Here is a 60,948-nt window from a genome sequence, read left to right as displayed (position 1 = left end):
ATCGATTCAGCAAATCCTCTGAAACGATTCACCTCCTGGCCAGTAGGGGTCGCTGTGCGTGTGATTTGCGTTGTATGGACGGAGGCCGCACTCGACCAAACAACAACCAACCATAACCATGTTATGTGAGGTATATCACAATTTCCAAGAGGACAGAAATATTATTTAAGTTTACATGCAATTTACTTTTTCAGTGTTTATACACAACTGTCATGTTTTTACTTTTGTACTCCATATGCACAAATAAGTTATTATTGTGCAAATTTTTATTTTCAGATGTTTTATTGTTCAGAAATGTGAGGTGACTTACCAAATATGTTCACATGGGCATGAAAACAATTATTAAAAAAATGTCAACAGGTTAATTGTGTATTTCTACTTCTTACTGAATCGACATTGAAACATTTAAATCAATATCGAATCGAATCGATATCAAATCAAATCGCAACCTAATGAATTGTAAGGTTCTTAACAATACCCAGCCCTAGCCTGAACTGTGATGTGCAATGTCAAATAGCTCTTTGTGCTTAATTGTTTTAAAGGAAATATCACCAAGCAAACATGAAAACTGTTTATTTTCTTCTTTTCTTGGAAATTTGACTTTTTACGAAAAAAAAAACCATTTTCATTTCAGCTGTATTGATTTCAAATGTTTCAATAAATAACCATGTATTGTTAATCTGTGTTCCTTTCAATTATTTGTTTGAAAATTATACAAATATTCTGAACAAACAGAGTCAGAGGTTGGGGGAGGAATAATTGTTCATTGATTATAATTGAGGTAAAAAGTTCAATTAATCATGATTTTGATTTTTGCCATAAGCCCTATACTCAGGTCACTGGGCTACATTGACGTACTGAAAAGCCAGCTCTAAAAGCCCTGGCTGTGGCCCTTATACTTCATTTGGCCAAGTGAGTTAATAGTCTCCGACAAAAAAATGAACTCCTTGTCAAGTTAGCTCTACAAGTATGAAGGATGAAAGAAACACACAAACAAACAAAACAATCTAAAGTGTCAACAAAAAAGTAACCAATAGGTGAGTAGAAACACATTTGCTAAATTATAAGAGATGATTCTGCAAGAACTGTTAAAACATCTTCAAATGTGTCCTGAGGTTTGCTGCACAACTAAAAGTTTTGAAAAGCCATGATTGCTAGTATGTTGAATTTTTGCACAAATGTTATTGCAGGTTGTATTTTTGCACTAGTTTTGTGAGATGATTATCTGTCAATCAAGCTGGACAGGAGGGGTAATTTGTCATCTTAATGTCCTGTCTTTTCTTCTTCTTACCTCTTCAACTCTGACTTTTGGGGGCTCTCCTGGGATAACATTTCTGTGCTCTTCACTAACTGACTTAGGTATTATCAGTTTTCAAGTGATTCATCATGCACAGGTCCAATAACCCAGTTTTTGATTGAAAACCTTTTACAAATGCTGAGATGGAGCAAAAAGCTCAAAACAACCTGCACTCACCACTTAAGGATTATTCTTAAAAAGATGTATTAACTGTGAAAAAGTGGTTGTTTTCTGCAGGTTTCAAACCAAGATACAAGGATGAGGGACCTTGCCAGTAACCAAGAAGCTGAGTTGTTCAGGAGAGGTGAAGTTGCCAAGGGAAACAGGAGAACATTTATAGTTTTAAAAAAACTGAGGTTACATTTAAGAGGCAAAGTCTGAGCTTATATCAGCGTCTGTGTTTCTGCAGCCGATAAGACCTGCATGTGACTGTGCTCGGCTTCACGTCGCTTAATTTGTTATCCTCATAACTCATTCCACTGTTACGTAACAGCACTGTGAGTCTTTTTAACTTGTAAAGACTGCATCCTCCATTATTTATATGCTTTCATAGCACAGATCTATCTGGGATATAGGGCTGTATGGGGTTTGAGTATTAAAATGGGGCAAACTTCCTGCATTCAGGAGGAAGTGCAGCACACATGTGCACCAAACTGTCGTCAAAAGAGCCACTTTTAGAGGGATAAAGCCTATTTCCGAGTCAAAACATCCATTCCTACATAGCTTGGCAGCATTAATGGAGCAGCAGGGCTGAGAGTAGTGCCTCAAAGTCGTTACCTATTCTACCATCCATTAGCTGAAAATTGTGTTGACTTTGAAAGTACTTTCTATAAATCAAGTGAGAAGGGTTTTCAGATTTTGTTAGAGTTCAAGTTTCGTCACAGCTAACAAGGGGATAAGTTTGGTTCACATTTTTGCACAAAGAAGAATAGGAGGGAAAGGAGCTGGAACTTGCAGGGTATGGTTTTTTGCATTTTCTTGAAATAAATGATGTACTGTAACAATATGAGATACACACAGGGTCAAGTCCAGAGGAAGGAATTATTGACTTGATTGACTTGTCCTTATGTTTTTAAAGCTCAAGACAGTGATTCTCAGAGGCTGATTACACCTTACTTTAACATCCAGCCTGAGTGATCTGCTAACAGATGAACAGCATTTGGTATGGGTGATTACTTAGTCAGGTTAGGTACTGGAGCATATGCTAATTCAGCACTCCGCCACATCAGCCTTGGCACTGCTCTTGCCTCCTCATGGCCATCCTCCAGCCCTGTGCCAGGCCCATGCCCAATCTCTCTAGGTATCTTCCCAGTTGACCCCAGCACGGCATGTGTGGATGACTCATTTTCCACCTTAATACAGTGGTTTCAAAGTCAGAGCTTTTCCACAGAGCATTGCTTGAAACAATAGCTGAGAGCATATTCCTAATAAAAAAATCTGTACCATACCTAAGCATGTTTGACCCCCAATTTGTTTTACTAGTGTGAGTGCTCTGTACTGCGTTCAAGTACAGCACACTTCTTGGTACTGGCACAGATGGGAGAGGTGAGCTCTGGTCCGCACTACTGACATGTCATACAATAACTATGACCAGCTGTCATTAGAAACAATGGTGTAGTGTTAGAGGGCTGTATCCGACCCAAAGGAATCAAGATGGGTCACACATAGGCCTTTCAGGCTGGCAGGGCTCCATGCCGGTTCCGGTTCCTGAACCCAAATTTGAATCGGCCGGCGCATTCAAACCGGGAAAAAATTGGCTCTGAACCTGAAAAGGTGGTTCTCAGCTGGAACCAAAAATAGTTGGTTCTTTCTTGGGAACCGTGACATCATCAGTGGGCGTATCACATTCTAGGTTGTGAAGATGAGCAAAAAAAAAAAAAAATGGTCTGCTGGGGAGACAAAATGTTTAATTGTGATCTGGGCATTGACAGAATTCCAGGTGAAGCTGGAGAGTAGTACAAGGAAGAGCACGTTATATGCCAAACTTGTAGAAGAGATGGCAAAGGCTGGGTTCACCTGAACACCAGACCAAATAATTGATTTACTTAAGAAAGTGAAGAAGGAATACCGGGACTGCATGAAAGACTTTGGAAAAAGTGGAGCTAGACGTGGTAATACATGTCCATCATGTCCTCCCACTTTGGTCCTGCTTAAACTGGTGGGAACATGGGTTGGTTCGCCAGAAAGTACCAAGGTTCTGAGTCTCCAGAACAGAACCTGTGCCAGCACCAGAACCGTGTCTGTCTGAAAACACCCAGAGTGAGTTAAATTGCAGTCACATGTTGCAGTCTGTGTTGTCTTCCATTGTGCTGATTCTGAGGCTGCATATCTTATAAACCAAGCAACATTTGTATCATAATATGACATAATGATGTCTGTAAAAGAGGCAAGCGTGGTCAGGCCCAGTTAGAGTGAGTGCAAGCTTAGGTAGGTGATGGGATTGGTTACCTCATGGCAAATGCTAAATGCCTATGGTCATTTCACAGTTTGCAAACAATGGGCTATAGACATGAGAGGAGTCATATTTGCACAATATCCCGTAGCATTACTACATCTTGTCTGATGACTTGGTTCTTTTGCTTTTCACATCCTCTCCAGAATTGCCCCGCTCGGTAAATTAGTTCATGCTGTCTGAGGCATAAGAGCACTGTTTTGCAAGAGTGCAATGTCACTAAAAGACGTTCAGTGGGCGCCAGAGCACAGTGAAATGAATCCACACATCATGCTGCTTTATGGTTATCTAGTTGTTATTAGATTGACCACAGACAGCTGCGATATGATCACAGAGTGAAACACAACAATAGACAAGAGAAAGTTTTTTTTCCTTTTAAACTCCTCCCTTCACAATGCATCTCAGTAAATCTGAAATGTAGGATTAAAGCCATACATTTCAGCAAACTTACTGCAATGCAATTACTCCAACATGAGCACAGTCTGTCATATTTCTGGTATGATCTCTGAAGAATATGGATTGTCTCATTTCACAAACACAACTCTTGTATTACACACAGAGTTAGAGCTAGTGTGATGAAGCTGCCACTAGACAGGTTCCTCTCATGGGACTTGTTACCATGGTCACTTTCCATCACACAGACAGAAAAAAAGATAAAAACTTGAACCTTACCTTGGGGGAAAGCTCACACTCCACATGCTGATGTCACTGTGCCTCTGGTTTCAGGTACAGACAAGAACAATAAAATATGAGCTCAGGGGGAGCTCCTGGTGTTTTTCTCCATCAGTTGTGAGCTGACAGGGGACACAGGGTGGTGGGGATCCTAGCGTCAAGAAGAAAATATTTAGTGATTAGTTGACTGTAGGTTGTTTGTAGTCACATGAAAGAGATGATGTTTGAATGTCAGATGGGAGCAGAAAATAAAGAACATTGGTAAGGAATAAATAGGAACAGTGCTGGGCTGGTAATAGAGTTTCAATCCCAATAACAATTTTGGTTTCCCATCATCATGATAGCAAGACAATAGAGATCAAATGATTTCTGTCCTGGGTACATTGTCATTTTTTACATACATTTGATCATATGTACATTTTACAGCATTTCTTGTTACATATGGGCCATATTACTTCAAAACATTGCCTTTTATTTGTTTAATCAATAGATATATTTTAAAATATATGTACATATTTTTAGTCTTGTTTACTTTAATGTATTGCATGTAAAAGTCTTAAAAATCTTAAAGACTGATAATGTGATGCAGATGTAAAATCATTAAGTACTTGTGTTTAACAATCATGATTAGTGTCAATCAAAATAACCGCCATAGTTGAGCAGCCCAAAATGGGAATTAAAGAAAGTTAGTACATTAAAGCTCTAAATGGAACTGCACACAGCAATTATCATTAGAGCATTTTAATCTACACTTATTCCCACGATGGTGCAATGGAAGATCCTCCACAGAGACATCTTTGGAACAGGTTTCTTCCCCTGCCATTCTGAACAGGACAGAAAAACAAGCCTAATTATCTTAAATACATATTTAACCACCTCTTTAGTTTATGACTGACTAATTTAAAACTTTAGGTTAGATCTTTTAAATCAAGGTGTATGACTCACCTATTCAAAGCTGCCAATTTGTAAAATATTTTGACATTTTTGGATCAAAATTTTAACTATAACACTAAACTATAAGGTAACACTTTATATTAAGGTCCTCAAAAAGGTGTAAACCAATGGTTAACTAGTCACCTTGTAAGAGGCTTGTTAAGAATTTCTAAAACTATCAAAGTTTTAATTAAAACCATAATAAAAACTTTGTGTAGTGCTTGTAAAACTCTTAAAGGTACTTACTTGTTAAATGAAATACCTTAGATGTTAACAGACACTAACTCATACCACATACCAACTCCGTTTTGTTCTCAGTCTCCCTCTCTACTATTTCTTTTCAGGCAAGATAAGCATTGCTCCTGTATGCTATTTTTTTTTTTTTTTTTTTTTTTTTTTTTTAAAATTGATCTTCTAATAAAAGCTGAATCCCCCTCCCAAAAAATCTATAGATAGACTGATTTGCAAAAACTTGGTCTGGGCCTAAAAACTCTGCAACTTGCTCAAAAAAAATCTCTTTAGATGTGAGAGGGTGTCAAATGTTAGTCTTTTAAAAGTTTTGAAGTGCTGTGTCATACACATTTTATCATTGTCTGTTATGTGCATCATATTTATTGTTTTAGGTTTTCTCTTATCCTCCTACCTGCATATTTTCGTGGTCTTTGTGTTTGTGGACGTGAAGATGAAGGTACATCCGTGTGTTCTGTCCAAAGCCGTTGCTAGCATAGTCAGTGGTAAGCCAATATTAAACCACTCACCATTGGTGAATGTTTATAAAAGTTATTAGTTACGTTGAATTTGTAGCCAAACTGATATAGTCAGTTCTTTATAATGTTTGACATATTCTGCGTCAGTTCCGGGAAGTTTTAAGTCCGTCTAATGAGCGTTATTAATCGTTTTTGTTCTAATATTAACTGTTGATGCTAGCTGATAAGGTCGCTGCTTAGCTGGGTGGGAAACCCCGTCGCTCCTCGTTGATACATTAGTCCTTTAATCAGAGGAGATACACCTGCGTGTGTTTTTAATACTTTATCTGGCTATGTTTCTACTGTCTTAACCTAAAGATAATTGACTTCCTGTTTGGGTGTAAACCTGCTTTGATAGGTAGAAGATTATGATATGAACTTAACCACAGAAAAAGGAGCTTATTATGGATAGAAAAGGAAATAAAGGGACAGTAAACCAAAAAGATAAATATCGAATAACACAAGCTGCAGATTACTTTTGACTTATCTGCTGGCGTGGCTTAACTAAAGTGCGTCGAAAGGGCCAATAAGTCATGCATTTATTATTGATCGCATTTTTTTAAAAAATAAGTGCACTAATTAATGGACCATAATAAGTTGTGATTAACATGATTAATCTTGACACCTCTAACTTTTACATTTGGTCTCAAGGGCCACCATACATTTTCCTTTCACAACAAGAAATATTTTTCTGTATATGTGAGAGTTGTCTTTGTTTTTCTAAATAATATAAAGACAGCACAGGTTTTGAAACCATATGTGGGAAAGGTAATGAAAGACTTAATATGGTATTTTTTTCTGAAGTATTTGATTAGTATGGGTTTTGTTTCATTTCTAAAATTATTATTTATACATAATTGTGACACTTTTCCAAATAAAAGTCTCATTTTTGAGACATATTTTAAAGCCTAAGCCATACTTCAAACAGAATTTTAGATGCCTGACTTTCAACCACGTATAAAAACTACAGAAATAAGGTATTTGGAAAATGCCTCTTATCTTTAAATGATCTGTCCTGTCCCTCTAAGTATTATTTCAGAGGTGCTGAAAGGTTTAAAATCACTGGTGGCTTAAACATGCTTTAAAAAGGCATAGTTAGTGACCCACATCGTGTTTCAGACCCACAACACATGGATGGATTTCAGAATTTCTGTCTGTTACTGCAGCAGCTGAAAGACAAGAACCATAACACATGAGCAATCTCCTGATTCACAGCACAGACAACACACGTAGATTCCAACTGCACCCCTGTATTTTTTGTTGGGCAGTCATAAAACTATACATATGCAGTTGATTATTCATAGTTTTGTAGCACATATCCTATAGGTATGTCATATTAAGTCAATTTAACCAGTCTTAAACCTTATGCAAGTCTTTTTGCAATATAAATTCACAGTTTATCATGGATGCATGCAAAATGCATGAAAAGTGTGACATACGTATATATCACAGTGCAGTCTATTCAGTTTGATTTGTGTTTTATTTTCATTCTGAAGTGGATCTGAATTATTCAGTTGCACTATAAAGTGTCATGGCCAGCTTTAGCCACAAGAGGGGACTGTTGTGATATAGAAGTTCATTCATGAAGCCAAATCACCTCAATGGGATTCATTCAACAAATCTCCTGTAAGATGTTCTCTTTTATTATAAAGCCCCAACTGTAAATAGATTACTTTAGCTTATTACCTCATTGAAATTATATTAAAGCAGTTTTTTTGTATAATGCTGTTGAGGCTTTTGTTGAATTTTGTCATAAGAAAAGTAGTTTAGACTAAAGATTTTTCCCTATTGAGGGCTTTTGTGTTAAAAAGGACTATTAAACTTTAGTTGGAGTCACAAGAGCACGTTTTCTGTGTGACTCGTTCTATAAACTCTGCTTGTGTTGATAGTTCCAGTTGTTCAGATGGGGACTCCAGGTAACCATAACCATGGCTGCAATATATGTAACAAAAGACAAGAGTGCAGTGGCCTACATGACCCTAGACCGCATTTCTTCAAGTATGTCATGTTTACTTTACATTAACTGTAACATTTTTCTTTCATTAGATATTGTCTTTTTTACATTCAGCAGGTCTGCGTGCATTTTAAAGTGGAGTAGCAGTGATAGTTTCAATAGGCAATTGAACTGACTGTTCAGTGTATATAAACAATGGTGAATCGATTTATAGATAGGAGCATATCTACTTCAGCTACAGTACATGACAATAAGACTAGTTCCTATCAAAAAACAGACAAGCTTCACAGCTCCTTACATGGCTAGAGCAATTGAAAATGGAGTCAGAGCCAGACTCATGAGGGTATACAGAAGTTTTAGGCATGTTTGAGCAAAACTATGAGGCTGAAATAAGGTGTGTAATGTCCAGCTTCCTTGGGGCACCATAAGGGAAAGGAGGATTGAAACAACCCTGGTTGTGCCCTGGATGTCCTTGCATATTTGCCCAGGCATGGGAGAATAATCTTTTGGAAATTTAAAAAGTCCACACCCAAAGGGGGCAAGTAAGCACAGCCAAGGGTACCACCGGGTGGGTAGTAGGGTTGCCAAGCCTCTGGTTGCGTTGTGGATGTCCTAAGGGCCTGAAAACCACCAGTTGTCCCTGGGCATATTACCAGGATTGATAAGTTGACACAAGAGTGATACTGTTGAGCTTGGCCTTGGCTACCAAATGACACACCAGTGTCAACATGTGCCCACCCCAGCCCAGCCCCTGTTGTTGCACATCGGGTCTGTGGTGAACCCTTTAAGGCCCTACATGCCTAAAACTTATGCACAGTACTGTACAATGATAAAGAAAAGGGAAAAAGTAGGTTGTCAAATAATGGAAGTCAATAAAAACAGAAAAGAATTCGTAGTGTGAATGATTGACGTCACCAAATGGAGGGGACTTAAAGGACCCGCATGTGATGGCAAAGTGTATTAGGGAGAATTTGATGAAGTTAAATCTGTGCTAAAAATGAGGAAAATGGTGATCATGTTTTTGAAAACCTTGAATGGACCAAGCATTGATGATAAAAAACAAATGACACTAGATACAGTTTTGTAAACTGATACTGAAGGAATTGGCAAGGCCAACAGATGGACATGATTTTGAGATGGAGAAAGGGAGAACTGCCTTAAAGTGTTTTTGGATTATGTTTGTTACACAGCAAGACCATTTAAGAGTGCTCCTCCCCAGCATTAATATTGTCAGGGGTATGCTGTTGGTGTCTGCAGAGGGACCAGACAATGTGGAAAGTGTAGAGAGAGTAACTGTTATCGTGAGTATAAAAAATGAAAAAGAATAAGCATCAAGGCCTCACTAAGGGCAACCATTTGTCAGGAGCTTCATGGTGTCGGTCCATAATTATGGAAGGAAAAATGAAGGACTGACACAAGCCCAGATGACTGTGTCAGGGTTGTAATGAGGGGAATAATTGGGAAAAGGGGGCACGTTGGGTGGGCACTGTAAATATTTGCACATAGATCAAATATAATCTAGAACCAACCATCATAAAACCTCAGAAAAGAAAACAAATCTGTGCATTTTGGACATAGTTTACAATTTGCTTTTGCTTTGCTTTTGGTGCAAATGAGATGGGCACTATACCTTTAGCTTGTGATATCCTACAGCAGATTACAACCACCATGATAGCAGAATGCTAACAACATCTGCCTGACTGCGATTTAAGGGCATACACAGAATTTAAGACTAAACAGAGTAAAGCATGCATGCGTTAATGTCACACCACCTTTCTTTTAAAACATCAAGCAGCCTGAGAAGCCTGTGTTATATTAGCTTAGCATAGCTAGCAAAAAAGCTACTTAGTTGTTTAAGACAAACAATAACAAAAAAAACTTAATCGTAACTGCATGGTAAAGTCAAATAAAGATTTTTTACTTAAAAACATTTATTCGTTTATAAATTTGGGCAGGGAGCCCATGACATAATCAGTCTTGATGGGGAATTAACCCCCCCCCCCAACATTACAACCATAAAAACTCACAGAGCAGTTCATCTCAGTACAGTCTGTCGTTAGCTGATGTTACTGCCTGCATTGAAAGTTAACAGCCAGTTACACGTTGTGTTTTTGTGCATTGTGAAGTAAATCTATCAGCCACATTAGACTGCAGGTCATTAAAACCATCACAACAGATATTTGTACCTGAAAACAGGGAATTTAATCCCCATCTCCTGTCTCTGCTCTGACACAGAGCCAGGCGGCTGCGCTCTGATCAGAAGCATTTTTTAAATTTGAGAGGATCGTATTTCTCCTGAGTGGATGTGGCTTCAACTCATTCAACTTATTTTTCATGTTTTTAAAACTTGATTTTATAAACTCACAGATGTTTTTCATGACTCACATTTGGCCTGATGGTTCTTAACACAGTGGCCCGTCATACAACAAACCTAAAATGCAGATTTATTATCACTTTACATGTGCTTTAATTGTTTTTTGGCTTTGGTACCTCCCCCCACTCCCATATATAAGAAGAGACTGGAGGCCTTGTGAGGTGTGTTGGCGATTGCTGTCCAAGCTATTAAATATCTAGAACCTTTCCAGTGCAAGTGTGTACTGATCATTGTATTGAGCTCAGTCTAATATTGTTTTCACAGTTTGGCAACGTATCTTTATTTTCTTTCTTCGGGCCTGCACTGTAAATAATGCTGCACATTTTCACAGTAAATAAATTCACTCAGACTTCTTTTTTTGACCTTTTGATTCATTTTTAGCCTAAGCCACTATGCCATCCTTACAAACACATTAACATGCGTTTTTAAGCTCCTTTTTAGTCTTTCTAACATAATACTGAGTGTTTTTCTAACTGTAACCATAACCATACTGTTGATCCCAACAGAAGTTTAATTCACGCATGGTTTTGTGCATTCTGAAAGCTAAATTTTACTCTCATTAATGCTTTCATTTAAGTAACTGCATATAACACACTGAAGTTTGATTGCATGTAAAAATGCACCTCTTCATTTACTTTCTATTGTAGGCCTGAACAGTTTAAAGTAGCACGAAGAAATTCAATTTATTTTTCCAGTTAATTTTTGGCTTTGAACTGTGTGAATCTGTGTCTTCACACAGCAGCTCATTTACACAATCTCTCCCTGCTAATTAGCTCCCCTTTCTCCCTCTCTCTCTCTCTCTCTCTCTGAAACTTGCTAAACAGGAGCATCATTTAAACCTTTCATTCATCTCTACGCTCTCCAGCTGCTGCCATAGCAACCGTATACGACTATCAGAAAACAAACTGCAGTGTTTGAAATCCCTTCGACCTGGACGCTTAGAAGCATTTCTACACTTATTCTGACCGATCATGGGAGGTGATATCGAGACACCAGAGGGGCCACAGTCTGTGAGGTGAGAGGCACTGGTTTAGCTTAAATATTGCTCCCTTTTAGGCTTATATGTGATAAAAGTTTACATCTAGATAATGCATATTTAATGTTCTTTTGATTTCTGGAAAAGCCTCAGTCTCACAGAATTGTCAACTGTGTGTCATATTTTGGTGTTGACAGGACTCTGAAAGCACATCTGGCATATCAGCCCCTCTTTCCCTGTGCAAGCAAATACCTGCAGTACAGATGGGACAATGCTTCATATGCCTTACACAGGAGAAAGGTTTGAACAGTGTAATCATATGCTGCTTTTTATCCATACACAAACCAGTTACTATATTTGACAACAATCACCATTTTAAAAGAATTTTGTCTTTTTCTCTCCAAAGTTGAAGTCAACAGAACCCGTTTTAAACATCACTCCAATGAAGATCTACTCTCATCTTGGCCAGGGTTGGAAGAGACAACAGGTTTGTGTTGTGTCAATCATGACATTAACTCAGCTCACGTTATGTCCATAGGGTGGCAGCAGACATTTAAACCATACAGGGAAGTCTTAACTTGCTTGATATTAGTACACTTTTTCAGTTTGTGACAGGAATAAAAATGTAATAGCTTCGATTAGGTTAGAATGATTTTTTTACCTCCGCCAATGAGGTTATGTGATCGACAGGGTTTGTTAGTTTGTTCGATTGTTTGTTAGCAACATAACTCAAAAAGTTATGGACAGATTTTGATGAAATTTTCAGGAAATGTCAGAAATGGCATAAGGAAGAACTGATTTGATTTTGGGAGTGATCCGGATCCAGGAATGTTTTAAAGGATTCTTTACTTTTGTGAGATAGGGCTAATGGCGGAGGTCTGCACTCTCTGAGTGCTTTTCTAGTTTTTCCATGTCTCTGCATACACTACTGAGTTTTAACAACTTTAGTTTCAGGATTATTCTCACCGGCATTTATTGTAAGCAAAGTTGATTCTTATTTTTCCTCTGTAATATAATTTTTAAATAGAGTTGTGTACTTTGCTTTCTTTTTTTAGGGAAATATGTCAAAGAAAACAATGAACAATGTAACAGAATCCTTTCCTGACAGAGACAGTAGCTGTAGACTTGTAATACTACCCTTGAAAAGACAAGCCAGATCAGTCGCTTGTCTCAAAATCTCTGCCCCTTCTTCATTTTGATTGGCTGGTGAGGGAGAAGTGACATTGATGAGTGGGTCACTTTTTTCAGAAGTTGAGCTGGCACTAACGACACTGGCTCTAGACCAGTGTTATTTCTGGCTACTAGAATCAGGGATGCATGATATTAATAGCAAGATATTGGCTTACGGAAATTACATTATAAAGGTTAAGTATGGTATCAGCAGATATGAAAATTTCTGTTGATATTTACAGCTGATAAATTGGTCGTGCATAAGTGTCTATAAAGTATTTATCGCTTGGATGCTTTACCCTTTTATTGATTTTATAAATCAGTTATGGTCAATATAGTCTGGCTTTGTTGCCAAAAAAAATACAAAAAGTCCTCTTTAATTTCAAAGTGAAGACAGATTTCTTCAAAATAATGTCAATTAAATAGAAATATTTAATATAAAATAAGTGACTGCATAAATTTTCAACCCCTTCAAAGCAACTGACCTAATTCAACAGAGATCAAGCCAAATGTTGTTAGTAGTCTCAGAGTCAGTGAAATGGGGATCACCTGAGTGCAGTGAATTTAGTGTAAAGGCACCTGTATCTGGAAGATTCAGCTACTGATTAATTAGTATTCCTGGCTACCATCACACCATGAAGACAAAAGAGCACTCCAAGCAACTGGCCATTCCCCTGCGTTCAGTTAAATCCATCATCAAAACTGGAAGGACTATGACACGTGTGTAAATCTGCCTCAATCAGATTGTCCTCACAAACTGAGTGACCATGCAAGAAGAAGACTAGTGAGAGAGGCCAACAGAACACTTATGACTACTCTGAAGGGGTTACAAGCTTCAGCAGCTGAGATGGGAGAGACTTTGCATACGACAATTGTTGCCTGGGTTCTTCACCAGTCAAAGCTTTATAGGAGAGTGGCAAAGAGAAAGCCACTGTTGAAGAAAACTCATTAAATCTCCACTAGAGTCCTCCAAAAGGCATGTGGGAGACTCCCTGGTTCAAGTTGAAGGAAGTTCTTTCGTCTGGTGAGATCAAAATGGTGCTTTTTGGTTGTCAGACAAGACGCTATATTTGGCCAGCACCAAACACTGCACATCACCATGAACACACCATCTCCACTGTGAAGCCGGTGGTGGAAACATCATGTTGTGGGGATGCTTCTCAGCAGCCTGGCCTGGAAGGCTTGTAAAGCTAGAGGGTAAAATGAATGCGGCAAAGTATATGAAAATCCTGGAGGACAATCTTAGTTAGTCTGCAAGGGAACTATGGCTTGGTAGATGAAGTATAGCATACAGCAAAAGCTAAACAAAAATGGTTTAAAGACAACAAGGTGAATTTTCTAGAGTGGCCGAGTCAAAACCAAAACCTCAATCCAACAGAAAATTTGTGGCTAGACTTGAAAAGGGCTGTTCACGCCTGATCCCTGTGCAACCTGACAGAGCTTGAGCAGTTTTGCAACAAAGAATGGAGTAAAATTACAGCTTCCAGCTGTGTAAGCCTGACTGAGGCCTGTCCACACAGATTCAGTGCTCTGATTGCAGCCAAAGGCGCATCTACTAATACTGACATGAAGGGGCTGAATATTTATGCAGTCACTAATTTTAACTTACATATTTTTGTTTAATTGACATGAAGGTGTATAATATACTATGATATACTAATAATATTGACCATAATTGATTTATACAATCAATAAAATTGGAAAACATCCAAGGGGATGAATACTTTTTACAGGCACTGTATCATAGATAAATCATTTATTGGCCTTAGATATTGATCATATTTACCATCAGGTATAGTTTGTTGCCTAGGTCACCACACACTTAAGGGGGCCCAACAAGCATCATAGTCCAGAGGGAGTTCTGTAGCAATGCTTATATTCATTACAACAGCATAACCTCTTTCATGACACTGCATTTGTATGACAGTTCAGGCAAATGGGAGTGCTGCTGCACAGAAGATAAGCATGTTAACTGCTGCAGTGCTTATATTACAGCAGCATAGCCGTGATGCATTTAAATTGTTTCCTAGTTTTATATGTGTATAATTTCTGAAAAAAATAATATTTCTGCAGGAATTGCTCCATATTGCCAAGGACAATCAAAGGATCTTGTTCTGTCTGATCAACTGCAAGCCTACTTATAATCTAAGGAGCTGGGAGGAGGACTGGCGCAGACATCTCAGGCTGACGGACAGCATTGCGCGCTATCCCAGAGGATGGTCAAATCAGCTAACGGTCACATTTTTATATTTTTTAAACTATATTTCCTTGCTTTTGTTATATTGGAATCAAAATTATATCTCAGCTTCCTAAACTGATCTTTAATATCCTGATTAAAATTGTATTTTTTGTGTCAAATCCAGGGACCAGAAAGACCTACAGAGAAACCCAATAGTTGTTGTAAAGACCAAAAGATCAGTCCAAAAGCTGGAAAAAAGGAAAAGGAGCAAGAAAATGGCAAGACAGAAGAACGAAGAGCATTGCAACAGAATAGAGCAAACCCTGCCCCAAAACTGGATGAACTTATGAAGTCCATCTCACCTGAATCACCCCAGCCCTTGACTCAATCCACAGACACCATTCAGGTTGCAACCAATGCTGGCCCCCCTGCTGATGTATCCGACATGTCCAACGCTCCCCATACACCTGAAACACCCAAGCAGGAGACTGCAAGTCTTACAGTGGAATAAAATCTCCTGTTTTTCTCTGCAAAGTTATGTTTTCTGCATTATAACAGCAATGTCATTGGCAATTTAAGCTATTCTGAAAAAGTAATTTGTTGTTCCTGGAAAACTGGAAACTTAAATGAGCTTAACTTATGTATCATCCTGTCTTGTGTTTTTAAAGATTATTTTGGGGGCTTCTGTGCCTTTATTCAGATAGTATAGCTGAAGAAAGACTGGAAACATGGGGACAGAGACTGGAGGGAAGACATGCACCAAATTAACCACCATTGGTTCTGTCATGATAATGCAATATTAAACTTCAACATGACGCCCGTCAATATAAAACTTACAGATATTTCAATACCACTAAAACAAAAATAAAAGTTCTGTGCATCCAGTACCAGGAAGTTTCTTGTGTCATTGGTTTAAAAAATGCAAGTGAACTCAACACAAATTCCTGCATACATAGTGTACATCTGCTGCATTTCAGTCACAATGTTGCCAACGTATTTTTGCAGTTTATACAGTATGCTGTGGTTTAACCATTTTTTATGCATTCATCCCTTTTTTGCACCAGTCGTAATTATTTTTACGATCCAACATTAAAATAACAGACATTTAAAACTGTGTGGTTGGTCAAGTGGGGGTCACGAGATGTCTTCGAGATGTCTTCCAAAAACCATTAAAATGAAGATATGCATACAATTAGTGCAGTGTAAAACTGAGCTACAGTCATCAGGTGAGATTTATACTTAAATAAAAGTAATAGTTGAAAGAAAAAGAAACTGAATATGTAAGTCTGCATATGGCTATTGTTGAATGTGCACTGCTTTGTGCAACAATGCTTTCACCACCTTCAGGGCAAGTGGGGGTCTCCAGTCTCTGGCAACTTTATTTTGGGGGACATGTGCTTAAATGTTAGGTATCCCCTTACACCTGTCATCTAAAAGGTGCAGTGTGCAATATTTAGCCTGTTGGCATTTAGCGGAACAAAGTTGATATGAAAATTTGTTGACACAGTATGCAGTATATGATACACACATTTCTACACAGTATATGATGAATATTCTATCTTAGAAATAACAAAAATATTTTCTAAACTATAGCTAAACACATTAATCAGACAGAAGTGTCACCCTCAAGGCATTTGAAGAAATTATATGTCCTTAAAGAAAAGGGAACGTAAACGTTTTTACTTAGTGCGGAACTGTCTATGCGGCACACGTTTCTTTCCGGCTAAATATTGCGGAACACACTGGGGAAAAAGAAGCCGCGGATTTGATTTTACGCTGCTAGCACCCACTGTTTACTGTTTATTTTACACTATCTCACAGAATGAATACATTTTGATAACCAGGGCTAAAACTCTAGGAAATAACAATGAATCTCGACAGACTTCGAAAGCGTGTACGGCAGTACATTGACCAGGTAGGGGTTATTTCAACGTTCAGAGTTTGTGTAGTGCTAGCTAATGCTAGCTTGGTAGCATAGCTACCTTCAGTTTGAACCATTCGCAGTTTTCTGACTGTCAAACTTCAAGCTGTGTTGACGGCTAGTTGACTGGCCACAAGGACCACGCGCCTGGGGGTATTTAAAGGTCTGTTTTTTGTGTTTATCCACAGCAACAATATCAAAGTGCTCTCTTTTGGGCCGACAAGATAGCATCCCTTTCTCACGGTGAGTGAATACTGATAGTACTTTAAGAGTTTGTATGGTTGCATTTTTAATCTAGCTTTATGTCGCTTAAATAGCTAATGTTGTAAGAACAAGTGTGGGGGAGATCGCTCGTGTTTTGTTTCTCTAGTATAGCATAAATAATACTGTACTACTAAGTAGTGATGATGGATAGCACATTAGCTTATACAGCTGCAAGGTTGTGGATTCTATTTGAAATGACTGTGAAGTACATTTTTTGACAATAACACCTCTTAATCTGTCATACAGAGGATCCACAGGATATTTACTGGCTTGCTCAGTGCCTTTACTTAACCTCACAGTACCACAGAGCCTCCCATGCCCTCCGATCTCGAAAACTTGACAAGGTAACTGCAGGTTATGTGTACCTGTATTGATGCCACGGCAATAAATACATACTGTGCAAATGATGGGTGCTGCCAGTTGTGGGTAATTTCTTGTTTCAGTTAACAAAAATTGCAAGCAAACTTCTGTGCACTGTTTAAATCAGACAAGTTGGCAATGGAGTTGTTCAAGCTGGAGTGAACTTTCTTAATGGATTCATACCTCTCCTAAGCTCCTTCCCTCTAAAATAATTTCACACTTTAAAGGCCCCTGTGTATTTTTAGACTTTCAATCATTAAAGTTATTGATATTTTTATATATGTTGCATCTAAAGTATTGTAGTATTGAACATTTTGACATTAACCCAGTCTGATCCAACGTTTGTCTTCTCACATACAGCTGTATGGAGCATGTCAGTATCTTGCTGCTAGGTGCCATGTAAGTATCTGTAGGAAACATGCTTTAACAGCTCTTAACCCTCTTCAGAGTTCTTTGGAAACTACTAAATACAGGAAAGAAAAGTATGCTACATATCAACCATGGCTTAAAATGACATTATTCTCCTTGCTGCTTGTTATGTTCAGTATGCTGCCAAAGAGTTCCAGCAGGCCTTGGATATCTTGGATGCAGAGGAACCGGCTAGTAAGAAGCTGCTGGACAGGAGTGTGAAAGAGGAAAACACGACACCAGAGTCAAACAAGGACTGGGACATGTCTCCTGCTTCTGTAAGTCAGCTGTATATTGCATAAAGTTTATGATTTTTTTAAGCTCATGTCTTATTTGTTAGTACTACATGATGCTTATTATTGTCCTGAAATGTTGCTTTAGAGTTGCTTTTGTGTTTAATGCCTTTATCAAATATGTATCTGACTGCACAACTGTACTGTCACTGTATAGTTTTGTAGAGCTCTGACTTTTTCCTGTGTGCAGTTCTCATTCCAAAAAAACAATCTCAACTACAAGCAGAGCTCTATCCACATTTATACACACACATTACACACGTGTGAAGTCCATATTGGTGCTGCAGGATATCTGGAAAAACAACACTGACGATTATTTTATATCTGTGATATGCAGGGAGTTATGCCAAATGCATACATTGAAATGCAGTCGTGACTATGGGCTAATACTCAGTGCTTTGTGTGGCATGTGGCAGATGGCTGTTCAACACGAGTCTGGTTCAACTCACTGTTTCTGTGTCTTAAAAGGATGCTTTTTCTTACTGTAACTTTGCTGATTATTTCTGATAGCTGTGCTCATGGTGGATTGATGGTGAGTCTTTGTAAAAGAAAAATAAAGAGAACGATCTTGAGCTGTCCTCTTAAGTGTCTTGATATGATTCGTCATGAATCAGCACCTGGAAGTAAAGACTGACTGTGTTTGTGTGGAGTTCAGGTTGTGTGTTTACATGTCATGCTCTTTCATTTCAACAAAACCATCAATATCGGTCTATTGCAGAATCAGTAGGGATGCATGATATTATTTGTATGATGTCTGTGTTGGCAGGTATTAGCTTAACAGTGAATTTTCTGGTATTTATTCCGTTTGAAAGTCCAAAGGCATAATGATGACAGTAGAGCTTCGTTAAAGCCCTGCTGCAGAAGCACACTAAAACAGGCTAACACTGGCATTAAGTAGTTGACATGTCAGGACTTGAGTTTGTTTCAAAACACCCCCTAGTTTAAGTCCTGTTGATGATTTAGATTGGAAGGAGCATCTGCATCTAATGCATTAAGAGTAATATTCATAACATTAACTAGAGATTCTGTCCTCTTTCTGTGTCTCATTTCTCTCTCTCTCTCTCTCTCTCTCTCTCTCTCTATCTCCAGATCAGCAGCTCCATCTGTCTCCTGCGGGGTAAAATCTATGATGCCATGGACAACAGACCACTGGCCACCTCCAGCTACAAAGAGGCCTTGAAACTGGATGTCTACTGCTTTGAAGCCTTTGACCTTTTAACGTCTCACCACATGTTGACAGCTCAGGAAGGTGAGGCTAATCTGGGTAGACTGATGTGCACTAATAATTTTCCAAGCATCTTCCCTTTTATTTAAGTCATTACGTGTACAGTAGCAGTACATGTGAAGCATTGTGTTCATTTTTCAACAGAGAAAGACTTTCTGGACTCGCTTCCTCTGAGTCAGCAGTGCACTGAGGAAGAGGAGGAGCTTTTACACTTCCTGTTTGAGAATAAGTTAAAGAAGGTAGGTAGTTTATTTTGCCGTTAGTTAATTCATATATTAAGGGATAAGGACCTGTGTCCACAGATGTTCTTTGTACTGGCAGCACCCAGATCATCTGTGTCAGAGCACCTCACAACAATGTTTATTGTCTCTAGTGTTTGAAAGTTTTCTGCTTTCTTTGTGGTATGCCTGAAAAGTTCAGGCAAAAACTGATATTATGAGATATAAATTAATATTTTTTTGTACAAAAGGAAATTGAATTGGATAAATTTAGTTTGTTTATTTATTCAATTCTAATCAACAATTATATTTTTTTCTCATTTTGGTCTTAAAGTCATTTTGGGATTTTAGATATCAAACACTCTGCAGCTGTTTAACACTTATGTGTAACACTGTGCAGCACAAGCACACATGGAAGAGGAAAGAGAGAAAAAATGGCTGGCCAGAGTGACTTGTTTCTTCATAAACTTCACAAATATATTGTGTTACTGTATTATCATCAACCATTTCTAACGGCATTCAGTTATGTGTGGCCAACCTGACCAGCCTCATTAGTCTTTTGGGCTGCTTTGACTCTGACTCGCAGCAGCACACACCTAGAGCTGTAAAGTGTGTGAACATTATGTCCATGCCATTAACCAGCACTGGCACGAGGTGCTGCTGATAGCAGGAATACTCTCACTTTAGATTAGCCTTCTGTAATTGAGTAGGGGTTGACCCACATGCCTGACTGGTTATTAGTGCAGATGTTTGGCATTTGGCTGATTTTAAGTATCTGCATTTTATTTGACAGATAATTGATCAAATTAATTAATCAAAAGTTTCACTATGTTGGTTTCACTACAAGGTGTCTCTTCCCTTTGGCTTTATTTTCACTCTTCACAGTCTTTACAGATGTCCTTTATACAACACAGTCTCATTGGCTGGATGCCACATGAATGCTAGCCAGTCAACACTTAATCCTAGGTGCCACTGACACAGTGATTTCACCAAGAAAACATGAAAACTATGTAAAGGAATCCTGTCCTGGCATTTCGGTGTACCAGGTGTAGACCTGGTACACCAGGTGTATCATAAATCCCTCCCATTCTTGGTTTTGATTTGTCAGTTAGGAAGAAGTGACATGGATGATCATGGTGCTGCTCCAAACGTTTAACTTTGTTTTTCCTGTGACCGCAGCAACAGCAAAAAAAAAAAAACAGCTGTCGCTGAAAGTGATTTTACTTTGAACACACCAACAGCTTAAATGCTGGACTACACTGTTCTGTACTGAAAATGACCGACGCCGGTGTTAAGTCCCAGCAGCTTGGGCACAGACCCTAAGCCTGGTGATACAGTTTCTTTCTAAATGTCAACATTAAAAGCCCGATGCATGTCTTTGTTGTCAAAGCCTTATATAGCTTATTCTTCTGCACAATGGACACATTATTGTTTATTGTTGTCTAAATTCCCTCATTACAATGCACATTACGCATTATTTGAGTCATTCCCAGAAACACTCAGCAGCCTTATTGTTTTATTTGAGCACATATGGAGCTAACAGACAAGTGGTTCTCAGTATTGTTGCCATGCTTCAGGGTTCATTTGTATACAGTTGATTCCAATTGAAATGCAAATAACTGTTATGGATATTCTGTCCCAGCTTTGTTCTAACTCCTCTTCATTCGTCTCCTCTCTCTGCTTTTTTCATGACCTTGTTGTATCTCTTTGCTAATCCACCCACGTTTAAACCCTACACCCACCTTCACCCACACGTATTAACACACACAAACATTCACACTCTCTTCCTCTCTGCAGTATAACAAGCCCAGTGATTTGGTGGTGCCGGAGATGGTCAACGGTCTTCAGGACAACTTGGATGTAGTGGTGTCTCTTGCAGAGAGGCATTATTATAACTGTGATTTCAAGATGTGCTACAAACTCACTTCAATGTAGGTGTTCTTATGGTTACTTTGAGTTTCCTAGTTTTTTGTGTGTGTTGTTGGTGAAACTGCCCTTTAAATGGTGAAATTGCAATATTAGACTTTGTAAAGTGGCAGAAAATGAAGGTTAGGAGACTTCCTGCATAGCCTGCTTGTGTTTCAAACAGAAAAATCCTTTCTAACTTGTTGACAATATGCCCTTATCCTGAATTACACATTAAGTGAAGAGCGTTTGAAAGGTTGCTTGGCCACACTGAGATGGAGCTAAAGACCTTACTAATTATTTATTCATTAGAGGCTGTAGATGTTCAAGAAAAATAATCTGCCGTGAGAATTTTTTTTAGGTTACACATCATGAAATGATGAGTTTGGATGTTATTTTTGTACTTCAGGGTGATGGTCAAAGACCCTTTCCATGCCAACTGTTTACCAGTCCACATAGGAACTCTAGTGGAGCTTGGAAAAGCAAATGGTAAAATATCATCTCTTGATTTTAAGATGGTTTAATGTGCTTTACTGGTCTATTCATCTATTTAAATTTATTTTTTTGGTGTTTTCTTTCTTTCCTAGAGTTATTTTACCTCTCACACAAACTTGTAGATCTGTATCCCAACAACCCGGTAAGAGTTTCAGCTACTTTCTCCTTTAAAATGACTTTCCCTTTCTGTGTTGCATTCCACTTAAACGTATCTATTTTTTCCAGGTGTCCTGGTTTGCTGTCGGCTGCTACTATCTCATGGTTGGCCATAAAAACGAACATGCTCGGCGATACCTTAGGTTTGTAATGAATGTTATAAAAGGGAGCCACAGTGGTTGTATAAGTTGCAGTGTTGTCACAATACCAAAACTTTAACTCTGATACTGATACTAAGTTTAGGGTCCCAATATTTGATACTGAAACAATACTTTAAACTGAAACAATCCTGGTGCAGTACTTGATACCTAATGTGTCAGAAATTGGACATCTACACAGATGGAAGTGAAAGATTATCAAAAACTTAAAGCAGGGGTTCACAAACTTTTCAGCCCCTGACCCCCACAATAAAGGTGCCAGAGACCAGAGCCCCCCTCTACCTGAAGAATGTAGTTGAACACAAACGTGCACATTAAAGAATAGTCTTGTGCAGATTTAAATTTTAGGATTTTTAACCATAACTTTGATTTCAGCATAAATCTCGGTAAATGACCATGTTTTTATTTTATATTTTACCAACTTTATGCATATATTTTTAAGATAAAAAATTGTAAAATACACAGTATTTGGTATAATATATTTGGTCAAGTACAGTGTACTTATGCAAAACTCTGAGACTCCGTGAGTTTATTTTCACAGATATCTTAAATGAATATTTTCATGTGTATCAGGGTAATTTGTTAATCTGCTGTTAAATCTCATTATTTATAATCAAATGTTGATTTATATATATAAACATTTGATTTGATGACTCTTATTATGTTTGTAGGCATGCCTCTGCGCAATCCTCATATTATTCTATAAATAAAATAGGTTCTATGAATCTATGAGCAGGACAACTGCATTAAAATGCTGCTCAAGAAACAGTCCCATTTTATTTTTGTATTTATCAAGAGGATGTTCAATTTGTCATGCTGTTGTTTGTACTTACCATTTAATCTCATGCAATAAAGCCACCATAGTGACATACAAAACATCAGGAATATCTTGTGCAATACAGTTTTGAATAGAAATACAGGAAAAAGTACTGAAATTCTTGTATACTGTGCAATGCTAATACATGGTGTACTTTTTATTTAGCAAAGCCACCACACTGGAGAGAACATACGGCCCTGCATGGATTGCCTATGGACATTCATTTGCAGTGGAGAGCGAGCACGACCAAGCAATGGCTGCCTACTTCACTGCTGCACAGCTGATGAAAGGGTACATACATTAATAACATTGTGGTGCCAGTAACTTTCTGTGTTTTGAAAAATGTTTACATTTTAACTTCACTATACATGTAACTCCTACATTTCAGCTGGCATCAAAAAGAGAAAATGTAACGGAGCTTTTTTTTTCATGTTTTGGAAAGCATGCGTAGGTCAATGAAACTACTAATTCTACAAATTAAGGTGCACAAAACATTCCCTTTACAGACTGAAAAATAAGCTATGGCTGTAAAATGCAGTGAAAACAGAACCACTTCATGGCAGTATGTGCTTTACAGTGGATTATTGAGTGCTGTCTGCCAAAATGTAAAGTTTTGTCGGTGGCCTGCAAAATATCAGGCCCATGTTAAAGCCTGGTTTCATTTTGATAACCTTTTAGGTACTTTTTAGATTCAATATATGTTATGATGTTTAAACATAATGATAGCTGACTTCTCCTGCGCCCTCTCTCCCCAGATGTCACTTACCAATGCTCTACATCGGTCTGGAGTACGGTCTGACCAACAACTCCAAGCTGGCTGAGCGTTTCTTCAGCCAGGCTCTTAGTATCGCTCCAGAGGACCCATTTGTCATACACGAGGTGGCTGTGGTTGCTTTTCAAAATGGAGAGTGAGTCATTCAGTGAGAAACATACACTCAGTCACACTTGGACCTTGAGCTAGACAAAGGCAGAACAAATGGTGGAAAATAGCCGTGGTGTTTTAAAAGCTGCTTTTAGGATTCTATTTTGAAATAGGAGCTGTTCTGTCTCTGTACCAGGAATATAAGCAGGTGTAATCAGTAGAAATGGAATACCTGAATGATCTTAAGATGCTTGAATGTAGAGTGACTATTTTAAACCTATTCTGGGTAAACTTGCTTGATTTGATGCAGACAGGCTTTTCTTTTCTGTCTCAGTGTACTTGTACATTACGTTGCGCTTAGCTTATACATAAAAACAATGTAAATTCTAGAGATTAGTTAGGGTGCTTTCACACCCATGTTGTTGGGTCCGTACTTTCAGACTTTTCAGTTTGATCCGAACCAAAATGACAGGTGTGAAACCTCCCCAGGATCTCTGAAAGGAAACTCTCCTAACAATTAAGCTGATTGCTCTTAAGAAGAATCTATCAGAGGTGTGTGCTTATACTTTTTCAGCTCAGCCATGGGTAGAAAACCAACCAAAGGCTTATAGAATTTTATGGATTTTTATTTAAGACATCAAAATGATTAACAGTGAGTTGAAAAAATGAATGAAATGTTTACATAAAGATAATGAAATGCTTCAAGGACTATTTATAAAACATTCCAGTCCTAACGACAGTGGTTCATTTGGGGAAATTTGAACCTTGACCATTAATTTTTTATCTTCACTGGTTGATGCTTGGAAAAACTACAAATGATCAGATGCTCCAGATTACCTTCCTGAGGAGAGACAAGGGGTCTGTTCAGTTTACAGTCAGGGACTCTCCCTGACTCAACTATGCCTTTAAAGTCAACTCTGATCTAGTCTACCCAAAGCTATTCTGAGAAGAGCCACAGGGCTCTCTGGAATGTATTGGGGCTTTTCCACTAGGACTTTTGGCTATGCCGAGCCAAACCATGCCGCGCCAACCTGTGGTGCAAATGGTCCTGTTCTAGAGCAGGGCCAAAGTTAGCCGGCCCCACCTCCAAGCACGCCGACGTCAAAGCAGGGTGTCTGAGGGATTTACCCCATCTGCCTCTGATGTCCCACCCTCTGATGATAAATTTCTGCTCAGACTGTCTACAATTCTTTATTTATTTTTTCTTAAAGATTTATTTTTGGGCTTTTTATGCCTTTATTGACAGAGGACAGTGGACAGAATCAGAAGCAGGGATGAGAGAGCTGTGGAGAGACATGTGGTCAAGTGCTACAGGCCTGATTCAAATCCAGGCCAACCGCGTACATGGGGTGCGCCTTAAACCACTAGGCCACCTACGCCCCATTCTACAACTCTTTAACTGTGGTGGTCTAATTTAAGCATTCGCTGTGCAACTGAAACGTTTGACACATGACCAAAACTCAATTTATGTGCTCATACTGCGGTCCAATAGTTGCGTGCAGCCTGAGTTCTCACACTGTTGAGAAATCAGGACAGACCAAGGTTACAACTTTGTAAGACTGGTTTAATCATTTCCCTTTTTATAGACCAATAAATTCTAGTTTTTAAGTAATAAAATGCCGTAGATGTTTGAAACATTTAGCCCATTAGAGAGACCATCTTTAATTCATTAACTCATGCTAATAAAGCATGTAGTTCTTGTTGCCCAATCCAAAAATATGATTGTGCTCATTTTTTACTATCTAGAGACCATAAATCAATAATCAGAGGACTGGTCTTTAACTTCTCTCTTTTTTGATAAGTGGGAATTATTGTTTTTTTATTCATCGCTGAAAGGAAGAGAGAAGGAAAAGGTCAATGAAACAGCAGCGTGCGGCGCTGTCAGTCTACAGCTTGACTTTTGCTTTAAAATGATGTAAAGTCAATCTGATCAGACAGTGTGGAGGTCAGTTGTGGATGAGAGGAGGGCTCAAAACTCTACCATCCTGAGTCAAACCAAGTCGAGCTAAGCTGCTCCTTGTAATGGAAAAGCCCCATATGTTAGAAGCCAATGAGATCTTGGTCAGGAGTCTGCAGAGAGACTTGCTGGACAGTGGAGTAGTGATGCTTACATACCTCTTTATAGCCCTGGAAAGTCCCAGAGTCTCACATTTGAGTCTTGTGATGACAACGTTTGAATTAAGTTCAGTTTGTTTTTGAACCTTCTGACCTGAGACAGCTGCCCAGAGGCCTTCAGTGATATACACAGAATATAAAACGTAACACCTCTTAATCGTGTTTCAAAAGGAATAACAGAGAAAAAAAACTTAACTTTTATTAAATCAAGGAAACTTACCAAACATACTTCTTGTAAGTTTCATATGAAAAACCTTATGATTTAGAATAAATGATCAAACAAGCCTTCAATAAAGACTGAGGGACACATTAAAGAAAAGGGTTCAATACTCCTTAATTTCACTCCATATTTCAACATCATGCAAACATTGATAAGTGGTTTGATTCATTCAAAAAATCAAGATGTGTGGTAAAAATGTTTTCCAATCTGCTGTTCCAGCTGGAAGACGGCAGAGAAATTGTTTCTTGATGCAATGGAGAAGATCAAAGCCATAGGGAATGAGGTAACAGCTTATTGATCTAAAATTGAAAATGTATGAATATTAATTGTCTTGATAATGTCACCAGGTTCTCTTTGAGGTACTTATTCATGCTCTTTGCTGTTTCCTTCTATATTTCAGGTGACTGTGGACAAATGGGAGCCTTTATTGAACAACTTGGGTCATGTGTGTCGGAAACTGAAGTAAGCATGGAGACAATTTTAGTGATCTAAATGGTCTTTAGCATGCTCAATAGGGGAGATACTTCTCTAAATGTCATTATGGAGTGCCGTCTTTTTTTTGTTTGTTTGTTTGTTTTTTGAGCTGGACCATGTAGCACTCATATGGGGGGCTAAATTTATCCCGAGTCAGTGATGAAAGGAGATTGGTCAGAGTGCACTCTACTGTAATTTGTTCATTCCCTTCTTATTTTTTTTCTCTTTCACCTGCCTGCTATAAACTATTTCCACAGATGTGCTCACTAGCTCTGTTTTCAGACATTCAGCAGGGGTAGTGGCCTCATTTAGAATTCATGAAAAGACCCTTTAATGAATTATGCATAGCCACCACTCAATAGATATAAGGGGCTTGCCACACAAGAGGCTGTATTGAAAGGTTTGGGATGTTTTTTATTCTGGAGTGGGTTTCATTTGTTGAATACTCGGGTCGTCAGTGCACCAGCGATACACTTTTTTTAATGTGGAAACATTTTAATAGAAAGGTGTGCATTAACTTACAGGTTATTGTTTGTTACCCAACAAAGTCATTTTTTGTTTTTCTAGTGAAATGTCAGATCTCTTACTTTATTTTGTAAAATTTCAGCAACATCAATTTTGAGGTCTTTTCATTCTAGTTATAATAACTTTGTGTACTGGTGTGTTTGTTTCTGTAGAAAGTACGACCAGGCTCTGGAGTACCACCGTCAGGCTCTCGTGTTGATCCCTCAGCACGCCTCCACCTATGCCGCCATAGGATACGTGCACAGCCTCATGGGTGACTTTGAGAGCGCTATTGACTACTTTCACACGGTATACTATCATTTTTTCTCTTTTTAATAAATTGTTTGGGGTTTTTTTTTGAAAGCCAAAAAGTCTGCAAAGGAGAGTTTTTGGAGAGCTCCCTTGAGAATAAATGAAAAAACTGCATAAACACAGCAGTGATTAATCTCAGAGAAGAGTCCTGAGGCTTGTAGGTCAGGAAGCAGAAGTTATGATCAACGTAAAGTCATACCCTGTGCACCAGTTGGACTTGATCTCTGTTTCAGTCTAACGTTTATCCCTGGATATAGCAGGCCTAAGTTTGAATAGTCTGACTTATCCAGTGTATTAAGTACGGAAAAAGTGCAGCAATTGTAAAACATGCCTGTAAGTAACCCACAGTAGTACAGCTAGTTAGCCTATTTGTAAAAAAACAATGGTATGAAGAAGAAAAAAGAAGTTTTCCCAGGCAGTGAGCTGATGGAAAGGCTTCATTTAACAGATGAGCCTCATTTGGGTAAACAAAGTAATATGTCAATATGAAATGCCAGGTAGAAATATCAGAATCCACTTTATTGTAAAGGAATTTGACTCCGGTGTACAGGAATTGAACACTTAATATAGATATAAAAATAACATTGATACAAACAAGCTTTAAACTTTTATAAGACATTTTAACTAATATATACAAGTCCTTGTGCATTAATGGTATGGTTGCAAGGAGTGCCAAGAGAGCAAGGATGCTGAATAGCCATAATCAAAACGTATAAAATATGCAATGATGTGACAGATTAACATGCAGTGGATGAAATAGTTTACATTAAATTGTGAAAATGTGCATATAAATTCAGCCATTTTACCACATGCATATGTAGTTGTTCCTGCCCTGCAGGTGCTCATTGCTAACAGTTTGAACACACTATTTTGAAAAACCTTTCTCGCTCATTATCCCATTATCCTCCTCTTAAACACTATTCCGTAGGGATGCACTGATACATCAGTCTATCAGTATCATTTGTTATTGGCCCTGTTGACACACATCAGCCATCAGCAAGTAATGTGGCATGAACAGATACCAGTAGCTAATGTGTATCTGTTGTGTCCATTCATTTTGATATGAGCATTTTGAACACCTAGTGGGATGCTACATCAAAAGAAGCAATGCAAAGGCATATTGTATTGATATGATATGGTTTTATTTTAAATACTAGTATCTGTACCGGGCCCTGACCAGGAAGTGAGCCAGGGATCCTGTTGCTTCACAGCAAGAAGATCCCTGGTTCGCTTCCAGGTCAGGGCCTTTCTGTGTTGGGTTTGCAAGTTCTCCCTGTGCATGTGTGGGTTCTCTCCGGGTACCCCAGCTTCCTCCCACCACCAAAAACATGCTCATTAGGTTATTAAGTGACTCTAAATTGGCTGTTGGTGTGAATTTGAGTTTGCCTGGTCGTCGCCATATGTCAGCCCTGTGATTTAGGGCTGGGCATTGTTAAGAACCTCACGATTCAATTCGATTTCGATTCTTTAGGTTGCGATTTGATATCAATTCGATTCGATATTGATTTAAATGCTTCAATGTCGATTCAGTAAGAAGTAGAAATACACAAATAACCTGTTGACAATTTTTTAATAATTATTTTCATGCCCATGTGAACATATTTGGTAAGTCACCTCACATTTTTGTGCAATAAAACATCTGAAAATAAAAATTTGCACAATAATAACTTATTTGTGTTTCTGGAGTACAAAAGTAAAAAAAAAATGACAGTTCTGTATAAACACTGAAAAAGTAAAGTGCACGTAAACTTAAATAATGTTTCTGTCCTCTTGGAATTGTGATAAAACTCACATAACATGGTTACGGTTGGTTGTTGTTTGGTTGAGTGAGGCCTCCATCCATACAATGCACAGCGACCCCCATTGGCCAGGAGGTGAATCGATTCAGAGGATTTGCTGAATCGATATTGAATTGGGGGAGGAAATATTGCGATGCATCGATTAATTGATATTTTTGCCCACCCCTACTGTGATTGGCTGGCAGCCAGTCCATGGTGTACCCCACCTCTAACCCCATTACAGCTGGGATAGGCTCCAGTCCCCCCTGAATTTTGATCTTTCTTAAACTATGTTAGCTATCACTTGTTTGTTGTGTTATTTTACAAAGAAATGAGAGGAAACATGGAAGATCTTGTTAAGGCATGTAGTTTCATCTGAATGGCTGATGTTATTAACATACAGTAATTTGTGTTCTAAACCTTTGCTTCCTCTCTTTTCAGGCACTTGGACTAAAAAGGGACGACACCTTCTCTGTGACAATGCTTGGCCACTGTATTGAGATGTACATTGGTGACACAGATGCCTATATAGGTAGGGCAGAGTTATAAGGCAGTTTCAGAGTGTTTACATGTGATCTTTGAAAATTTACTGTTAAAAAGTGTGTTTCCTTCAGTCTTTTACTCCCATCAAGACCAATTTTACCATCATTACTGGAAAAGAAATGTGTTTTTTCATTCGTTTCCACCCAGGCACAGACATCAACGATAAGGTGCGCGGCAGTTTGAATACTCCTGCGCTGATGAAGATGCTGAACACCACAGAGCCCGCTGACCTTATGGCCACACCGAGGCTGGAAGACACCAGCATCACATCAATGGAAACGCCACTGTCAAATCAGGACAAGATGATGCTGGAGACGCCCCTGAGGCTCTCTTTAACCCTGGAGTGTGACATGTATGAGAGTGACGTCATGTTAGACACGCTGTCTGACACCAGCACGTGATGTCATCCTGTGTGGAGGTGAACTGTCAAAGCAACAGGTTGTCATAGGTACACATATACAAGCCCAATGAATAAATCAAAACTTTGGCACCTGTTGTCCACCAAAGGTTTCCTGTGGATTTCCCCTCTTGTGCAACAGATGTGATTGTTTCTATAAGAGTGTAAACAGAAAACACAGCATGTCAAATGCTCTAAACATGAGGGAAAGTGTGAATGAATTAGTCAAGAATGCACTTAGGGGAATTAGCACGTGCCTTGGTTTAGGTGTTGACTACTTGGTTTATCTAAAGACCTTGGGTTAATCCTGAAGACTCTGGGAGCATGTGGTCCTCTGACGCTTGATTGAACAAAGCAAACACAGCCAAACACCTCACATCACGTCAAAGACTTGTCACTAATTATTACTGCCTATGGCAGGACCCTCCATGTTGCTTAACCTGTGGATTTACACCTTGAATAAAGAGCCAGCTAAATATGGGAAGTTTTGTTAAAAAGAAACACTTCTTGGTAATTGATAAAATAAACCATGCATTTATCTTAAAGTGTTTTGTGTTGATCCCAGTAAAGAGTGGATTTTTGAGCCTTAGGGTTGGAAACCAGTTTATGTTGCATATTAGATATAATTTTCTCCCTTTTCTCTCTTGTTTTCCACATGCTAGCAATTTGACTGAATTCTAATTCAGAAACAGTAGATTATTGTAGCGATGTTATTTTTGTATTAATTCCCCTATTTAGACCACAGACAACAATTAATCCTATTTATAAAAGCTGAGTGTGCATTGTAGAAGTCATTCAGGCTTTTATTAAACTATCTCTAAGTGTGCATCATCCACATTTACAAACAACAAACATTCAGACCAGCCTTCACACCCCCTGCTTCACACACCCTCACACTCCCTACTACGTAACTTTTTTTTCTGCGGGTACTACATGGTGTTTAGGACCACATAGCAAGAAAAAGGCTCGACCCCACCTCTCCCCTTTCCCCCTTTCACCTATCCTTACCCCTGAATTTTGCATTCACATCTAGGGGTTAGGTGTCCTAATTCTTAAATGGAAGAGTTTGGTGCAATGCAAGAGCAGTATAGCATTCAAACTGAGAAGGTCCAGTACCACACTCAAAACTGAGTGTTCTGGGAATTTTCCCAGAGTGCCTAGCAATCATCAGCAAGATCTGAAAATAAGGACAGCAATCTTGTATAAATCTAATGCTTATATGTGTTATGGTCCTTTAGATTTTAACATTTTAAGATATTGTTTATAGTAGAAAATCCTTTATTGTTCTGTTTACATACATGGTTGTCCCTTTTTAAAGATTTCACCACTACTCCTCAAGGGGAAAGGGTAATGGTTAGAAATGGGACTGAACCAAAGTTTCCACATAACATCCAAAATATGAGGTTGCAGTGCCATTTGTTGAAGTATTTGCCTTTAATAAGTCAGAAGTTTGAGATTCATTTTCTCTCATGAAGGGATAAACACATTTTACTTTTCAACATCCTCAGGCATCAAAAATAACCACAGTACTTTGAGTAAACATTGGAATAGATTTGCAGATAAGTAATTTTACCTTTACCTGAGTAGATTTTAAATTAAGTAACTTTTTAACCGTTAGGCTACCTGCACCCCTCTTTCCAATATTTCTTCAGTTTATTTTACTTTTTTTTACATGCAGCATGAGCAGTTAGATGCAAGCTTTTCCCCAACATATTAAACATTTTCTATTATTACTAAAATTATCGCAATTATCCTTGACAAGCGCAAGTTTTTTCAAAGTTTATTTCAAATCATTCATGCTTATGTTTTGTCTTTTGCATGTGCAGCATTAGCATTTAAGCCTCTCCACAGTATATTTGACTTTTTTTTTTGTAGTGTTCAACTTTTCAGACTGCAGTAAAGAGGCTTCTTCAGCAAGAAACATTATTGCACAATTTCTTCTGAAATTACATTCTGTACCTTTTTGAAAGACTTTGAAATAGCCATAAAACAAGAAGAACAACAGTCGTTTCTACAATAAATGATAATGTTTTTGTTAAAAAAGTAAATATCGGGTAATGAAAGATCTAGAGAAATTCTTTTGATTACAAATACATTCTAAGCAAAATGCATTTTTAATCATAACAGTGAAACTAAGCTTCATATTAGAGCTACATACATTATTATATCAAGCTGGTAGCTGAGTAGATTCTGTAGTTCATAAAATAATTGGTGATCTGCCAATAGCATTGTGCATCCCTTATCTTTTTGGAGCACAAACCCATGAATTTGCCACTTCATCCAAACCCCTCTATGGAAAATCTCGGCTTCATAACCTGCATGTGTGAAACGGATTCATGCTTGGACTATCCCCTCAGCTGTGGTGTTCCGGCTTGAGGGGAGGAGTGATGTCTCGTAGCTCTCCTCTATCTGAAAGTCACAGATAACCTTCTCGATTTCTCAGTTTTCCTCATACCTTTTTCCTCATGGAGCGCGGATTTAGTGATTTAAACAGAAATGGGCTGTACTCCGTCTAAGTCAGCCGTCATTTACACGCAGGACAGGGTCTGTCGGGACCTGGACACCTGCTCCACGTTTGTCCCCAGCCTGAAGAGCTCGGTGTCCACACCGGAGAGACCTCGGCAGTGTGTGACCAGCAGCGGGAGACAGGCTTTCCTCAGCGGTCAGTATGCTCACTTTATTGCGGTTACAGTTGTCTGCTTTTACTTTATTTTGTTAGAAATGAGCATTAAACGTGCAGAGCTGCTAGCTGCTGAAATAACAGCCACCGTCTTTCTGTGTCAAATTAATGCATTAGTTTTATCTTTACATTTAGCTTTGTGGGCGTTTTTGTTTCCTCCAGTCCCCGGCAGAGACAATCATGGTCGCTCGGTGAGTCAGTCCTCGTGCCCTGACATCTGGAGCTCTCCGGGGAGCTCGTGCCGCTCTGACCAGATGAGCCTGATGCCCTGCAGCCCAACTCCAGACCTGCAAAGTGACACAGAGAGCTTCAGGACTACTTAACCGGGACTCTGTTAGTCTGGAACATGAACTGATATAAAAAAGATTGTCGGAAAGCTGGAAGAAAGCACGCTGACGACCCAGCAGAAGTTTGAATATTTTCCAGTGGTAGTTGTGTGGTGTATAAAAGAAGGAAACCAGTTTTTCTTTTGTTTTCTGCAATGTAGTAAAACAAAATGTGATGGGGGCTTTTTCTAATGTAATAAAACCGCAATAATGGTTATATCACCTATGTGGCTGACTTTTGTAGGCTCTCATAAAATACGGACATGCTTCTCTGTGGTTGTTTCATAACCTGACCTAACCAGGTCCCATCTTAATTAGTTTTAGCATAAAATAATGTATAGCCCACATTCCTGCATCAGTCCTTTTAACCCAATTCAAGTGTGTCTAAAATGCTATGCATTTTTCTAAAGTAGGCTATATAAGAAAAATAGTTTATAGGTCATATTTTTTTTCAAATGTAATCTTCACAGAGGCTTTCGCTGAAATTTAGCATGGGCTAATTTAGTAATAAATGTGTTAGCTAATGAAAAAAAAATAACCACGAAGGAGAAAAAAGCAACTCAAACTTTATTAAAAGTTTTACAGGAAATGTTTTTCATCAGTCTGTACTCGCTTTACACCACTTTCTGAACAGTAAACATTAGATTTTCTGTTTTGGCTATAGATATATTTCTCTGTTAAGTGTTATGTGAGTCGAGGTTTATGAAGCTTCAAGAAAAAACGGCAACGTCAAAGCTGTCTTTTTAATCCATCACCTCTCGCGATACCCTAAATTCTCGCGAGTACTTAGCACGGGCGAGAAGGGAGATGGAGAGAAATGAGGTCTGAAAAGGACCAAATGACGGTTGGCAAGGAGAAAAGTGGCGTTGAAATTCAGTTCAGAGACCTTCAAGGAGATCAGGAAAACATCCCCGGTAACCCCAAGCAAAAAGAAGAGAAGAAAGAAGTTTTTACAAAGGTAAGTAGTCGAGTATTTGGGATGTGTCGCATTGTTTATGCTGTTGGGAAAAACGGACATGGAGGCATGGAGGGAGGTGGGAACGTTTCAGCACCGCGGACAGCGACGTGAGAAAAAGGAAAAACATGAACCACCATCACGTTATAATATTGTTACAGTCACGTCTGTTAAAAGCCTAGAGCTAGCATATGACCTTCACCGTTGTAATGGCATTTATGTGTGTAGCTATAACGTCATTTTAAGATAGTGTTGAAATTGGTATAAACACCGGAGACAAACATGTGCGTACTATGTCATGTCATGTGTTTTACTACGAGTTGAACATTTTGAGCTTTTTAAATGCAAGTTTTGACTCTTGAAATAACAAGATTAACATGTATTTATGAAAGCACATAAACTATTAAAAATTTATTTTGCATGTAGATCAGGGGTGTGCAACTTTGGTCACTAAAAGGACAAAAGGATTTTTTTTCTCTCTCACTGCTGGGGCCAAATTTTTACAAATAAGTGGATAGTCTCAATTTAACAATTGAAATTACTCATGATTTTACTTAAGAACCAAATATATTGTTTTCGTCACCGCTTATCAAACAAAAAATTGTATTTTTTAACAAAAACTCTAATCAACTTAACACTGAACTTTAATTTAAACGTCTTTTGGGTGTTTTTAACATTATACTGGTTATTTGAGTATGCTATATTTTTATCTGCCAAAATATCAGAAAATTTACCAAATGATTTTTGCCCATACCACTATTGTGACCAATATTTAATTTTAGTTTAAACATAAAACTCTTTGTCTTTAAACACACACGATAAAAAGACTGAGTGTTAATAGATTAACAAATTTCAGTCCTTTTTTGAAAGTATTCAACAATAGTATTTTGTATAAAGACACTCATACAACAATACCTGCCTTTTAAAAACAGTACAGAATAATATCAGCAGCGAGAAGCTATAGAAAAGCAGATGTTTCTTTTGCAAGGCAGATGGTGAAATAATTTTTTTAAAGATAAAATGCTTGAAAAATATATCGAAATAACAGGTGTATCAATTAAGACAAAAGTCATGCTCTCGATTATCTTGATTGATATTGGGATAACAGCCCTTAAACACAATGACTTATTGATTTTACAACATCTGCATCACATTCATGTCTTAAGTTTAATACTCTGGACACTTTAAGAAAAGCAAAGTAACTGAAACTGAAATATGATTGATTTCCCAGCACTACTGAGCAGAATACATAAATAATGGTTCATTCATTACAGGTGGTGATTCGAAGGCTTCCTCCTAACCTCTCAAAAGACCAGCTGGAGGAACAGCTCAGTCCGCTCCCATCCTACGACTACTTTGAGTTCTTCCCAGCTGATCAGAGGTAAAAATCATAACCAGTGAACAAACACCAGTATTTTTTTTTTCTTTTTTTTTCTAACAAACAATGTTTTTCTCTTTCTCTCTTCACAGTCTTTATCCCCATCTGTTCTCCAGAGCGTATATAAACTTTAAAAACCCTGAAGATATTCTGCTGTTTAGGGACCGATTTGATGGTTATGTCTTCATTGACAACAAGGGTATGTCATGTTTCTGTTATAGATTGTTGCCTGCGTATTGCTGACACATGGTGCAGCATATTCTGCTTTATTTAAGCAAACAAAAGCCTGTTTGTTTTACAGCTACAGGCTGAGTTTTATGGATGGAGAGGTGGCTGTAGAGCTTTGTTGCCATTGGTTGTAGTCAAACACTGGTCTGTGAAATGATAAACCTTCTTTTTTCCAATATTTACTCAGGTCAGGAATATCCTGCCGTGGTAGAGTTTGCCCCCTTCCAGAAAATCTCCAAGAAGAAGCTGAAGAAGAAAGATGCAAAAGCTGGGAGCATCGAAGAAGGTAAATAAAAAAAAATTATTTGTATGGAAAACAATATTTTGCCTGCAAATATGTTAGTAGATTTATGGTGTTCAGAAAATGAGTATCTCACCCTTATAACTTCCTCAGATCCAGAATATAGGAGGTTCCTGGAGAATTACTCCTGTGATGAGGAGAAATCGATGGCCAACCCAGAGACCCTGCTGGGAGAGATCGAGGCCAAGACCAGAGAGCTCATAGGTACAGACACATTGACAGTGAGGTTTTTTCACATGGTGAGACTCAAGAAGTTTAAAAGTCTGTGTTGTCTGTTTGTTCCAGCCAAACGCACAACACCGCTGTTGGAATACATCAAGAATAAGAAAATTGAAAAACAGGTGAGAAAACAAAGAGAAGCATGGAAATAGAAAAATTCTGCCTTATTGCACCACAATTTTTTTTTACATACTTCACCTTTATTTACAGAGAATAAGAGAAGAGAAAAGAGAGGAGAGGAGAAGACGGGAACTGGAGAAGAAACGACAAAGGGAGGAAGAGAAGAGAAAGCGTCGAGAGGAGGAGCGACGCAAACGTAAAGAGGCAGAGAAGCAGAAGAAGTTATCTGACAAAGACATCAAAATAAAGGTAAAGCTTAATCATTAATTACATTTTATATCAAGATTTTTTTAATGTTGAGATGGTGTTGTGGCATTTTTATGAGTTGTTGCCTTTTGCCTCACACTTGCTGTAGCTGCTGAAGAAGACTGACAGAGATGACGATGTGGATTCAGACAGAATTAAGGACAAAAGTGACGTTGGGGAGACGGAGAGAGGAAAGTGGGAGAAGAGTGGAGGACAGATGAAGTCAAAGGAGCTCAAAGAAAAGTAAGACCTATGAAATTCCTTCCCTTTCTCATTGAACATCATGCCAAACAGCCTATTTTATAGATTTACCAACATTTCAGGCATACTTGTGGTCTGTTGTAAATTCCCTTGTGGATTTAACATTTTGTACATTGGAGACATCCTGTTGGCAGGTGGAAAAAATGAAGTGCTTGCCTTTTTATGTAAGCCCCATCCCTTATTTAATCAGAAGGAATTCTTCCATTCAGAATGTGTTTTCTTGCTTTAACAGAAGTCTGATGAACCAAATATATACAAATAATCTACATATGCCTCTAAAAGCTTTACAATATCCAATCCAAATGTTTTCATTGAACACATTGGTCAACTTTTTTATGTTTTCAAAAGTGCTGTAAAAATTTCAAAACAATTAAAAACAATTAAAACACAGGACCAATTTAAAACACAAGAGAACCTAAATGGATAGAGAGGATATAAAGCCAATTATCAAGCAGAGCCAAAATCCAGGAAATAAAGGGTGTTTTTAGTTTGAGATCGAAACTGGCAGTGAGGGGGACAGCCAAACATGGAATGGCAGAGCTTTGGTGCCGCTACTGAAAAGTCTCGGTCATCCTTGAGCTTCAAATTTGATCTTGGGACAGTCAGAAACAACTGAACGGTGGATTCAAGTGTCCATGATAAAATTAGGGGTTTTTTAAAGGTCAGACAGACAGGAAGGAGCCAACAACAAAGGATAGAAGAATCATTGTGACTCTCGATGGGAATGTACAAACTCATTGACATGGAGATGATTTGTTTTGAAATGTTTAGTTAGGATTTTTAGTGCCCCAAAACAAAAATCCAGTCATACAGAAGAGAATCCAAAATGCTGGAGACAGTGTGGGAGTCAGGCGACCAACCACTGGCACATATTTTGTAATATTTCCAATTTTTTTTTTTTTTTTTATCAAAACTTCATAAATGATTGGAGGGCATATTTCTTAAGTATGAACATACCTTGTGATTTTTGCATTTTATTTTTTGGAAAAGTTGTCTTTTATCCAGGATATTTAAATGTTTTTTTAATTAGCATTCTCACATTTGCTGGTAAGAAGACCATAACTAGACATTGGCTGCATCCTGACTCCAGTGGGAGGATATAGTTTATGAAATCTTTGTTATGGAAAAATAACTTTCTCACTTTGTTTACAAATAGATTTACACACCTATAGTCAAGATTGGTTATGTGCAAATGTCGGCCACAGTGACTTTTCTGGAGATCAACAAACGAATAAAAAAATGACGCTATTAAGGATGTTAGTCCCATGAATAAATGCATGTATACGTACTGATATAGTGTATAGATATGGTGCACTATATATTGTATTTTTACACTTATTTTTTCTGCTCTTCAGTTATACTCAGTTGAAGATAAAATCTTGTTGAGCTGTCTCTGCATTTAAATGTAAATTAACAGGAATCATATTCCTCTGTAAGGTATGTATTTAGTTATTAAGTGAAAAGGAAGGAGCCAGCCTGTATGAAGATTTATAGGTTAATAAGAAAATTTGAAAATCAATCCTGAAACACACAGGAAACCAGTGAAGAGAAACTAAAATGTGGGAAATATGCTCATATTTATGTATACCAGTTAAATGACAAGCTGATATAACTGTAAATGAATAAGAGAGGCTTGGCTAGTACCAAAACAAAGTGCATCACAAAAGTCAAGAAGAGTCATAATAAAGTATGCAAAACTTTCTCAAAATTATGAAAAGATGAAAAGGACTATAAAGTCAAAAAGCAACAGTATCAACAGGAAAGTCAGAAAAGCCTGCTTAATACATACACGCACTGACAACTTCATTTAGTAGACCTGTTCAACTGTTTATTAATGCAAATATTTAATCAGCCAAACACATGACAGAAACCAATCAACTTAGGCATGAAGTTTAGAAGGATGTGCAAAAGTTTAAACCAAGCATCTGAATAAGGAAGGAAGTTGATTTAGGTGCCTTTTAACTTGCCATGGTGGTTGGTGTATTTTAAAACCGGTGATCTACTGGGATATTCATGCACAAGCATCTAAGGTTAACAGAGAATGGTCTGAAAAAGAGAAAGTGAGCAGCAGTTCTCTGGAACAACATGCCTTAATGATGGCAGAGGTCAGAGGAGAATGAGCAGAGTGGTTCGATCAGAAGACAACAAGAACTAAAGTAACCACCTCTTACAACTGAGGGAAGCAGGAGAGCATCAATTACCACACAGCATGTTGAGCCTTGAAGCAGATGGGCTACAGCAGCTGAAGACCACACTAGGTGGCACTACTGTCAGCTAATAAAAGTAACCTGGAGCTTCAATTCACGCGGGCTCATCACAATGTAAAATCTTGCCTCATCTGGGGACTTTTGATTCCTGCTACATAATTTGAATGATAGGGTCAGGGATTTGTATAAGCAACATGAAAGCCTGCCAGACCACAAACAACCATGGCATGTTCTAAGTCACCTACTGTAAAGTACTTTTCTTCCCCATTCTTATGCTGAGTCTGAGCTTATCTACATGCAGAAATTGCACCCTCCCCCAACCAGATGATTAAAACAATGACTTTATTTATTCTTATTGATGAATGAAATGTGAAGCAGCACAGGGTTGGATGCTGCCTTTTCCATCCGTGAATGGTTTCTTAGGTCTCCATCACAAACAACAACAATGTCTGACGAAATTGTTTTAAATGTTGGTAAAACTTTGTGGACACATGAAGCAGAGAGTGTGTTTTTGAACCTGCGGTTTCAAACCATCTAGAGGTAAAATCAATGAAATATGACTTTAAATCTAAAGTTTATGCAGTCAGAAAAGCCATAAATTGGTGCCAAGAATTTCTGGATTGAAATGTTCAGAATGTCTGTTTACTATGGATCTGGTGTCTGCCATCTCCTCCATGGCCACTAGAGGGCAGCCTGAGAGTGACAAGGAGCAGAGAGAGCAGCACGGCCGCAGACAGAGAGATAAGGATCACCGTGGGAAAGATGAAGAAAGGAAACGACAGAGACACCACTATGAGTTTGACAAGTTCATGCGCCGCAAAGACGAGACCAAGTGGGGGAAGGGCTACTGCCAGGACCGGGCCAAGAAAGAGGGACACCATCATGGCTACTCGTACTGTCCTGACAGTGGAGACAAGCTGGGGAAGGAGGACAGGGATGAGCTGGGTAACAGGAAGGAACGCCTCCGAAACAAGGTGAGCGAGAAGGTGAGCATGAAGTGGGGGGGAAGGTTATGAAACATTTCGTTGTTTGTCGTGGTGTGAAGTGAACTGATGGGGTTATAGATACTTGAAAGTTGGATGGTGAGCAGATGGTCATCAGCCCAAATAAGCATTTCCTAATGATTCAGTGTTTTTCCATCACAGAAACCATCTCACTTCAGTTAAGTAATAAATTAAAGATCTGAGGACTTCCATGAACATGACACATTTACATATTCTGTAGGTTTTCCCCCAATCAGGAATGGCACGTTGGAAAACTGCTCATCAATTGGAATTTCCTCAGTGGAATTTTGTTGAATACAGTGCTTAAAATAAATAAAAATAAAATAAAAATTAAAATAATAAACTACTTTATCTTGCATAAAACCTCTATTTTTTCACAGCTGATGGCTGTGGTTTGCACAGTCCTTATCACAGACTGTAAGTACACCGTGTTCCACATTATTATGCAAATGATATTTTTCTCTGATTTTCCTAAATATTAATGCAAATGACAGAATATTTTTCAAGTCATCAGCCATTAGAGCATAATTCAAATGTTTTTGAACAATCTTCATAATGACAAAAATTATTTAAAAAAAAATAAAAACCTCAAAATGCACTGTTCCACATTATTAAGCACAACAGCTTTTTAAAACATTTTATAGGTTGTAAAGAACTGAAGATGGTCATTTGTAGAAATTGCAGCATCAGGGGGTCATATTTACTGAAATCAAAGCTATTTCAATCAAAAACATCTTAACAGGACAAGTTCCATATTAACATAGGAGCCCTTCTTTGATATCACCTTCACTATTCTTGCATCCATTGAACTTATGAGTTTTTGGAGAGTTTCTGCTAGAATTTTAGCTTGAGGATGCTCCAAAGATTCTCAGTAGGGTTGAGGTCAGGGGAGGATGGGGGCCACACCATAAGTTTTTCTCCTTTTATGCCCATAGCAGCCAATGACACAGAGGGATTCTTTGCAGCATGAGATGGTGCATTGTCATGCTTGAAGAAAATTTTGCTACAGAAGGCACGATTCTCTTTTTGTACCAAGGAAGAAAGTGGTCTGTCAGAAACTCTATATACTTTGCCGAGGTCATTTTCACACCTTCAGGGACCCTAAAGGGGCCTATCAGCTCTCTCCTCATGATTCCGGCCCAAACATGACTCCGCCCCCTCCTTGTTGACGTCCCGGCCTCATTGGGACATGGTGGCCATCCACCAACCATCCACTACTCCTCCATCTGGACCATCCAGGGTTGCACGGCACTCATCAGTCAACAAGACTGTTTGAAAATGAGTCTTCATATATTTCTGGGCCCACTGCAACCATTTCTGCTTGTGAGCATTGGTTAGGGGTGGCCAAATAGTAGGTTTATACACAACTGCAAGCCTCTGGAGGATCCTACACCTTGAGGTTGGTGGGACTCCAGAGGCACCAGCAGCTTCAAATACTTGTTTGCTGCTTTGTAATGGCATTTTAGCATCTGCTCTCTTAATCTGATGTATTTGTCTGTCAGAAACTTTCCTCATTATGCCTTTATCTGCACAAACCTGTCTGTGCTCTGAATCAGCCACAAATTTCTTCACAGTACGATGATCATGCTTAATTTTTCCTGAAATATCGAATGTTTTCATTCCTTGTCCAAGGCATTACACTATTTGACACTTTTCAGCAGCAGAGAGATCCTTTTTCTTTCCCATATTGCTGAAACCTGTGGCCTGCTTAATAATGTGGAACATGTGGAAAAGTGCAGTTTGAGGTTTTTATTTTTAGAAAAATAATAGTTATCATTATGAAGTTTGTTCAAAAACATTTGAATTATACTCTAACTGTTGATGACTTGAAAAATATTATGACTGTCATTTGCATTGATATTTAGAAAATCAGAGAAAAATGTCATTTGCATAATAATGTGGAACGCGGTGTAGATACCAGTTTAAAAGTTGGGTGACTTAGGGCTTCAGTGTTAACCACAGTGTTGGTGCCAGTTTAGCTTAGTTTTTAAAGCAGACCCCCACGTACCCAGTCTCAGCGCTGTTTGGTGCATGCCTCCCCCCTTTCTTTCTTCCCATATTCCCTGTGTCAATACAATTTTTTTTTTACCAACATTAAAAAAGCCTTCTTAATGTCATAGTAAAGACAAATGTCTACAAGGCAATGTCAGTTAAAAGTTAAAAAATATGCAATGTTAAAAGTTAAAGCAAAGTTAAAAAATATGCAATGTTAAAAGTTAAAGCAAAGTTAAAAATATGCAATGTAAAATATGTGCATAAATATTCACCTGTTTTAAAGTGACTGGCTTAATTCATCAGAGGTCCAGCCAATTGTATTATAAAGACACCTGTGTCTGTAAGGTCCAGTCACTGGTTGATCAGTATTTCTGGCTACCATTACACCATGAAGACAAAAGAACACGGAGAAGAAGGTTATTGAAAAGTTTACATCAGGGGATGGATATAGAAAAATTTACAGGGCACAGGACATCCCTCGGAGTTCAGTTAAATCCATCTTCAAGGCATGAAATCTTCCTAGTTCAGGCTGTTCTGAGTGACCTTGCAGGAAAGAGACTAGTGAGAGAAGCCATCAAGACACCTTTGACCACTCTGAAGGAGTGGTCAAAGGTGTCTTGATGGCTTCTCGACTCAAATCTGGATTAATTGTTGTAATTTCAGACATCATCTATAACATTGTATAACATAGAAGTGATCATTTTTAGTTAGTGTAGATGTTTCAGTTAAAAAGATTCTAAATATTGTACCTTTTATCTAATAAGGCATTAATTAACTTCAATGTACTTAATTTTGCCTCAACTAATTGTAACTTGACTTTACTATACTGAAATCCTCTCAATCTGTCTTAGAGGTACTTATATTTTCTATACTAGTACCCTTAACACAACATAGCATAACTTAATTTTAGTGTTATGTTATGTTTAGTGAGTAAGGCTTTTTTATCTTTACTTAAGTATGATTAATGTAACTTAGCTAAAATGCATATATAATAGTACAGTTCTGGTGCTTCTCCAGGCTTTAGTCAAAATTTTTTCTCTAGTAAAAAGCAACACAAAAAGCAGACTAAACAAGCCTATGAAACAGACCATAAATCGGAAGTCTTCATGTTAGAGGTAAGTGAAAGTCAGTCATTGTTTGGAGTGAAAAAAGCTGTGAAATATAAACTAAGCCTTAAGAGCTTCCTGTTCGTTTCTCACATTTCTTGTGAAAGTCATCACAGGGTGTTGGGTTTGGTCTGACAGCCTGCAACCAGGAGGTTTATCAGCCTAGTATGTGTCACATATACAGACGCATCCGTAGAATTTTTGCACTGATTTATCTATTTGAATTTAAAAAGTCGCCGTTTTTTTTTTTCAATTGAGGTCTTCGCTACCTCGAGTATTTCCAAAGGTTTTCACAGACAGGGAAAGTCTTTGTTTTTATAATTGTTACAGGACATGTTTTTTTATGGAGGCTGCTATAACTTCTGAGTTGAATAGCCCAACTCACCTCTACAGCTTGGAATCCCCCCACTCTCAGCATTTACAGTTAGTTGAGACCAGCAATGATCAGTGCCGTTCACCTCCACAGCCTCCTCCTCAATACTACTTATTCTATTCTTCAGTCAAAACAATAATACTATAACGAGTACAAACTAGTGCTGCCTGATCATCTCCTCTCTTTACTTTCTGTTTTGAAATGAGGACTGTTCATTTAAAAAAGGCACCTTATCAAATGTACATAGGAAACATTTTTCACAATTTTGGATGAATACAGTTAAAAGTGCACTTTCATGCTCATGCTGCAAGGGGTCATTCTGGTACAGCTACCAGCATTAAGTGCATTTTAAGTGCATTTCTGCCTTGTCTGTGTCAATTTACAAGCCACACTGTTGCTCCAGTTGTCCTCAAAAACCTTCAGAAGACTTCTTGTTTATAGCGGTACAAAATTGGTGTCAAAAAAAAAAAAGAAAATCGAAAATTTGTACAGATTTCCAATAAAATCCTAAAATGCTGCTGTTCAGGGACCTGCCTTGTGCTATGAAGTGACTGTGGAATGTAACTGCATCTAAGTGCCAACCGAGGCCAACACATATGCAAAGTGGGGGTGATTATATGGCAGAACTTGGAAAACCAGTGCAGGGCTGTGACTTTGGTGATACCATGATAATGGTGTTGAGAGATCATGTGATCTGGGGCTTAAATGAAGAGAGGATAAAGCTGAGGCTGCTGGTAGAGGATAGACTGACTTTTGAAAAAGCACTCCTGTTTGCATAAGCAATGGAGGTGGCATACAGAGACATTGTGGATTACATGGCATGAAAGAACCTGCTAAATGGAACAAAGCAGGGGGGTCAGTCAACAAAGTCAGCGACACAACCAAAACCCTTGCCAGACATTAGAAAATGCTACAGATGTGTTGGAGACTAAGACTGCAGGTTTGCCAATGAAAAATGTCCATAAAAAGAGCCAGCTGAAACAAGACAGCGGTAAAAAAAAAATACTACACAATTTAGAGAGGAGAAACAGAAGTGTGAAAAGCGAGCTTATTTCATACAAGAGGAGGGGTTGATAGTGAGAATGAGGGAGCATTCACTATGTATTACATTAAGGTCATCTTACACTGGGTCCTTTATATTTTCATCAGTTTGTTTTGGATCTGTAATCCAAAAATAAGGTAAAAAAAAATCAAACCTTGCAATGTGTCTTTTTTTTTTTGTAATTTTTCTGTCTTCAAATAACAGCTTTCCAGATTTGTAAAATGTGGAAAATTGTTTTATACTGCGAGCCTTTGGCTTTGTCACTTCTTTAAAATCCCACTGGATCCATCCAACCATCTGGATCCATTAATTTTTGACCCCTAAAATGAATAACAATGACAATTCAGCTGTATACAATAATAATCATATTGAAGTTATGTACTGCCTGTCTCTCCCATGTCCTTTCTCTCACTGTCTCCCTGCAGGATCGTCCAGCCATGCAGCTCTATCAGCCGGGGGCTCGCAACAGGAAGCGCATGAGCTCTGCAGGCAAAGGCTATGATTGCATCCCTGTTGGCCACTCCCCTGAACCGGGGTCTGAGCATTGTTATGAGATGGTTCCTATGGCAACAGGGATAGAGAAAGGGTTTGAGAAAAGCAAAGATGAACAGTAAGCAGTCTGGATGTTTATATAATTTAATGATAAATGATGTGGTGGGATTGAGTGGTTACCACTGAGCTTTGAAAAATACACTCCACTCCTTATTCGAGTGTTTTTATTGGTTTAGGTGCAGTTAAAATCAAAGCTTTGGATGTTTGTTAAGTCATTTGTTTTTCAGGAGCATGAACATTCATAGCACACAATAAATATTTGTCTAACATACAAAAATAATCAAAGTATTCTGGCATGTTGAATCTTTGGAATAAACCACTTATAGTAGTTGAGTTCCTTAGTGACAGCACAACTGAATTTCTCGCTTTTATAAAAAATACTTCATGCACTGTTTTGATAAATGTCTTGTTTTTGGAAACTGCATCTTTCAGGTTTTTGAATCCCAAATCTTTGGATTAATTCCTTTCAGTCATTATGTTTTTGAAGTTTATCGCAATTAGAGTTAGCTGGCTTGTGGTTCCCATGAGAAGATCCTCTTACTAAGCCTTGTGGACTCTGCTGAAACTCAATGTTTGTAATTATTCTACAGATTTTATTGAAATGAAATATGATTTACAAATAACTTACAAACAGTGGATGTAGAAACTTTCCTGAGGACATGTGTGCATTTTTATGCTAAAAGGTGTGAGTGGGATGAGTTATCAACAAGAGACCAATCGCAACATGTTTTATTGCCCTGTTGAAAACTTGTGCATCTTTTTGAACTGATCCATTTTACTCTTAAGGAGTCATAGGACAAAGACAACACTTTTTTGAGGGGAGCAAAGCTTTGTATTATCACCCATGAGCCAAGAAGAACATACTCTTTACATTTCTATGAAACATTTCTGAGAAACAAATCAATGATGACAGGTAAACGGAAAACACATTTTTCTATGCTGTGCAGTTTTAAATGGATGCTATCAAATAAAAGTGACAGAAAAGCCACAAATATTTAATTCTGTTACTGTAAAGTAATATAGTGTGTTTATTGAGCCTTATATGTTATTTTTGCACATGAACAAACATTTGTCTGTCATACCTCTTGTATCTTTTTCTTTAAAGTAGCGGAAAATAAAGCTCTTTGTTCGTTTAAAGTGACAAATCAGTGTTTCAGTTCTTGTAAGACCGTTTGGGTGAGACTCCAGTCTTTTCGTCATAACACATAAAAACTGGCACATGTGAGTCAATTAGAAAGAGAAATGAATGAGTGCACAGAAAAGTGGGTGTTTGCGTCCTTAGCTGTTTAGATTTTAATACACAACTGGACCTCTTTCAGTCTCATAGTGATACTTGAAGGCAGAGGGTGATGTAACTGATGTTTTTTTACCTGCATGATTGATAACTGTTCTTTATCTTCTGTCTCTCCACTGCTGTAATCAGACAGACAATTACTGACACTCTCTTTCACCCTGTCACCCAGATAAAGCAGAACTGTCACATCAACAGGAAACCAGCAACACACAGCACATCATGTGAATCTTGTGAGCGATGAGTTAAAATTTGGCGTTCTCACTTCACTGAGAAACATCCCTTTCAAACAACTCATGTGAGCGTGTGAAAGTTTGTGCACAAGGTATACATGCTACTGGATATTGTTTTTAACTAAGACATAAACAATGTAGATCCCTTTTACTGTAGCAACGGAGGTTTCAAAGGCCAGTGTTTGTCAAAGATGGGATCACCTGGTGAAAACTTTGTGGGCAAAGGATGGGAAATAGAACAAAAAAATCCACACATGGCATTATTTGTGACAATAACATTTTTTCAGTTCAGTTGTTAATCCCTGCCTAGAGACCTTTTGCAGATACGCCACTATCACTCATCATCACTCACTCAAGGGAAGAAGAACCAGTGTTGACTTCAGCCTATTTTGCATTTTAGTCAAGAATTACATTCTAGGTGTATTTGGTAGCCATTAAAGTAAGATTAAGCAACTAAAGAGGAAAAAACCCTACTTAACATACACTATATGGACAAAAGTATTTGGCTGCCTGACTATTAAACCAATAGGGACTGTAATGACATTGCATTCAAATACATTTACTTTAATGAGGAGTTTACCCCCTTTTCCACTCTTCTTGGAAGGCTTTCCACAAGATTTTGGAGTCTTTCTCTGTGAATTTTTGCCCTTTCATTCTGTAGAGCATCTATGAGGTCAGGCACTGATGTTGGACGACAAGTCCTGGCTCGCAATCTCTTTTTTAGTTCATCCCAAAGGTGCTTGATGGGGTTGAGGTCAGTGCTCTGTGCAGGCCAGTCAAGTTGTTCCACATCAAACTCATCAAACCATGTCTTATAGTCCTTGCTCGTGCACTGGAGCACAGTCATGTTGGAATAAAAATCAAGCAATTTCTGTAACTCCCAATGAGACTTCTACACCTGTCCACGGGTATTTTGGCCCAGTCCTCCAGAGCAAACTGCTCCAGCTGTATCAGGTTTGAAGGATGCCTTCCCCAGACTGCATGTTTCGGCTCCTTCCATAGATGTTCAATAGGATTAAGATCAGGGCCCATAGAGGGCCACTCCAGAATAGTCCAATGTTTTGTTCTTAGATATTCTTGGGCATTTTTAGCTATGATTGAGACACTGGGCAGCACATTTCACTCCAGTATGCCTTGATAGTCTTGAGATTTTATTGTATCCTGCACAGACTGAAGACACCCTGTGCCAGATGCAGCAAAGCAGTCCCAGAACATAACCGAGCCCCCTCCATGTTTCACAGTAGGTACAGTGTTTTCTTTGGATGCTTCATTTTTTCATCTGTGAACATAGAGCTGATGTGACTTGCCAATAAGCTCCATTTTTGTCTCATCTTTCCAAAGGACATTCTCCCAGAAGCTTTTTGACTTGTTAATGCTTTTATGGCAAATTTCAATCTGGCTACTTGTGATTTGCTTTCAACAGTGGAGTCTTCCTTGTTTGTCTTCTGTTGAGTCCACTTTGGCTCAAGCAGTGACAGATGGTGCGTTCTGACACTGATGTACCTTGACCTTGGAGTTTACCTCTGATCTCTTATGAAGTTGTTCTAGGCTCTTTGGTAACCACTGGTATTATCCGTCTCTTCAATTGTCATCAATTTTCCTCTTGTGGCTACGTCCAGGGAGGTTGGCTACAGTCACATGGACCTTAATCTTCTGAAAAATATGTGCGCCTGTTGTCACAGGAACATCAAGCTGCTTGGAGATGGTCTTATAGCCTTTATCTTTAACATGCTTGTCTATCATTTTCTTTCTGATCTCCTGGGACAACTGTCTCTTTAGCTCCATGTTCAGTGTGGTACACCATGATACCAACCAGCACAGTGACTACTTTCATCCTTTAAAAGGGCAGGCTGACTGATTACAAGTTTGAAAACACCTGTGATGCTTATTACGGGGTACACTTTAGTTTAACATGTCCCTTTGGTCACATTACTCAAGTCTTTTCTAGATGTAGCATCATTTTTGTCCAGGCCAGTTTCTTTAGTTTGTTTTTTTAACTGATTCTGTTGAACCACAATTCAAAAGGAATGTCTGATTTTCAGTACATTTTTATTGCTAATTAAAATTTTCAGTTTAGAGTTATTTCAATGACCATTGTGGGTTTTTTTAACGGAAGGGTACCAACAATTCTGTCCACGTGTATAGGTGTAATTGATGACATCATGCCTAAGTTCCTTTCTGTTACATCTACCAGTCTATCACTGATTATGTGTGAAAGTGAAACTATCCCCTGGTTTAAGGAAATCCCTAAACTTTAAGAGTGCAGACATTTTTCACTTTCTTCAGGTCTTCAGAAAATAATGTATTTTTTAAGAGGTAAATCATAAACTAGATGGGAGAGGATGAGGTAGTAATGAAGGCAACAATGATGGGTATATGTGAGTGTTTTCCAGGCTGGGGAGTCTAACATATCTTAAAAAAGCCATTTCCAGAACTGACACTCCTGGGTGACTGTTGGTAGAGTGAAGACTGACACGTGATCCATTTCCTTTGTCACTGTCTTTGGCACTGTAACCAGCCAACAGCTCATTTCCTCAGCAGTTACGATAACATTGCATTCATCTGTAACTGACGCTCATATGCCCACCTGACTCCCGCCTCTGCCGGCTGCCTCTGTGTTGATAAAGGTGAGTAACTGACTTCTACTGAGATTTATCAGTGAGGGGAGACTTTACAACTACTCTGTTTGTTTTTCCTGTGTGATATTAACATGAGCTCAAAGTGAACCACGTGTCAGGTACTTCATTCTCTATTATTCTCGTCTTTTGTTTCTGTTTGTCATTTGTAAAATCTGCTCTCTTTTTATCTTTCATGAGTCTAATTGTAAAGTTTGGTCGTGCTACAATATTACCTTTTCTCTCTTTTTTTTTTTTTATTACATTTGTACTCTGCTTTAACACAGCCAACATGTCAGACCAGATCCAGGATACAATATTAGCATTGTAAACACAAACTAGTGTTAGTACAGAAGGCTTTTGCAGACATGCATCCTTATATTTTCTTTTCCTCTGTTTTCTCATGATAATAATAATACATTTTTGTTGTTTTCTCAAGATCTTGACATATCTATCATGATAATAATGCATCTTAACCCATGATAAAAAGTTTGTTCCTTTTAGATTTTAAGAAAACGGCTGTAATTAACAAGTTATCACAAAAAAAGTGTTTTCTCTCCAGAAAAACAGGTCTAGATTTCAACAGAAAAGGGAACTCCAAATTATCAGGGGAAAACCAAGTGATATAAAACTTATGAAATCATGTCTGCTAAGGATTTATACTTTTAACTATACAACAAATTTAAAGTAAAGATAGAAAATAAAACTAACCTAAGTATTTTAAAACTGTTAACCCCATTATGACCTGGAAATGTGGAAATAACTGACACTGTGGCAAAAAAAGATGTTTCGGTGTAGTTTTCAGGACGTCTGCAATGGTGTACTTTTTATTGCATAACATCTGCTGAGAATAATGGTGGTTCACTCATGAGTGTCAGTTAGTTTCCCCTCGGTTTAGTATTTGGTAATCCCCTCCTGCAGCACCATGTGCCAATTCAACTTTTGTTTTCTATATATATAGCTCCCAAAGAGCAAACATGTGGCCATAAAGACTGACACACCCCCCCCCCGACAGAGGTGGAGACAGTTTTAATAGACTTGATGAAACATGTCAGAAATATATTTTTTTGACAGCTGGTGAAGGAAAAATAAAGAAAGAAGTAACTAAATACTTGAGAGTGATTATTAAAATTTCAATTAAGACTTCAAAGCTCTTAAGTAACAAACAGATTAAAGCTCCTGTGATGGACATTTGCTGATTGTGGCGCCCCCTGTGGACAAAGACATAACTCCTATCTCCTTGTAAACTTTCTCCTATACATGTGTAAGTCATTCTTTTTAAAATCCTGTTTTAACAGTTAGACATTTTACTCATCTAGAATTGGCAGAAGGCTTTAGAGGTGACATGCCCCTAACCATGCAAAGCCACTGACTCCATGTTTGTTTGTCTTCAGGAAAATTACCAGACCATTCAGCTCTGTTTGAAGAGAATTATAAATAAAGTAGAAATGATCTTATCATCCATTGTCTTATTTGCTTATTCAAGTCACACAGAAGCTTCATGTCAGTCTCTTTCATGGCCAGCTTAAACTTCACAGGAGCTTTAGAAGGGCAGAATGAAGAATTCAGCTTGATGCAGAAGTTGTGTGAAATGCAAACAAAACCATAAACAGCAGGTGGAAGTGAAGCAAGGATTAGATGATAAAAAAACGTCAACATACAGCCATAAACCAGCCAGCTTGTTTCTGGAGTGTTTAAACTCCTCACCTGTGTGAAAGTATCTCATACTTACCTATTCACTTAATACCTTAAATATCGCTTACATTTCAGCCTTTAATAAAATAATCAATGTCAGTTGGTTGTCTGCACCCCAAACTTTTATACATTTGCCAGTCGTGCATGAGCTGTTCACCGCGGCAGTTGGCACTCACCACAAATCAAGCGTGTCCCTTTCCTGTGTGAAAACTCCACCCGACACATGTGCTCACTCGCACGCAAACAATGAGCAAATAGAAACACAGATTACATCCGATGGCATGCTTGCATTTAGTTTTTATGTGTAAACTGTGCTGTTTGTTGTTATTGTTTAATGTACAGAAGCCCAAAAAGGACATCCATGCATCCATGGTAGCAAGTACATTCAGGAGGATAGAGCTTTCTGGGGACCAGCTAAATTGGTGGCTCATGGAGGTTGGCAAAATAATAGTACACTGTAATAATAACTGCTCGTATCGTAAGGGGAAAAATAATTACATAACTGCAAAATAAAGACAAAAATTGGGGAAAATGGGTTAAAAGTGGCAAAAATGGGCAGAAATAAGTGGTAAAAAGTGATCAAAGTGTGGCAAAAATGAGTCGAAAGTGGCAAAAAAATAGATCAATGGGGCAAAAATTTGGATGAAGCAGCAAATTTACTGATAAAGTCGGTGATAAAAACGGTGAAAAGTGGTTAGGAATAGCAGAAAAATGGGTTAAAATGGCTGAAATTGGCAGAAATAAGTGGTGAAAGTGATCAAAGTGTTGCAAGAATAGGTAAAAAGTGGCAAAAAAAAAAAAGGGAAGAAGGGGCAAAAATTTGGATGAAGCAACAAATTGGGGATAAAGTGGTAAAATGGGTGGTAAAAATGGTGAAAAGTGGTTAGAAATAGCAAAGAATAGGTTAAAAGTGGCTGAAAATGGCAGAAATAAGTGGTGAAAGTGATCAAAGTGTTGTAAGAATTGGTGTAAAGTGGCAAAAAATAGGTAAAAGAGGCAAAAATTTGGATGAAGCAGAAAATTAGGGATAAAGTTGCATAATGGGTGGTAAAAAGGTTGAAAAGCGGTTAAAAATAGCAAAGAATAGGTTAAAAGTGGATGAAATTGGCAGAAATAAATGGTGAAAGTGATCACAATAGTAGAGGGCTCATTGTCTCAGTTTTCAGGGGCCCAGCAAATTCTGAGTTCACTTGGGTGGTTTTCTTTGGACTTGAACTTATCTAGGGGTATAATAATGTTAGTTTTACTGTGACGGCCTGCCCTGTGCCTATGAGTTTGGTTGGTTTGGTTTCCTGGTTCAGCAGCCAAGAGTCAGGAGGACCATCAGTGGATTGAGCAGCTAACTATGCACACCCGTGTCAATCAGGCCTCAGCTTATTTAAGTAGCTTCCACTCTAACATTGCTCTCTCCTCTCTCCCTCCCAGGCCTCCACCAGCTGGTTGGGTTTTGTTTGCACTTGACAACACTCCACACACATCCATACATCGCTTCACAACTGATCTTACAGACTTGCATAAATATGATAACTTTAACTCTAATTTGCAATAAATTAACTTCTTTTTAAACTTGGTTCATGTATGACTCCCCTTCTTTGTCACCTACTCTGAGCCAGTTCGTGACATACTGTAGTTATGAGTTAGTGTTGGCAATATATAGATTGAGATCTCAAGAAAATGACCAAAATTAATTCTAGTGTTATACTGTGCTGTGAAAAAAGGTATTTCCCTCATCCTGATTTCTTATCTTGTTGCATATTTGTCCCACTTAAATGTTTCAGATCATCAAACCAATTTGATATTAGACAAAAAGCAGTTTTTAAATGATGATGATTTCATTTATAAAGGTAAAAAAACATCCAAACCTACCTGACTGTATGTGGAAAGTAAATACCCCCTGTACCTGCTTTTTCCATCCTCTTCCACACAGGTGATGAAAAGCCATTCCATTCCAATCATGACAGTCAACTCCAGCTTCAAGCTTGACAATGCCACCCTGGCCCTGTTTCAGAGTGTGAACACCAGCATAGTCATCTCTACCGTCTATGTGATTGTAGCTGTCCTGGGCCTGGTGGGAAATATTTTCTCCATGTGGATCCTTGTCTGCCGCACCTCCCCAAAGACTCCCTCCATCATCTTTATGATTCATCTCACCCTCACTGACCTGGCTCTCGGCTTGGCTTTACCCTTTCAGATTGCCTACCAGATCAAAGGATACCACTGGAACCTGGGACCCCAGATGTGCAGGTATTTTTTTAAAGGGCAAAAATAAAGCATGTTTAACGTTTGAACACAAGATTCAACTTGTTTGTCTTTGTTTGTTAAAGCTGAGTTACTCATTGTACATCATGCAAGTTTGTTGATTTGACCAGATAAGTACTTAACAGTTATTCAGGAATACAGTTTTATTATCAAGTTAAAAGTATGGAAGCCCTTAAAGGGCTTACATTCACATATTTATTTTATTCTCTTTAACTGTGAGAATTTGTACAATTTGGGAGTTTCTCATTTATCCTTCATCTCAGGATAGCAATGCTGGGTCATTTTTAATCTGGAGAATCCCTCCATCCGTTTTCTACACTGTTTCATCCGTTTGGGGTTGACATTAACTTATTACAGGAAAAATTCATTGAAATCTTAAGGTGAATAAGTCTCTATTTTGAGAAAGAAGTTGAAATGTCCTCATAACAGGATGTAGAGTTAAATAAAATGTGTGTTTATCCTCTTGGGGCTTTGGTGGAAAAGATCAGTTCCACTCTTGCACAACGATGTCATATGTAAAGTTATATGTGAGAGCCATATTTTATTTTTTACCTGGATAATAAGCAATCTTACCAAAGCAGGGGATGATTTTTAATTAGTATTTTTATTTATGCCATAGTACATAGCCTTCAAAATTAAAACCCCTTTTCTTAAAACAGAATTAAAATGGGTTAAAAGTTCCAAACAAATGGGTTTAAAGAGGCAAAACTGGCAGCAAAAGTGATGAAATAGGATCAAAAAGTGGCAAAAATGGGTTAAATGAGGAAAAAAGGGCAGTAAATGTGGTGAAATGTGAAAAGTTGTGAAAATAAGAAATTAAATGGGCAAAAAGTTGCAAAATGGGTTGAAAGTAGAAAAAATTGACAAAAAATGGTTATACTGACAAAAAATTATTGAAAAATGGGGTGATAATGGGTTGAAAGGAGCAATCAAACCTGCATAAGCAGGTAAAAATTGGTAAGAAAAGAAAATGGCCAAAGAAGATTTTTGAATTGGCAAAATGCACTAAAAGAAAATGCTGAAATGTTGCAAAAAGTGGCATAAATTTGTCAAAAGAGGCAAAAATGGGTAAACAGGCAAAAAAATGAGTGATAACTGAAGCAACAGTAGGCAGATAGTGGCAAAGGGGTTTATAGTTGAAAAATGGGCAGAAAAAGCAGAAATGTATGATCAGAAAGTGGCAAAATGGAGTTTATAGTGTCAAAATGGATTTGAAGTGACAAAAAAAAAAAAAACAGAAAGTGGCAGAAATGTGGAGAAAAAAATGTGCAAAATTGTTGAAAAGTGGCACCAAGACTTGCATTAATGCTACTGATCCAACACAACTGGAGAAGGCATTCTCTGCGTTCATCAGGGGCCCAGTGAAATCTGTGGGCAGGACTGCTTGAGCAAGGATATACACTTTAATTGAGGCAAGTTAGCATGGCACTGATCCGAAGTGGCAAAATCTGCCTGTCAGCCCCTCTAAAGTTCACAAACTAATGCATTATTTATAGCTGGTGTTTCTAAAATGCAGTGGGACCTTATTATTATTATTATTATTATTATTATTATTATTATTTTACTATGTTTGTATGAAACTGAGACATTTTACCATTTCCTGAAAAATATTAGCTTATTTTGACTTTGATGGCAGCAATACACCTCAAAAAAGTAGGGACAGGATTATATTAACCATCGTGTAGCATCCTCTCTTGTTTCATGATGTGCCAAATCTGTGAAAGGTTTGGACTGCAGGCAGACCAGTTCAGCACTTTGACTCTTCTACTATAAAGCCATGCTGGGGTGATGGATGTGATATGAGTTAGCATTGTCCTGCCGAAATATGCAGGGCCTTCCTTGAAAGAGACATTGTCAGGATGGGAGCAATTGTATGCCACTATAGAACCTCTATATACTTTTCAGCATTGATATTTCCTTTCTAGAGTTATAAGCTGCCCATGCCATAGGCACTGATGCAACCCCATACCATCAGAGATACAGCCTTCTGAACCGTGCCCTGATAACAAGCTGAACATCCCTCTCCTCCCTAGTCTGCAGAACATAGAGTCCTTGGTTTTTGGAAAGAATTTCAAATTCTGATTCATTTGACCGCAGAACAGTTTTCCATTTTGCCTCATTTTAAATGAGCTTTGGCCCAGAGATGATGGCGGCCTTTCTGGACTGTGTTCATGTATAGCTTCTTCTTTGCATAATATGGCTTTACCTTGTGGATGGCACACAGGAATTGTGCTGAAAGACAATGATTTCTGGGAGTGTTTCTACCCTGTGGAGTGATTTCCAGTACAGGATCATGCCTGTGCTTGATGCAGTGCCCCCTGAGAGCCCAAAGGTCACCAGCATCCAATATTGACCTTCGGCCTTGTCCCTTTTTCCAGATTTTCTGAATCTTTTGATGACATTATGTGCTGTAGATGGAGAGAAATTCAATGTTAAGGAACATTTTTCTGAAATTGTTCCAGAGTTTTTAGATCCAGCTCTATGCAGATTGGTAAACCTCTGCTCATCTTTTCTTCTAAGAGGCTCTGCCACTCTAAAATGCTCTTTTTATACCCACTCATGTTACTGATCTGTTGCCAATTAACTAATTGCAAAAGCTCCTCCAGCTGTTTTTCATTAGTGCCACTTACTTTTCAAGCCTTTTGTTTTGGGATGTGTTGCTGCCATCAGTGTTAAAATGAGCTACTATTTTTTCATGAAATAAATGTTAAATGTCTCAGCTTCAGCAGCGGATATGTTATTTGTGTTCAGTTCTGAATTAAATATGGGTTTATGAAGTTTGCAAATCATTGCATTCTGTTTTTTTAATTTAAATTTCCAAAGTGCTCCAACTTTTTTGGAATTGGGTTTACTATGTAATTCTTTTAAATGAATTTTCTTATCATTCAGTCACTAAAATTGAGATTTTCATGTTGTTTTAATGAACATTTTGTTATCTAGTAGCTTGATGCTTTAGTAAACTTGGCCCTAAAACTTCCAGTAAAGCTTTTCAAATGGCTAAAAATGAAATAAACTCTCTTCTTCTGTGTAACAACTTACAGCATCCTGACCCTGGTCTTCTACACCAACATGTACTGCTCCATCCTGACCATGATGGCCATCGCCATTGACCGCTACCTTGGCATCGTCCATCCCATGCAGTTCAGACAGGGCAGGAAGAGGAAGAGCGTCGCCATCTTCAGCTGCCTCATCATGTGGGGTATCGTCCTGAGCGTCCTGCACCCGCTGATGACCACAGACCTGACCTTTGATATCCCTGAACTCGGGATAACCACATGCTTTGACGTGCTGAAGAAAAACATGCTCCCTTCCACGGCCGCCTGGGCGGGATTTGTGTTCAGCATGGTGTTCGTCCTCTTCTTCTTCCCCTTCTGTGTCACGACAATCTGCTACATCAGGGTGATATACCAGCTATCCAGAGACTCCAAGACGGTGCAGAAAAGGAGAGCGATACGTCTGGCTTTGGTTGTCATACTGGTTTTCACCCTCTGCTTTGCTCCTAACAACATCCTGCTGCTGGCTCACGGGGTCATAAGACTCTACTATGGCCAGTCTCTTTACATGTACTACAAACTGACTCTCTGTTTAAGCTGCTTCAACAGCTGCCTGGACCCATTCATTTACTACTTTGCATCCAGGGATTTCAGGCAAAAGCTGAGACACATAATGAATCTACGGAGCCAGAGCAGTGCAGACTCAACAAGGATTGAGCATAAAGACAGTTTGTATTCTGCACATTGCACCTTTGAAGGTCAAGACAGAGAGCACAGCAAGGTTGCACTGATGCCGCACACCACCGCAGAATAGATATACAGGGGGAGATAAAGAGGAGGGGAGGTTACAATGGTGTGGGAAAGGAAGCAGAGGGAAGACACCTTGGTTTAGGTCGGCCTGAATGTGTTTAAGCTGTCAAAGCATCTTTTCCTTGTGTGAAATTATAAAACCAGCTTATTTTTTATGTGAAATGTGAACCATAAAAAAAAACAAAAACAAAACAGCAGTTGATTCTCATAGCTATTTTTCTGCATTACCTTCTGTTTCATATCTAAGAAATGTGAAGCATGTATTACTGTATGTGTTCATTGTTATATTCACCATTAGCAAGCAACTGTTACTTTGAACGATATGTAGCATTCACAAGTGTAAATATATGTAAATAAAGTCTGTTTTCTAAGTCTTCTCTGAAAGAACAAATGTTACTTCATCTATGCCTGAAAGTGTCTTTGATTGTTTTTAACAATGAACAGGTGGAGCTGACCTTTCACCGATTTAACTTTTTCTAGTTCCTCCTTTTCAACTTCAACATTGCCAACAACTGCTTGTCTCATAGTAAAAGGACAAGAATAGCAAAGCTGTAACTGTTAGGTCACTCAAGTGAGGTCGAACTTGAAGAGGCAAAAGAGGTGGAAAGTGGCAAAAAAAAAAAATTGCAGTTAAAATTGGCAAAAATGGGTCAACAGAGGTAACAATAGGCAGAGAAGGTGGTGAAACGGGATGTAGAAAAAATTGGTTAAATGTGGCCAAAATCTGTTCATAATGATAAAAATGGATGGGAAGAAAAGGAATGAGAAGGGATTAAAATATCAAAAATGGGTAAAAAGAGGAAAAATGGGTGAAAATTGGAGAGGGACCCAAACGCAGTCAAGATGGCCGACATGGGCGTCGCTTTACATCCAATCCATGCCGGAAGTCCCAAGCGGAAATTTCTTCTTCGTGTTGGACTCAGCTGCCAGTGTTGGTCAGTCTTTTTCGCGCCTAAGCCTAACCCTTGGTGCTGGATCTCAAATATATCACCTTCCCAACTCTAAATCAACCCTAACGATATCTGTTTTTGGAAATTGGTGCCATCCTTGAATAATGAGGTGTGCACCATGTGTGCTCGCTCTCCCTTTCTCTCTCTCTCTCCTGAAGCTTGCAGCACAGAGACTCTTAACACATGTGGCCTGTATAGCCACCTGTTTTCTGCAACCTCTCTTGTCAAAAGTGAGCTCCTACTATCCTTTTGTTTGTGAAATTATGGTAAAACTCCATAAAGCTCTAGTGCTGATTCTGACCAGGAATTAACTGACGTCGTAGAACTTCCTCGCACTGATCAGCTGTTTTAAAATCAGATTGGGGGTGAAAACAAATGAAGAAAATGTATATTTTAAGGTGATATAATAAAATAAAGCCTACTGATAATGACTCAGAAGCAGAAACATAGTGAGGGAGATACAGAAGCAAAACGGATGAGCTGCTGTGTTAGGGAAGAGGAGGGGAGCAGGGGTGTATTTGAGGGGGGATGGACAGAAATTCTGGACTTCTCTAATTTTGAAACCCTGGCTACAGCCCTGAAAAAGACCATCCACAATGCTATCAATGCAAAGTTCAGAAGAGAGTGTCTGTGATGGTGCAGGGGTGTACTAGTGGGTCACTTACACATCTGTAAAACACAATTAATACTGGGAGGTGCATACAGCTTTTAGAGTAGATATACTTCCATCCACACTTTTTGGGACATCCTTACTTTTTTCAAAAAGACAATGCCAAGCCACATTCCATGCACATAACAGCATGGCTTCACAGTTATATATTAATAATTGTAACTTTATTTGTATAGCACTTTTAAAAATATGGGTTTAGAAAGAAGACAGAACAAATGACACCTGACAACATCAGCAAAATCCAAAACAATTAAAGAATCTAACCAAAAATATGACTGAGATATCAATTCATCAACATCAAAATACACCAGATGTCATGAGATGCCATGCAAACTAAGGCATGTCAGACATCAATCAGAGTGCAGACATCATGTGATACGACACAATTAAGACACTGTGGACCTCATCAGGATGCAGGCAGGACACAGACAAGAAGTACCATAAAAACAATAGAACCAAGGCATTAGTGATTTGAAGCATGAAAAGGTAGACTGATAAAGGCAAAGCCTGTACTAGGGGTGCTGGAAGTGTGACCTTTTGTACAATGCTCATGTCCAGACTTTTTTTTTCTTTGGAATGGCATAGATATAAAAGAAATAAGGAAGTTTGTTTATCTATATCCATCTCATCTTTGTGCTGTTTTGAAATGATTATGGTTTGAAATTGATTTTTTTTAACACACTCTGTCCTACTTTTACAGACATGCAAGCACAAATACATTAGGTGCCCGGCCAAAGGCTGATGAAAAAGGCAACAAATCGCAACTATAAATCTGTTTCAAGTGTAAAAGATAATTAAAAATTTAAAAAAAAACAAAAAAAAAAAAACCACCAAAACACAATTTTTCCTTATTAAATAGCTACCTTAATGACAAGGCATCAAGATAAAGACTGTGGGAAAATGTGTACTTTAAGTTTATTAGTAGTTTTATTTTATTGCATTGCATTTTATTTGACTTTCTTGAAATTATTATCATAGTTCACCTTTACTGAAATTTCTACAGGGACATGTCACTTTAAAGGCACTCGACCGGTTTACTAATGTTTCGCCCCCTTTAAGAGACGTCATCACGTTGCGTCATTACGTTGGTCGTCCTGGCAAGTGGCTATCCCTTGCATTTCCTTGATTTTGGCAGCCAGGTTGGTAATATATCTGACTTCTTTCTCTGTAAAGTTTCTCTAAAAATATGAATGTTGTTCTTTTTTTATCGTTGCTTTTTTTTCCTGTCATTCTGAAACCTTTGTAGTCAAGCGTAACGTCGCAGAAACGTCTCATTCACTTGTAGTTAAGTTAACCTACAAGAGTTAAATCTGTTTAAAATCTACAAAACTGCTCCAATTAGCTGTTAACTACCTCCGGGATTACAATAAAGGTTATTAGTGTTACTAACAGTGTATTTCTCATGTTGTTACGTTATAGGCTAGAAAGTTATTCGTAAACGTTTTATGAACAACTTTAGCTATAAATATTGGTCATATAAATTACACTTAGCTAACAAAATCAAATAAAACACTGTGATTATCTGCACCTGTATTAACTTTTCTTCCTTTATGCATGAACTGTACTCACAGTAAATGAAGATCTCTTATTAGCATTAAGGGTAGCCGGTTTCTTTTGGTTCTCTTTTAACTGATTAAGATATATTGACATCTAAGACATGCATTTATATATCTTTAACCCTAATTTAACCAGATATAAAACTAAAGTAGCACTGAAGTGATCAGTGGTGCACACAGACATGACAGATGTATGCATGGTTTTAAAAAAAACTGAACCTCTCCCCTCGCATTTTAAAGCTTGAGATCAGTTGTTTTCTTTGAAAGCTTTCTTTTTCATTTAGTTTAAACTTTGGGAACAACAGATTGCACATTGTTCACAGAAAGTAGGCTGAGATTTTCATCCCCCAAGATTAAGAGAAAGGACTTAGTAGGTGGGAATTTTGCCCAGAATGGCTCTGTTCAAAATCCTGAATGGTACCAGTAACTCAGTGGTTTGTACTTTTTTAACTTTAAAATATGATGTTGAGTACAAAAATATCTTATGTTGAACTTAAAAAGTATAAAAGCGTCCCATTTAAGCATCTGTTAGTACTTCCCCTCATGAAATACTTAAATGACTTACTGATGTAATGTCAGTTGACTAATTGAGTCAACATTTCATCACTACACGATCCTGTCCTCAGTCACCCGACGCCTAAATGCTGAGTCTTTAACATGAACTAGGCCACATGTGTAATGTTTAACTCTGTGCTTTACCTCATA

The 60,948-nt window shown here is 38.3% G+C and overlaps 5 protein-coding genes across 8 annotated transcripts in view; all 5 read left to right on the top strand.

Annotated features, from left to right (window-relative positions):
• Positions 1-6,030: 6,030 nt before the first annotated feature.
• cfap97d2 (CFAP97 domain containing 2) lies at positions 6,031-15,393 on the top strand. The gene is made up of 6 exons (XM_041807279.1): positions 6,031-6,088; positions 11,253-11,443; positions 11,602-11,704; positions 11,811-11,891; positions 14,648-14,809; positions 14,938-15,393. The coding sequence occupies exons 2-6, from the start codon at positions 11,400-11,402 to the stop codon at positions 15,262-15,264; spliced, it is 717 nt and encodes a 238-aa protein (XP_041663213.1). The 5' UTR covers positions 6,031-6,088; positions 11,253-11,399; the 3' UTR covers positions 15,265-15,393.
• A 1,090-nt stretch (positions 15,394-16,483) lies between these two features.
• On the top strand, positions 16,484-30,726 carry cdc16 (cell division cycle 16 homolog (S. cerevisiae)). The gene is made up of 18 exons (XM_041806341.1): positions 16,484-16,668; positions 16,863-16,917; positions 17,185-17,282; positions 17,659-17,697; positions 17,844-17,984; positions 19,089-19,248; positions 19,369-19,463; positions 21,240-21,373; positions 21,757-21,836; positions 21,935-21,984; positions 22,068-22,141; positions 23,139-23,264; positions 23,729-23,881; positions 26,390-26,453; positions 26,571-26,632; positions 27,322-27,457; positions 29,680-29,770; positions 29,929-30,726. The coding sequence occupies exons 1-18, from the start codon at positions 16,621-16,623 to the stop codon at positions 30,180-30,182; spliced, it is 1,860 nt and encodes a 619-aa protein (XP_041662275.1). The 5' UTR covers positions 16,484-16,620; the 3' UTR covers positions 30,183-30,726.
• A 3,256-nt stretch (positions 30,727-33,982) lies between these two features.
• On the top strand, positions 33,983-46,275 carry upf3a (UPF3A regulator of nonsense mediated mRNA decay). 2 transcript variants are annotated; one of them, XM_041807426.1, is made up of 10 exons: positions 33,983-34,142; positions 35,414-35,520; positions 35,610-35,716; positions 35,933-36,031; positions 36,140-36,250; positions 36,332-36,387; positions 36,476-36,634; positions 36,741-36,874; positions 39,785-40,073; positions 45,045-46,275. In XM_041807426.1, the coding sequence occupies exons 1-10, from the start codon at positions 34,002-34,004 to the stop codon at positions 45,231-45,233; spliced, it is 1,392 nt and encodes a 463-aa protein (XP_041663360.1). In that variant the 5' UTR covers positions 33,983-34,001; the 3' UTR covers positions 45,234-46,275. The 2 variants fall into 2 exon arrangements, with proteins under 2 accessions (XP_041663360.1, XP_041663359.1); XM_041807425.1 differs by having other exon boundaries at positions 39,785-40,085.
• Positions 46,276-49,199: 2,924 nt separating this feature from the next.
• On the top strand, positions 49,200-57,431 carry p2ry8 (P2Y receptor family member 8). 2 transcript variants are annotated; one of them, XM_041806579.1, is made up of 3 exons: positions 49,200-49,322; positions 52,933-53,249; positions 56,306-57,431. In XM_041806579.1, exons 2-3 carry the CDS (start codon positions 52,936-52,938, stop codon positions 57,069-57,071), a joined length of 1,080 nt encoding a protein of 359 aa, XP_041662513.1. In that variant the 5' UTR covers positions 49,200-49,322; positions 52,933-52,935; the 3' UTR covers positions 57,072-57,431. The 2 variants fall into 2 exon arrangements, with proteins under 2 accessions (XP_041662513.1, XP_041662514.1); XM_041806580.1 differs by lacking the exon at positions 49,200-49,322 and adding an exon at positions 49,354-49,432.
• Positions 57,432-59,740: 2,309 nt separating this feature from the next.
• Positions 59,741-60,948, top strand: part of asmtl (acetylserotonin O-methyltransferase-like) — a 12,851-nt gene continuing 11,643 nt past the window's right edge. For both annotated transcript variants that reach the window (XM_041807911.1, XM_041807910.1), the window contains exon 1: positions 59,741-59,826. The gene's annotated coding sequence lies outside the window, so the exon portion shown is untranslated. The remainder of the gene's footprint in view (positions 59,827-60,948) is intronic.

This window comes from Cheilinus undulatus, linkage group 15 (genome assembly GCF_018320785.1).
Source record: "Cheilinus undulatus linkage group 15, ASM1832078v1, whole genome shotgun sequence".
In the NCBI taxonomy this organism is placed as follows: domain Eukaryota; kingdom Metazoa; phylum Chordata; class Actinopteri; order Labriformes; family Labridae; genus Cheilinus; species Cheilinus undulatus.
Note: the sequence above shows the minus strand (reverse complement) of the source record. Positions and strands in the feature narration are given on the sequence as shown.

Bases quoted from the DNA above. Each gene is read 5' to 3' on its own strand.
- cfap97d2 (XM_041807279.1), top strand. From the start codon at position 11,400: ATGGGAGGTGATATCGAGACACCAGAGGGGCCACAGTCTGTGAG. The intron at 11,892-14,647 runs GTTTGTGTTGTG...ATATTTCTGCAG, and splicing joins AGGGTTGGAAGAGACAACAG to GAATTGCTCCATATTGCCAA. The intron at 14,810-14,937 runs GTCACATTTTTA...TGTCAAATCCAG, and splicing joins GATGGTCAAATCAGCTAACG to GGACCAGAAAGACCTACAGA.
- cdc16 (XM_041806341.1), top strand. From the start codon at position 16,621: ATGAATCTCGACAGACTTCGAAAGCGTGTACGGCAGTACATTGACCAG. The intron at 21,837-21,934 runs GTAAAATATCAT...TTTCTTTCCTAG, and splicing joins GGAGCTTGGAAAAGCAAATG to AGTTATTTTACCTCTCACAC. The intron at 29,771-29,928 runs GTAGGGCAGAGT...GTTTCCACCCAG, and splicing joins TGACACAGATGCCTATATAG to GCACAGACATCAACGATAAG.
- upf3a (XM_041807425.1), top strand. From the start codon at position 34,002: ATGAGGTCTGAAAAGGACCAAATGACGGTTGGCAAGGAGAAAAGTGGC. The intron at 34,143-35,413 runs GTAAGTAGTCGA...CATTCATTACAG, and splicing joins AGAAAGAAGTTTTTACAAAG to GTGGTGATTCGAAGGCTTCC. The intron at 35,717-35,932 runs GTATGTCATGTT...ATATTTACTCAG, and splicing joins TGTCTTCATTGACAACAAGG to GTCAGGAATATCCTGCCGTG.
- p2ry8 (XM_041806579.1), top strand. From the start codon at position 52,936: ATGAAAAGCCATTCCATTCCAATCATGACAGTCAACTCCAGCTTCAAG. The intron at 53,250-56,305 runs GTATTTTTTTAA...AACAACTTACAG, and splicing joins CTGGGACCCCAGATGTGCAG to CATCCTGACCCTGGTCTTCT.